The sequence below is a fragment of the Narcine bancroftii genome, chromosome 5, assembly GCF_036971445.1.
Source record: "Narcine bancroftii isolate sNarBan1 chromosome 5, sNarBan1.hap1, whole genome shotgun sequence".
NCBI classification, from domain to species: Eukaryota; Metazoa; Chordata; class Chondrichthyes; order Torpediniformes; family Narcinidae; genus Narcine; species Narcine bancroftii.
Genome location: NC_091473.1, coordinates 217,948,291 through 218,020,379, shown reverse-complemented (window position 1 = coordinate 218,020,379; position 72,089 = coordinate 217,948,291). Strand labels below are relative to the sequence as shown.

The 72,089-nt window shown below is 43.3% G+C and overlaps 1 protein-coding gene across 5 annotated transcripts; it reads right to left on the bottom strand.

Annotated features, from left to right (window-relative positions):
- Window positions 1-26,439: 26,439 nt before the first annotated feature.
- LOC138764862 (ligand-dependent nuclear receptor-interacting factor 1-like) lies at window positions 26,440-65,984 on the bottom strand. 5 transcript variants are annotated; one of them, XM_069941240.1, is made up of 6 exons: window positions 65,685-65,984; window positions 65,228-65,543; window positions 48,141-49,722; window positions 36,688-36,996; window positions 35,141-35,641; window positions 26,440-29,957 (listed from the first exon to the last, which is right to left on the bottom strand). In XM_069941240.1, exons 2-6 carry the CDS (start codon window positions 65,323-65,325, stop codon window positions 29,505-29,507), a joined length of 2,943 nt encoding a protein of 980 aa, XP_069797341.1. In that variant the 5' UTR covers window positions 65,326-65,543; window positions 65,685-65,984; the 3' UTR covers window positions 26,440-29,504. The 5 variants fall into 5 exon arrangements, with proteins under 5 accessions (XP_069797341.1, XP_069797346.1, XP_069797344.1 ...); XM_069941245.1 differs by lacking the exon at window positions 65,228-65,543 and having other exon boundaries at window positions 65,685-65,983; XM_069941243.1 differs by lacking the exons at window positions 65,228-65,543; window positions 65,685-65,984 and adding an exon at window positions 64,390-64,632.
- Between the last annotated feature and the right edge of the window lie 6,105 nt (window positions 65,985-72,089).

The window sequence follows — 72,089 nt, the reverse complement described above, 5'->3', positions numbered from 1 at the left end:
TGCAACCTAACTTTTTGCGATTCATACACAAGCACTCCCAAGACCCTCTGCACAACAGCATGCTGTAGTTTTTCACCCTTTAAATAATATTCAGCTCTTTTATTTTTCTTGCCAAAGTGGATAACCTCACACTTACTAACATTGTCTCCATCTGCCAGACCTTTGCCCACTCATCCAGCTTAACTATATCCCTCTGCAGACTCTCCACATTCTCATTACAATTTGCTCTTCCACTCAATTTGGTGTCATCCGCAAACTTGGCTACATCACATTTTGTCCCCTCCTCCAAGTCATCAATGTAAATGATGAACAGTTGTGGGCCTAGCACTGACCCCTGCGGCACCCCATACCACTCTCTGCCAACCTGAAAAACTCCCATTTATCCCGACTCTCTGCCTCCTGTCAGACAACCAATTTTCAATCCAGGCCAATATAATTTCCCAGACTCCAGGGAGTTCCCATGCCTGGACAACCTCAAGTGGCTACAGGAGTTCGCGGGTATAGTCAATTTCTATAACTGCTTCATTCCAGGTGCTGCGCACATCATACATCTGCTCTTCGCCCTCATCGCGGCCAAAGACAAGACACCCGCCTGGACTCTAGAGACCAGCAGGGCATTGGAAGCCACGAAAGATGCCCTCGCGAAGGCTACCCTGCTCGTCCACCCATGCACCGACCTACATATGGTGCTCTCTGACGATGCCTCTGCCACAGCCATCTGTGCTGTCCTGGAGCAGCAGGTGAATGGACAGTGGAAACCACTGGCATTCTTTAGCCAACTTCTTCACCCTCCAGAACACATGTATAGTGCTTTCGATCGTGACTTGCTGGGCATGTACCTGGTGGTTTGTCATTTCTGCTATTTCTTGGAGGGGAGGCCTTTCACCATTGTTACCAACCACAAATCCCTCAGTCAGGCGCTCGCTATGGCAAAAGATCCCTAGTTGGACCGCTAACAGTGTCACGTCTCCTTCGTGTCGGAGTTCACCACCGACATTTGGCACAAGGTGGGGAAAGACAACGTGGTTGCTGACGCACTGTTACAACCGGGCATTTGCGCGCTGACACCCGGCCTCGACTTTGACCAGCTCACCCGCAACCAGAAGTCCGATGAGGAGACGCGGGCCTTCAGGACTGCCATCGCGGGCCTGCGGTTCCAGAGCCTCCCGACTTCTCACAGTGAGGGCACCATCCTGTGTGATGTCTCCATGGGCACCCTGCAACCAGTGGTTCCCCAGCAATGGCGCAGGCAAGTCTTCCACCATATCCATAACCTTTCCCAGCCTTCCATCAGGTCCACGGTCCGTATGGTGGCAGAATGTTTCATCTGGCATGGGCTTTGGAAGCAGATTGCGGACTGGGCCAGCTTTCCAAGGTACATAGGCACACCAGAGTGCCCATATAAGATTTTGAACATGTCCGGGAATGGTTCAGCCACATACATGTGGACATCGTCGGACCCTTACCCGTTTCCCGAGGTAACTGTTATCTTTTCACAGTGGTAGACCTCACCACTCGTTGGCCTGAGGTGATCCTGATGCCAGATGATGCCTCCACAGATTCCTGCTCCTGAGCGCTTTTGAATGGTTGAGTTGCCTGGTTCGGCGTCTTGAACCACCTCACCAGTGGTCGGGGCGCACAGTTCACCTCTGTACTCTGGGCACAGCTCACCAACAGGCTGGGGATTGAGCTACACCCCCCAGCGAGTTTCTCAGCCAGGTCCAGGCTGGGAGTATAAGACCAGCCAGGCAGCCTGCAATAAATCAGTTTTTGCTCACTGAACTCAACCCGTCTGGTTGTGCGATCCTTCAGTTAGCAGTGTAGCCGCCGTTACAAAATGTTTGTATATATTTTGGTTGATATGGTCACAGTGTGAAAAATAAAAAAAATATTTTTAAAAAGATCATAATTTCTACCCCATCTCCTCTAATTTCCCACAGCATCTTGGGGTATATCATGTCCAGCCCTGAGGACTTCTCAATCTTGATGTTTTTATAAGATCCAACACTTCTTCTTCCTTAAACTTGTGAGAGATGAGTAAAACTGATATAAAAATATGAAGATGAGGAAACTAATATAGATATATGGGGAAATGAATAAAGCCAGTATGAACAGGATAAGAAATGGAGATTAGAATGTAGGAAGCAGAGTCCGCCTGAGTAAGATAAGAATCTTCTAGCCTTTAGACAGAATCAGCAAGTTCACTGTATGAATGAGATAAGGATAGACAATAGATAATAGAATGTAGGAAGTAGAGTTAGTCTGAATAAGATAAGGGTCTTCTAGCCCTAGATAGAATTAGCAGGTTTTGCATATGTAATTAAGTAAGCCCTAGACAGTATTAGCAAGTTCTACATATGAAGAGGTGTGCCTGAGAGTTGGGAAGGTGTAAATTAGAACAAAGACAGGTTTGTGAATAAGGACAATAAGGATAATGACATGATGAGACACCGACAGGATACCCCCTGGTCCTCCAAGCACAGAAACAGCACGTAGGCAGGCAGGATTGCCTAATGCCAAACCTATCCAGGAGGCAGAAGAATGTAAGGGGGAGGGTATTCCTATACTGAAATCAACTGTATAAAAGTTGGGTGAGCCCCAGTGTATGTGTGTATTCCCAGGGTAAGGGGAAGCACCCAACTTTGCATTGTTGTATAATAAATGTTCTTTGTTCTCAATTTTTGTCTCGAGCAATTTCTGTGAAGGTACCTCTGTTTCTAACAAATGGGGGTTCGTCCGGGATCTCACTCCCTCCACTGACAGAGTGCCTGACGACGGGGGTAGGTGCACCCCAGCTGATTCAGCTGGACTCACGGATGGCGGGTGACTGGTCAGTGGATGAAGCGAGTGATATCCGAGAAGAGGCATTGAGAACAAACAGCGAGAGGACGTTAAGGAAGCGCGCTAGAACTAGCTACTGGATCTCAGTAAGAGAAATTTTACTTACCTGTTAGTATGGGAGGTGTGAGTAGTAGGGAAAAGAGTCCTAATGAAGGTTGGGAGGATCAGATAACCAAGCAAAGTCCGTTAGGATTAATGTTATCTGATTGGGGTGCGGGGAGAACCCATGGGAAAGACAAACTGTCCATGGTCAGGTATTGCTGTTTGGAATAGATTAAAAGTCCAATTAAAGGGAGTTCAGTATATTGGCCAAAGCTCAGATCCGAGGATGACTGGATGTGTCAGGCATTGAAAACTGGCTCTATCAAAACCAAAAACCAAAGAGATAATCTTGAGAGCAGGGAATATGCAGCCTGCTGGCTCAGGAGATCGTTTGATCAACTGGTTTTGAATGAAAAGGAATGTAAGGACAAGAAAGATAAGGAACCTTTTGTCCCTGAAACACAAGGATGGGATGTGTTACATTCCCTTCCTCCACCTTATGTTCCTCCTATGCCGGCTCCTATCTTTCCCCCCCCCCTCCTATGCTCTACCCTTCTGCACCTTCCCCTCCTCCCCCACAGCTAGAGAAAAGAGAAGAAAGTAGGGGTGGTATGATGACTCATTCACAAAGTACTCGATTACCACCTCTATTGACAAGAGAGAGGCGACTTTAATTCAGAGCAATGTGAGACCCTCCAGGAAGAAAGGGCAGAACCCTTTGATTCATTTCCCAGAGAGCAGGAACCTAGACATAATAAGCAAGAAACTAACTGGATGAGACCTCTGCGGGAAGTTCCCGTGGGAGAGGGTCTCGGTTTCGTAAATGTGCCCCTGACCAGTACAGAGGTGCGTAACTTTAAGAGAGAAATGATCTCCCTGATAGAAGATCCTCAAGGATGTGCTGAACAATTAGATCAATTTTTGGGACCAAATACATATACCTGGGATGAGTTAACATCTATCTTTAAAACACTGTTTACTTTGGATGAGCGTGGAATGATTCACCAGGCAGGGATTAGAGTCTGGGATAGGGAACACCAAGGGAGACCAGAGGCGATACCTGGAGAAGCTAAATTTTCCCTGGCAAAACCAAATTGGGATAAGAATACTAATGATGGTCGCACATTAATGGAAGAATATAGGGTTAATCTGATAAAAGGAATCAAAGAATCTGTCCCAAAGGGACAGAATTTTAAGAAAGCATTTGAGGTTCCCCAGGGTCCTGAGGAGACCCCCTCTGCATTTCTGAATAGATTGCGTACGGCCATACAGCAATATGGGGGTCTGGACATAGAATCCCCAGCAGGTGAACAACTAGTATTAACGGGTTTCATTACGAACTCAGCCCCAGACATTAGAAGGAAATTACAGAAGACTGAGAATTGGCATGAGCAGGGAATAACCCAGCTTCTACAGATCACACAAAGAGCATTTGTCCAGAGGTCTGAGGATAAGCAGAAAGGAAAGGCTAAGATTTTGATGCAGGCAGTCAAGGGAGTCGTGGAGGAACAACAAGGAAAGGATAGGGACTGTGTGCCAGCTCCTGGACGTTGGGAGGAGAGCCAGGGGTGGGGAAGTAGGGACCAGAGTAGATGGAGGAGTAGAGGAGGATTCCGGGGACGATGACCATTCCCGGGACACTGTAGAGACCCAGGTAGAAATTGGGAAATAGGAGCATTAGTTTGCTACCATTGTAAAAAGGAGGGACACTTTAAGAGAGAATGCCCAATGCGAGCCAGGGAGACACGATCCTACGCCCTGATGGAAGCAGATTATGAATAGGGGGGGGGGGGTCACGGTTCTCAGTCAATAGACACCGTGGGGCTGCACAGAGGACCATTGGTAAATTTAAGCATAGGACCCCACAGTGACAAGATGGTATTTTTAGTAGATTCTGGGGCAGCACGGTCTAGTATTTTACAACCACCCGAGGGTGTTAGGATAGAGGGGACAGTGATAGTTCCGGGAGTAGGAGGAAGAGACTTTATAGTCACTGTATTAAGAGATGTAAGAATACAAATGGGAGAAAAGGTAATAACAGAGGATATTTTACTAGTTCCCCAAGCTAGAGTTTGTTTGTTAGGACGAGATTTACAGGACCAATTGGCCATCGGCACCAGACCACAGGAATCAGGTATCGGGGTTCAATTGTATGTATTAAGCGAGGAAGATCGAGAACTAATAAATCCTGGAGTATGGGCAGGAAGAGGCAATAGAAGAGTGTTAGATATTCCTCCCCTGCAAGTTACTTTAAAAGATTCTGAACAAGTAATTAGGCGAAAACAGTATCCAATTCCTATAGCTGGCCGAAAGGGGCTGCAGCCAGTAATTGACCAGTTGGTGAAAGATGGGATACTCAAACCTTGTATGTCACCTTTTAATACCCCAATTTTACCTGTCCAAAAACCAGATGGTACCTATCGATTAGTGCAGGACTTGAGGGAGCTGAACAAAATTATTCTCACCCGTCACCCGGTTGTACCTAATCCTTATACAATAATGGGTAAAATTGATCCCCATAGTAAATGCTTTAGAGTGATTGACTTCAAAGATGCTTTCTGGACCTGTCCATTAGCAACAGAGAGCAGAGACATGTTTGCCTTTGAATGGGAAAATCCTTTTACTGGACGTAAGAATCAATACCGGTGGACTGTCCTTCCCCAGGGCTTTACAGAATCACCGGTCAGGTCTTAGAACAAATACTAGATGAGACTCTTCGGAGAGAGAATTGTCAGTTGATACAATATGTTGATGATTTGTTAATTACGGGAAAAACGTACGAATTAGCTAAACAGTATACTGTTGAACTTTTGAATTTTCTGGAGAATAAGGGTCCCCAGTGAGCGAATCCAAATTAAAATTTGTTCAATCAGAAGTTAAATACTTAGGTCATCTGGTAAGTCAGGAAACTAGGAAAATAAGTCCAGAAAGGATACGTGGTATTCTACAGATTCCCCCTCCCAAGAATGCCCAAGAACTTATGAAATTCCTTGGTTTAGTGGGATACTGTAGAATCTGGATTGAAAATTATTCTAGCCTGGTCAGATTTCTCTATGATAAACTCGCGATTCTAGGAGGCGAAGCTGTTGTCTGGACAGAGGAAGAGATTAAAGATTTTAACTTAGTGAAACAGAGCCTTATTAGTGCCCCAGTGTTGGCATTACCCGACCTAAATATGTCATTTGACCTATATACCAATCCGAAAGGAGGTGTAGCCACCGGAGTACTAACACAAGAAAGGGCAGGCTATAGACAGACAGTTGCTTTTCTGTCAAAAGTTTTAGACCCCGTTTGTCGTGGTTGGCCAGAATGTGTGCAAGCCATCGCAGCCACTGTTATTTTAGTTGAGGAAGGACGAAAGGTTACGTTTGGTGCCCCGATGATGGTTCACACCCCTCACACAGTCCGCAATATTCTCTTTCAACGTGCTGGAAGGTGGCTCACAGACTCTAGAATTTTAAAATATGAAGCGATCCTAATGGATAGGGATGATTTGACCCTGATTATGAATAAAGAACACAATCCAGCAGCTTTCTTGGTTTCTCCAAATTCTGACAATACCATAAATGAATTAGAGCATGTATGTTTAGAGGTAATAGATTTACAGACCAAATTAGAGAGGATTTAAGTGATGAGCCTTTACAGGAGGGTGAAAGGTGGTTTATTGATGGATCTTCCTGTTGCTTTGATGGCACTCGCTATGGCGGGTATAGTGTAGTGGATGGGAAAGAAGGAGTGGTGATTGAAGCCGGTCGCCTCCCCAGTCATTGGTCAGCACAATCTTGTGAATTGTATGCCCTCTGTAGAGCACTCCAGGGTCTAGAGAACAAGGTGGGCACTATCTACATGGACTCAAAGTACACTTTTGGTGTAGAGCACACCTTTGGGAAGATCTGGAAAGAATGGGGAATGATAACTGGAAAAGGACAAAAGTTGATCCATGAAAACTTAATTGTCCAATCCCTGGATGCTCTTACACTACCTGACGAAATAGCTGTAGTACATGTATGAAGCCATCAAAGTGGTGACAGTCCTGAAGCCCAGGAGAACAGAAAGGCAGATGCAGCTGCCAAACAGGCTGCACTCGCAGAGAAAATAAACATGCAGCTGTTACTGCCCACCCCACTAGAGGTTAAAAAGACTCCCATCTTTTCACGGGAAGAGGAGGTTTCTATGAAAGACCAGGGAATGCGTCAAACTGCCGATGGGTTGTGGTGGACGGCAGAAGGACGTCAAGTGCTGAACAAAGCCTTGGCTCGGCAAATTTTTGATCAGATACACCAACAGACACACTGGGGAACACAGGCACTTGTGGACACATTTGCACGATCCTTTTATTGCTCAGACATATATACAATAGCCAAACAAAGTACTCGGGGTTGTCCAATCTGTCAGAAAGTAAATAAGAAATCTATGCGCCAGGTAATGCCTGGCGGTCGCGATATAGCCGTACGCCCATTTCAACGGATACAAATTGACTTTACAGAATTACCTAAGATAGGAATTTACAAATACCTCCTGGTGATGGTAGATCATTTCACATGATGGGTTGAGGCTTTCCCGACCCCTAATGATCGTGCCAGCACCGTTATCAGGATACTAATGGAATCTGTGATTCCACGATATGGTATGATTCAAACCATTGACTCGGATCGAGGTACACATTTTACCTCTCAGGTACTCCAGGGTGTGTGCAAAAGACTGGGAATAGACTGGCAGCCTCATACCCCGTGGCACCCCCCAGAGCTCAGGCTGTGTTGAACGAATGAATCAGACCTTGAAAAATCAGCTCACTCGACTTCATGAGGAAACTGGCCTGTCCTGGATTAAATGTTTACCCTTAGCTCTAATTAGAACTCGCACAGCCTCTCGTAAGGACCTTGCTGTCTCACCATATGAAATTATGTTTGGTCTTCTTTACATGGGATTCCACACTGATACCCCTATCCTTGAGGCTAATGACCAATATATATCTAAATATTTACAGGGACTTTCTACTTCTTTCCATGGCTTAAGACAGAAGGATTTATTAGCTCAAACTCCACCCCTGGAGTATCCTATTCATTCTATTAAACCGGGTGATTGGGTATATGTAAAAGCATGGCAACATCACAAACTGAAACCTGTCTGGGATGGCCCCTATTGTGTACTTTTGATTACAGACACTGCCTTGCGAACGAAAGAAAAAGGATGGAGCCACATCCAATGAATTAAACCAGCTACTGAACCACAGACTAACGATATCGATAATCTACCCTCCACCTGGCGTGCTGTCCTTCATCCTTCTGATCTGAAAGTTACACTACGCCAGGAAAAAGTGCTTTAATGTTGCTTTTACCATTTACTGTATTGTTTACTTGTTGGTTCTCCATTTTTGGGACATCCCTAAATTACTCATGATGTATTAAGTCCTCCTGGAATAGGGGCAGCAGAGGTGACAATTATTTACCTTTAGAATGTAGACAGGGCATAGATATAAAGTATAGTCATAGTGGGGTATGGGTTAACGTAGGATTCCAAAAGGGACCAGGGGAACAGAACGGCTTTAGAGGAGTAGATTTGATTTGTATTTTAGCCTTCACAGGTATTAAAAAGAGGAGTTTTAAAGGGATAGCACAAAGCAGATGGTGGGACAAAGACAGACAGAATGTTAGTCAGGATTATGCATGTAGCAGAGATAGAGTTAATACATATGCTAATGTACGCAGACAAGCTGCAACTCACAGGTTAAATGATAAGAAACAACCCTCCCCAACTTGGTCTCCTGTCAAACATCCTTTGGGTCCCACAGACATTCGGAATGTTAAGCACCACCTTGTTAAGGGGAGTTCCAGTTGTAAACGATGTAAGGTGCTACAGAACGCTAAAGCTGCTTGGCATTTAAATTGTTTAATCAGACTCCAGGCAGCCTTGGAGATCATCACCGAACAGATAGCAATGGCCCTGAATTTAGGGGCTGAAGAAAAATGACAGATACGAGCCACAGTTCAACAAAACCGCCTGGCTCTCGATTACTCGTTGGCTGCTGAAGGCAGCGTTTGTGAAAGACTGGTTAAGGACAATGCTCACAATGGTCAGGCGGTTAAAGACACTGCTTCAGGAGTTTGAAAATCTTCCCATGCCCAGGTTCAGACGTGGCAACCTTGGTCCAGTGTGGGATGGACTAGACTTTTTATTGGTAACTGGAGTCTAATACCCTCAGCCCTTGTAGCAGCTGGATTCGCTATTCTGACCATTATGGTGCTCCCCCACCTAAAGACTTGTGTGCAGTATTTAATTAATCGAACCCCTCGTCAGAACACTATAACCCAAAGGATGTATGTTTCCCAAATTCTGTCTGATGATGCTGAGACTGCAGTTCGTTTACTGACCAGCTGGGAAAAAGACCAAGTTTGCAAGTAATACATTTCAGTTGAGAGACCAGTAACACTGATCTAAAAGAAAAGTGAGGATTGTGAGAGATGAGTAAAACTGATCTAAAAATATGAAGATGAGGAAACTAATATAGATATATGGGTAAATGAATAAAGCCAGTATGAACAGGATAAGAAATGGAGATTAGAATGTAGGAAGCAGAGTCCGCCTGAGTAAGATAAGAATCTTCTAGCCTTTAGACAGAATCAGCAAGTTCACCGTATGAATGAGATAAGGATAGACAATAGATAATAGAATGTAGGAAGTAGAGTTAGTCTGAATAAGATAAGGACTAGCCTAGACAGAATTACCAAGTTCTGCATATGAAATTAGTAAGCCCCTAGACAGTATTAGCAAGTTCTACATATGAAGAGTTGTAGCCCTGAGAGTTGGGAAGGTGTAAATTAGAACAAAGACAGGTTTGTGAATAAGGACAATGAGGATTATGACATGATGAGACACCGACAGGATACCCCCTGGTCCTCCAAGTTCACAGAAACAGCACGTAGGCAGGCAGGATTGCCTAATGCCAAACCTATCCAGGAGGCAGAAGAATGTAAGGGGGAGGGTATTCCTATACTGAAATAAACTGTATAAAAGTTGGGTGAGCCCCAGTGTATGTGTGTATTCCCAGGGTAAGGGGAAGCACCCAACTTTGCATTATAGAATAATAAATGTTCTTTGTTCTCAATTTTTGTCTCGAGCAATTTCTGTGAAGGTACTTCTGTTTCTAACAATCTCCACATTTCTAACAATCTCACAGGCCTGCTCTATTCCAACCTTACCCTGATCAAGCTCCTTTTCTCTTGTGAATACCGAAGCAAAGTATTCTCTTAGGACCACTCCAACCTCCTTTACCTCCAGGCACATGTTCTCTTCATCCTTCTGTTCTTCCCATACACATGGAATGCCTTGGTGTTCTCCTTAATTCTACATGCCAAGGATTTTTCATGCCCCCTTTGAGCTCTCTTAAGTCCTTTATTAAGCTCCTTTCTGGCTACCATATACTTCTTATGAGCCCTTCCTGTTTCCTGCTTCCTATATCCTATGTATGTTTCCTTCTTACTCTTGACCAGTTTCCTGACCTGTTTCATCAGGCACAGTTCCCTTTTCATACCTTTCTGTCCTCTCTTTTATTCTGGAAACTTCAAAAAGCTCCTCTCCTTCCCCTTAATGTCACCCTTACTTTTCCAAACTGTTGAACTCAGTGCAGTGCAGTGCAGCACACTGCACTGCACCCTCCCCCAGCACCCCCAAACCAAGTTTAAAGCCCAAACCAAGTAACTCACCCCTTCCCTGATAGGTCAGAGTGTTTGAATCTCAATTTCTAGATCATGAACTTTGAGCTTGAGTTCCTCAAATTGCCAACACCTGCTGCAGATGTGGTCACCTGGAACCATAACAGAGCTCACCGTGGTCCCTGTATCATGCAGCCATGGCACATCTGGCCTGTGTCCTTATTTTCAATAATTAGTTTCAATTTGGTGTCTTATTTAATTGCTATGTTGCCAATTACCTTGTCTTAGCCTCATACCCAGTGCCAGCCCATGACAATTAGTGTAATTGAGTAGTTTAAAGAGGAATGTTCCTCATCGAGTCTTGTCGAAGCCGTCAAGTCCCACTCCTGCACTTGCTGCTCCCCCCAGTGGATGCTCCACTTCAGTGTCCATTCCTTTTGTTGGCTCTGGTTAGTTATAGACCAGAGGAAGAACTCAGCAGGTCGGGCAGCATCCATGGAGAGAAATGGCCAGTCAACGTTTCAGGTCAGGATCCTTTATCAAGACTAAAATGGAAAGGGTTTGGGTTGAAGCCAAGAAGGTGAAGGTGGGAGAGGTGAGATGGGCTGGGAGACTATTGGAGAGAGGGGGTAAAGTAAAAAGGGAAAGAGAATGAGAACAGGAGAAGGACAAATAAAAACAATGGAACTGCAGTGGGACGGAGCCACCTGAAATTGGAAACCTTAGGGTTTAAGGCAATCTAGGTGAAATAGGATACCCTGTTCTTCAACTTTCTCATTGGCAATAACTGAGGTGGATGACAGACAGGTCTGTGTGGAATAGGGAAAGGAATTCAAATGGATCTTTTGTGTTCTACTGGAGTACATGACAAAGGAGCTTTGTGCAGTCAGGTGTACATTTCTGGTGATCAGCTTCTTTGCCGCCACCGAGAGGGAGCTCCGCCCCCACATTCCCAACCTCAGCCTCACCTGACTGTTCATTTCAGCAACTCCTGTCATGTTCCCATGGCTCCTTTCAGAGCAGATACCCAGCTCTTCAGGTAGTTGGGCCTGATGTTGAAGAGAGCAAAGGATTGGTTTGGGCTGTTGCCAGAGAACAATGGCCCTGTAGCCGCATGCTACTCGAAAAACACACACACACACACACACACACACACACACACACACACACACACACACACACACACACACACACACACACACACACACACGGGGGGTGTGGTCAGGTTAATCTCTGATTTTATTAGGGCTCAGGCCCGACTTTTATACTTGCACTGTCCCCACCATGGCCCCTCTTGGCTGATGTCACAACATGCATAACAAAAGCGGGTTTTCCCGCACGCGGGTACTTTCCTGCATGACAATGCCCTTTTTCCCCACCCGCTGGCTGCGCAGCAAGGCCTTAAAGCTGCCCTTGTCATTCACCCACTGGTTTGCTTGTTGGGGCCAGTGCTGCTGCGTGGGCTGCTGACCTTTGGTTTCGCTCACCACCAGCTCAATCGCCGCAGTGGGGGTTGCCACAACCCCACCTTATCTGCTGCTGATCCTGAACCCCAAGACCAATCGAAGTGGGTATGGCCAGAAGATAGTGTCAGGAACTGATCAGAGTCTTGCACAAGCTACGATTATCATCTATGCCAAATAGCATAGATTTCAGATGTATTGATGTTTTTCAGTCTCTCTTGCCCTTTCTTGGCCTCTGGTAGTCACTGGTTTGTTGTGAATAAGGAGGTTGATTCAAGAAAGGCAGCCTCTGCCACACGTGCTGCAAGTATGGGGTATTGGTGAATTGTCGTCCGTTGTGCTCTTCGCTTAGGTCTCCACTCCTCAGTCTGACTCAAGATCACTCTTTCACCTTGCTCTAGGTGTTGATGAAGAGTACTTGGCCATTTGTTGCGGTCATCTTCTGTATCCTCCCAGCAGTCTGTGTTGATTTTTAAGGCTTTCATGTCACGCTTGCAGAGGTCCTTGAAGCAAAGCTGGGGGTCTACCAACATTCCTCTTGCCTGTTGCTAGTTCTCCACAGAGGATGTCCTTTGGCAGTCTACCATCCTTCATGCGACGGACATGGCCCAACCAGTGTAGTCTGCGTGGTCTTAAAAGCATGAACATTGTGGGAAGTCCAGCGCGGAATAGGACCTCAGAATTTGGGACTCCAGGTGATGCAGAGGATGCAGTGAAGGCTGTACAGGTGAAAATTGTTGAGTTTCCTTTCCGTCTTGGAGTAGGTGGTCCAAGTCTCGCCATCATACAGGAGGACGCATGCAGTGTACACAGCAGCCTTGGTCTTGGTAGTGAGTTTCTGATTCTCCCGGACCTGCAAGTAGAGTCAAGCAAGGATCGATGCTGCTCTGCCTATTGATTTCAGCATCGAGGGAGAAGATGTTGCTAATTGTTGACACCAAGTAGGTGGACTCATGGACTCCTTCTAGATGATAGTTGTCGATGGTAATGACTGGTGTCTCCACTATGTTCTGGGGAAGGACATTTCTTTTCTTTAGGCTGATGGTAAGTCCGAAGTCCTTGTAGGCCGTAGAGAATCGGTCCATGAGAGTTTTCAGTTGCTGCTTGGTGTGCGAGATTATAGTAGCATTACTGGCAAAGAGTAATATCGCGTAGTAAGATCTTTCACACCTTTGTACTTACTCTCAGGTGCACAGGTTGAAACAGTTGCCCATCAGACCAGGTGTGGATGTAGATGCCTTTTGTTGACATCCCAAATGTGTGCTCAATAGCAGAGAGAAGAAGTTCCCGAATAATGTTAGGGCCAACACGCACCCTTGTTTGACTCCATTATGAATAGTTAAGGGTTCTGATGAGCTGTCACTGTATTGAACAGTGGCGCTCATGTCATCATGGAATGACTTGAATTTCAGGGGACAGCCAATCTTGGGGAAAATCTGAAAGAGCCTATCCCTGCTGACGAATGCCTTGGTCAAGTCGATGAAAACGATATAGAGGGGTTCCTGTTGTTCCCTGCACTTCTAGAGTTGATGGAAACCACATTGAAACTCAGGGTAGACTCGTTTTGCCAGAGTTACACGAGCAAAGACTTTGCCAACAATACTCAGGAGGGAGATACCCCTGTAGTTGTTCCAGTCGCTCCTATCTCCCTTGTTTGATTTTAGAGTCGTGCATATCCTGTGGTTTGGCTCCTTCCTTCCAGCATTGACGGAGGGCCTCGTGTAAAGATTGGAGGAGTGAGCTCTTACAGTTTTTGATCAGGTCTGGAGGGATCTCATCATTACTGCGAGTTTTCCCTGGGGCCAGACTGTCATTTGCCTTGCTGAGGTCCTCAATGGTTGGTTTGGAGTCATGTTCACCCATGTCTGGTAGACAATCGATCGCATAAATTGCTGAGCTAGCAACAAGATTTTCCCTCAAACAGAGCACAGACAAGTGTTCTACCCAGCATTCCATCTGCTTGCTTTAATTGGTGATTATTTCACCACTGGATGACTTCAGGGGTGCTGCAATTGCCCGAGAGCCTTCTTGATACCATCTTTCAGTCACGTGTGCATAAATACAATTTTAATGTTTAATAAGAGGTGGCAGCTGGTGATTGGCTCAGAGGTTGCATCTTTCCTGACTGATTTGCACACATAATCATGCTTCATTGGACAAGCTGCTGAACTGTGATTGCTGGCACTTCTCAGTTGACTGCACTCCAACTTACTTCTGTACACCACCTCACGCAGCAGGAGCAAACAGCTGTTGTTGAGGTGCAAAACCTTTTGGAAAGCTGAGAAGCAGCACTCCAAGCCACACAGATGTGCCTAGCACACTGCAGGACGTAGGAGTGCTGAGGGAGGCACTTAAGCTTGGTGCAGGCAAAGGGTAAGGTCAATCTCACTAGACGCCATCCAACAGCCTCTCATGGGATGGGTGCATTGTTCAAAGAGGTCTCAGGACACTGAATGAATTTATTCTCATATACATTGTCAAATGTGTTCGTGCACCAAAATGATTACTCTCTGCAGCCATGCAGGTACTTGTAAAGAGAAACTACAATAGTGAATTAATTGAAAGCAACAATAAATTGAAGCGGCCTGAAAAATGGCCGACGAACACGGCGACTGCCACAGACCTGGGGTGACACAGGCCGTCGTCCTAGGTGACCTCCGCACGGTGGGAAGTTGGAGAACCCCGGTGGGAACACCAGCCAATCCCAGGCCAGTGCTCTGATGATGCGGGGTCCTGACATCAGCGCCTGGGGCCCATATAAGCACGACGGCCAGAGCAATAAACAAGTCTCATTTTCTTTTTTTTTCTTTTTTTTATTTTTCACACTATGAACCATATTAACCAAAATACACACAAAGATTTCCCTCTTGAATATACACAGTGTCATTTTCTCCTATTTTCCCCCCTCTCTTCCCTCCCTCCTTCCTAACCCCCCTCCCCACCACTAAACGTTCAACAAATACATACAATAAACTCATTAAACAATGTCATCACACAATGAAAATGAACAAAAAAATTGTGTCATCTACTTTTCCACACTGGGTCAGTTCATTTCGTCTTCTTCTCATTCTATCATTTTAAGGAGTGGAGGTCCGCGGTAGGCCCTCTCTGTTGTGTTCCATGTACGGTTCCCAAATTTGTTCGAATACTGTGATGTTATTTTTAAAATTATATGTTATTTTTTCCAATGGAATACATTTATTCATTTCTCTGTACCATTGCTGTACTCTCAGGCTCTCTTCTGATTTCCAGGTTGACATTATACATTTTTTTGCTGCAGCTAAGGCTATCATAATAAATCTTTTTCGTGCTTTGTCCAATTTGAGGCCTAATTCTTTACTTCTTATATTACTTAGAAGAAAGATCTCTGGATTTTTTGGTATGTTGCTTTTTGTGATTTTATTTAATACCTAATTTAGATCTTCCCAAAACTTTTCCACTTTCTCACATGCCCAAATTACAGGTACTGTTATTCCCGTTTCCTTCTTACAGCAAAAACATCTATTTGATAATGTTGGATCCCATTTATTTAACTTTTGGGGCCTGTGTAACCAATTATATTGCATCATGCATAACCTCATGTTTATTGTATTTCTCATAGTTCCGGAGCATAGCTTTTCCCAATTTTCGTTTTTTATCTTTATGTTTAGATCTTGTTCCCGCTTTTGTTTGGGTTTACAGCTAATTTCATTGTTCTCTTTCTCTTGCAGCTTGATGTACATGTTTATTACAAATCTTTTAATTATCATTGTGTCTGTAATCACATATTCAAAGCTGCTTCCTTTTGGTAATCTCAGTCTGCTTCCCAGTTTGTCCTTCAAGTAGGTTTTCCATTGGTGGTATGCAAACACTGTACCATGAGTTACACCATATTTGTACTTCAGTTGTTTGAAAGATAACAATTTATTTCCCAAAAAACAATTTTCTATTCTTTTGATCCCTTTTCTCTCCCATTCTCTAAAGGGAAGGTTATCTATTGTGAAAGGGATTAGTTGATTTTGCGTCAATAATAATTTTGGTAGTTGGTAATTTGTTTTTTTCCTTTCTACATGAATCTTCTTCCAATGTTGAGTAAATGGTGCAGTACTGGTGAACTTCATCCCACTTATAAAGTATATGTTCTGGTACCTTCTCCCCTATTTTATCTAGCTATAACTTGGTCCAATCTGGTTTTTCCCTTGTTTGATAAAAATCTGAGATATCTTAATTGTGCTGCTCTATAATAATTCTTAAAGTTTGGTAGCTGTAAGCTCCCTTGTTTGTACCATTCTGTTAATTTATCTAGCGCTATCCTCAGTTTCTCCCCTTTCCATAAGAATTTCCTTATTATTTTCTTTAGTTTATTGAAGAATTTCTCTATTAAGGGAATTGGTAACGATTGAAATAGGTATTGTATCCTTGGGAAGATATTCATTTTAATGCAATTTACCCTTCCTATCAATGTTAGTGGTAAATCTTTCCAATGTTCTAAGTCATCTTGTAATTTCTTCATTAATGGCTGATAATTTAATTTGTATAGATGGCCTAGATTATTAACTATAATGTTATTATTATCTAGTCTGTGTTTGCCAGTTAAATGGTGATTCTTTCTTAAACTTTGTGAAATCCGCATTATTCATTGGCATTGCTTCACTTTTATTTGCGTTAATCTTGTACCCCAATATTTCTACATATTCCTTCAATTTCTTATGTAATTCTTTGATTGATAATTCTGGTTTTGTTAAGTATACTATGATGTCATCTGCAAATAGACTTATTTTATGTTCCTTCTCTTTTATTTTTATCCCTTTTATTTTATTTTCTGTTCTTATCAGTTCTGCCAAGGGTTCTATTGCTAAAGTGAACAGTGAGGTGGATAATGGACATCCCTGTCTAGTTGACCTACTTAATTTAAATTGGTTCGATACATATCCATTTACTGTCACCTTTGCCAATGGTCCCTAATATAATGCTTTCATCCAATTAATATATTTCTCTGGTAGGTTGAACCTCTGTAGTACTTTGAATAAATAATTCCATTCTACCCTGTCAAAGGCTTTCTCTGCATCTAAAACAACCGCCACGGTTGGCATCTTATTTCCTTGTACTGCATGGATTAAGTTAATTAACTTACAGATATTGTCTGTTGTTTGTATTTTCTTAATAAATCCAGTTTGATCTAATTTTACTATTTTTGGTACACAGTCGTCCAATCTGTTTGCTAATAGATTTGCTATTATCTTATAATCTGAGTTAAGTAGAGATATTAGTCGATACGATGCTCGTGTTATTGGATCTTTCCCTGTCTTTGGTATTACTGTAATTATTGCTGTTTTACATGAATCTGGCATGTTTTATGTTTCTTCAATCTGGTTCATTACTTCTGCATTAGCTATAGAACCACTAGCAGAATTGATAAGAATAGACAATAATATAAAAGGAATAAAAATAAAAGACAAGGAATATAAAATCAGTCTATTTGCGGATGATGTTATAGTGTACTTAACAGAACCAGAACTATCAATAAAAGAATTATATAAGAAATTGAAGGAATATGGAGAGGTGTCGGGTTACAAGATAAACGTAAATAAAAGTGAAGCAATGCCTATGAATAATGCGGACTTCTCAAAATTTAAGAAGGAATCTCCATTTAGATGGCAAATGCAGGCAATAAGATACCTAGGTGTACAAATAAACAAAAATCTCGGCCAACTATATAAACTCAATTATTATCCACTAATGAAAAAATTACAGGACGATTTAGAGCATTGGAAAGATTTACCACTAACACTAATAGGAAGGATAAACTGTATTAAAATGAACATTTTTCCAAGGATATTATACTTATTTCAGGCATTGCCAATACAACTGACAGAAAAATTCTTCAAAGAGTTAAAGAAAATAATAAGGAAATTTTTATGGAGCAGGGGGAAACCGAGGATAGCACTAGATAAATTAACAGAATGGTATAAACAAGGAGGCTTACAATTGCCAAACTTTAAAAATTATTATAGAGCCGCACAATTAAGATACCTATCAGATTTTTATCAAACAAGGGAAAAACCAGACTGGACGAGATTAGAATTAGATAAAATAGGGGAAAAGATACCTGAACACATATTATATAAATGGGATGAAAAATTGGTACAACATAGAACTTCTCCAGTATTACATCATCTCCTCAATATTTGGAAGAAGATTCATGTAGAAAGAAATAAAACAAACTATCAATTACCAAAACTAATATTGACGCAAAATAAGTTACTCCCTTTTACAATAGATAACCTTTCCTTTAGAGAATGGGAAAAAAAAGGGATTAAAAGAATAGAAAATTGTTTTTCAGGAAGTAGATTCTTATCCTTTGAACAAATGAGAGATAAGTACAATATAACTGGAGATACAGCGCTGGCATATTACCAATTGAGATCCTAATTGAAGGATAAATTAGGAAGCAGTTTGAGTTTGCCAGAGGGAAGTAACCTTGAATATGTGATTACAGATACAATGTTAATCAAAAGATTTATAACAAATATGTATATTAAACTGCAAGAAAAGGAGAATGAGGAAACAAATGGTAAAACTAAACAAAAATGGGAACAAGATTTAAATATAAAGATAAAAAAGGAAACATGGGAGAAATTATATTCTGGAACGATGAGAAATACAATAAATACGAGGCTACGTATGATACAATATAACTGGCTACACAGACTATACATTACACCTCAAAATTTAAATAAATGGGACCCAACAGTATCTGATAGATGTTTTCGATGTAAAAAAGAAATGGGAACAACAATTCATGCAATCTGGACATGTGAGAAAGTAGAAAAATTTTGGGAAGATCTTAATCAGATATTAAATAAAATAACAGAAAACAATATACCAAAGAATCCAGAGAACTTTCTCCTAAGTAACATAAAAAACAAAGAATTTGGAATTGATTTGGAGGATGCACAAAAAAGATTGGTTAAGATAGCTCTAGCCGTAGCAAAAAAATGTATTATGTCAACCTGGAAATTGGAAGATAATCTGAAAATACAACAATGGTATATAGAAATGAATAAATGTATTCCATTAGAAAAAATTACATATAGTTTAAGAAATAATATCGAAATATTTGAACAAATATGGGAGCCTTACATTAAATACAATAGCGAAAACCTACTGGGGACAATCATTACCTAAGTTGATGGAAGGAGAAGGAAAGAAAAGAATGGACTCAGTAGAATTTCTGGTGTATTTTTGTTGAATGACAACATTGTCTGACTGGTTTAATGTAACCTAGATTGTATACCTTAAATGGATGGGAGGGGGGGGGTGGGGGGGGTGGGTTGGGAGGAGGGAGGTGGGGGGAGAAAATGTCACTGTATATGTGTGAAAAGGAAAAAGTGTGTATCATGGCTAATGTGATTTATGGTGTGAAAAAAAAAAAAATCTGGTTCATTACTTCCAGGAGAGGAGGAATTAATAAGTCTTTAAATGTTTTATAGAATTCTATTGGGAGTCCATCCTCTCCAGGTGTTTTATTGTACAGTAGCTTTTTTTTAATATATCCTGTGTTTCCTCTATTTCAAATGGTTTTATCAATTTGTTTTGCTCCTCTTCTTGCAATTTCGGTAGTTCAATTTTAGCTAGAAACTCATCTATTTTGTCTTCTTTCCCTTCGTTCTCAGTTCAGTATAATTGCTCGTAGAATTCCTTGAAGTTTTCATTGATCTCTGTTGGGTTATATGTAATTTGTTTGTCCTTTTTCCTTGATGCCAATACCATTCTGTTTGCTTATTCTGTTTTAAGCTGCCAAGCTAGTATTTTGTGCATTTTTTCTCCTAGCTCATAATACATCTGTTTTTTTTTCATTATGTTCTTCTCCACATTTGTAATGTTTCGTATTTTTTTTTGTCCGCCAATTTTCTTCTTTTTGTTGTATCTTCCCTTGTTGCTAGTTATTTTTCTGTACTTACTATTTCCCTTTCCAGCTGTTCTATTTCCCGATTGTAGTCCTTCTTCATCTTAGTTACATAACTTATTATCTGCCCTCTGATGAAGGCTTTCATTGCAGCCCATAATATAAATTTGTCTTTCACTGATTCCGTATTTATTTCAAAGTACATTTTAATTCGTCGCTCAATTAATTCTCTAAAATCCTGTCTTTTAAGTAGCATGGAGTTTAATCTCCATCTATATGTTCTTGGCGGGATGTCCTCCAGCTCTATTGCTAATAACAGGGATGAGTGATCAGATAACATTTTAGCGTTATATTCCATTTTTCTAACTCTCCCTTAGATATGGGCTGACAACAGGAACAGGTCAATCCTTGAGTATGTTTTATGTCTACTCAAAATAATATGAGTATTCCTTCTCCTTTGGGTGTTGTCTCCTCCATATATCCAAAAGTTGCATTTCCTGCATTGATTTAACCATAAATTTGGCTACTTTGTTCTTTCTGTTAGTCTTTTGTCCAGTTTTATCCATCTTTGAATCCAAATTAAGGTTAAAGTCCCCTCCTATCAATATATTCCCTTGCGTATCTACAATATTCAAAAAGATATCCTGCATAAATTTTTGATCCTCTTCATTAGGTGCATATATATCGAGCAAATTCCATAGTTCTGAATATATCTGACACTTTATCATTACATACCTCCCTGCTGGATCTATTATTTCCTCTCTATTTTGATTAGTACATTTTTATTGATTCATATAGCTACACCTCTGGCTTTTGAGTTATATGATGTTGCCATTACGTGCCCTACCCAGTCTCTCCTCAATTTATTATGTTCCACTTCAGTTATATGCGTTTCCTGCTCAAATGCTATATCAATTATTTTCTTTTTTCAGTAAATTTAATAGCCTCTTCCTTTTGATTTGGTTATGTATTCTGTTAATATTTATAGTCATATAGTTCAACATGGCCATCTCATATGCTGTTTACATCTCAGTTCCGCTTCCTCACCACCAACTTTCCCCTTTTCCCCATTTCCATTTCTCAGTTTTCTTTTTTTGAATGCACTGTATGACAACACTTCTAAAACATAAAATATTTCAACCATTCCCACATCTAAAATTCCCTTAACCCCAAGTGTTCCCCCCCCCCTCTCTGAGTCACCCCTTGTCCCTTGCCAGGCAACCACAACTCCCCTCTCTATTCAGACTGCGAACCCGCTCGCAAGCGTCAACTGATTTCACAGTGACTGTTATTCTCTCCCACACAACCCCCTCCAGAAAAGACTTTTATCTTCACATTACAACAAAACTCCCCCTCGTTTCTTCTTTTTCTTTTTGTTTTATTTTATTTATTATTAATTGCATTTTATCCCCACCTTTTTCTCCCCTTCTCCCCTTTTCTTCCCTCCTTTAGTTCTTATTTTTACTTTTTTATATGTAGTTTTTCATTGTTCTTTGTTCTTGTTACATCTCTTCATCTCTCCTTCTGTCTTGCAGGCATTCTGCAAATTCTCGTGCTTTCTCCGGATCCGAGAACAGTCTGTTTTGCTGCCCCGGGATAACTATTTTAAGCACTGCTGGATATCCTAACATAAATTTATAGCCTTTCTTCCATAGGATCGATTTTGATGCTTTAAACTCCTTCCTCTTCTTCAGGAGCTCAAAACTTATGTTGGGGTAGAAAAATATTTTTTGACCTTTGTATTCCAGTGGTTTTTTTGTCTTCTCTCATTTTATTCATTGCCTTCTCCAATATATTTTCTCTTGTCGTGTATCTCAGGAATTATACTAAAACGGATCTTGGTTTTTGTTGTGCCAGTGGTTTCGGGGCTAATGTTCGACAAGTCTCATTTTCCAAGGCTTTGTGTGTGTGTCGGTCTTCTCCATGCTCACATAGCATGAACACTACAACACAATAAATATTCACAATAATCCTCATGCAAAAAAAGAACTTGCAATTTATTGACAATTACATTATGAATGCAACCAAAGCATATCATGAGTTATTGTATTTCTTGTATATGATCTAATTCATACATTTTAGTTTTGAATTTAAAAAAAACCATTTCAATAGAGAGATGGGCATATCCAATGCAAGCAACCACAAACTAAATGTGCAGACACTGTAGATACTGGAATATGGAGCAAAGACACAATCTGCTGATAGAACTCTTCAAGAAGGTTTTATTATGAGGTCAGGGTCAGAAGGGTTGGACAGGGGACATTAGGGAATTGGTGAACTGCGGAGGGGTGAGGAATGACGGACGGAGGCAATTGATTGGCAGGTTCCAGACAAAGGGAGAGAAGCAAGAGGAACAGCAGGGTGAGGTGGAAGATGAGTCATGCAGGTCAATGGGGTGATGCTAATTGCAGTCACATCAGTTTGCAAACCATGTCACAGAATTAGCGGAGTCAAGGAATATAGGGAGAAGGCAAGAATGGGGTATTGATTGTGGATGATCAGCAATGATTACAGTGGTGGTCCTGGCTCATAGGACTGAATGGCCTACTCCTGCACCTATTGTCTATTGGGCGAGGCTACCGGCCACCATCATGTCAACTTTCTACAGGAGCTCTATCGAGACCATCCTGGCCGGTTGCATCTCAGCGTTCTATGGTGGCTGCAGAGAAATGGATTGGAGGTCAATCCACAGGACCATAAGAGTGGCAGAGAGAATCACTGGAGCCTCCCTCCCTCCCCCATCAACGTGATCTACTGGGATCGTTATCTAAAGAGGGTATGCAAAAATAATTGAGGCCTCCCTTCCATGCTACACACAGCATCTTTCAACTGCTTCCATTGGAAAAGAGATACAGTAGTATCAGAGCCAAACCACCAGGCTGAAGAACAATTTCTTCCCATGGGCAGTGAGAATGCTGAACGTAAGAAACTGCTCACATTTATAATATTTATTTTAAATGTTTATTTATTTATCTGTATACTTGACCTTTGTCAGGTTATGTGCTATGCCTGTTATTGTGTCTATGAGTTTTGCACTGAGACAGAGAGCGTTGTTTGGTTGGGTTGTACTTGTGCAATCAGATGACAATAAATTTGACTTGACTCGACTTGGATGCTAGAAAAACAAAGTGTTATGCATGTAAGGTAGGGGAGGTTTAGTTTGTTGAGTAAATTTATATAGGTCGGCACAACTTTGTGGCCTGAAAGGCTTGCACTGTAAAGTTCTATGTTTATATCTACCAGCTTCAGTCTTGTAATTTAGTCACAGTCACAAGATATGATATACGTTCCTCCAGTCCAAAGGACTTGCCATGCTTCTCTCTAAACTGTTCAAATGGACATAAAACCTGACATCTCACATCAAGTCAAGTCACCATTTATTTGTCGATCATAACATGCATTGCACGGTAAAGACGAGATAGCGTTTCTCCAGGATCATGGAGCAGAGTTACATAAATATAAGTTAAAATATTAATACATACACAATATAAGTTCATAGTACACTATCCACATATGTGCTATTCAACAATGCAGAAATACATCTGACCCAAGACAATTCAAGTCTCACTGATCACCAATTAATCAATTCTCTCACCATCTGCAAACTGATGGCAGATACCACCCATGCAGCCACATCAGGATTCCCTGATGATTTAATATGAAGGAATTTTGATCTCAGCGCTGTGCCTCAGGATCGATTCCTGATCAGGGAAGCAGAAGCCTAATAGCCTGAATATGCCTGAGATTGTCTGATCTCAGAAGCTGAACAAACCGGTGACTCTGCCATACGGTAGACAAAGTCAAAGAATTTCATGTATGTTCCATTCTAAATTTAGTATCATGTGATAATAATGGGACCTTTACCTCTACCTTTATATTTTGAAAGGATATGTATGAAGTGAAGGCAAATGGGATGAGCCCAGAATGCTAATTTGGACATCATGTATAAATTGGACTAATGGGCCTGATCAGTGAAGTATCTCTGATACTACTTTCCAGTAAACTGCTCAGTGTGCACCCAAGCTCTGTGGGACAGTGGAATAGGCTCAACTCAGCTATGGATCACTTCAAAAACAGGAATTCATACATACGGCTGCTCTTTATCGACTACAGCTCAGCCTTCAATATCAAGAAGTTACAAACTCTAGGGCTCTGAACCCCCCTCTGCTACTGGATCCTTGACTTTCTCATTGGAGGGCCACAGTCAGCATGAATTGGAAACAACATCTCCATCTCACAGGTGCACCCCAAGGATGTGCACTCAGCCCACTGCTCTATTTGTTATACACCCACCACTGTGTGGTCAGGCATAATTCCAATGCCACCTACAAGTTTGCTGATGACACCACAGTTGTCAGCAGAATCACAAACAGCAATGAGGAAGCTTTCAGGAGGGAGAGGGATCCGCTCATTGAATGATGTAACAACAACAACAACCTTGCGCTCAACATCAGCAAATCTAAGATGATTGTTGACTTCAGGAGGAAGTCAGGGGAACATGACCCATTGAGGGCTCAGTAGTGGAGAGGGTCCAGAACTTCAAATTCCTGGGAGTCAACAACTCAGAGGATCTGACCTGGAGCCTCCGCGTTGATGCAATCACAAAGAAGGCTCGCCAGTGGCTATACATTGTGAGGTGCCTGTGGAGATGCGGTATGTCACTGAAGACTGTTGTAAATTTCTACAGGTGTCCCAGGGAGCACATTCTAGATGGTTGCATCATTGCCTGGTATGGAGGCACCAACTCTCAGGAATAAACTCCAGAGGGTTGATAACTCAGCCTGTGACATTCCAGGCATCAGATTTTACTCCATCGAGGACATCTACATGCGGTATGCCTTAAAAAACCAGCCTCCATCCTTAAAGACCCCCACCACCCAGGCCATGTCCTCTTTATTATGCTACCATTGGGGAAAAAGTGCAGTAGCCTAAAGACGAGCACTGAGTGGCACAAGGACAGCTTCTTCCCCGTTGCCATCAGATTCCTGAATAATCAGTGAACCAGACACTGCCTGACTTTTCATGAACGATTATTGTTTTTATTTATTTTTAATAGTAATGTTGTAATGTTTGCACTACGATGCTGTTGCAAAACAGCGAATTTGATGACTTGTTCATGACCATAAATCCGGATTCTGAACATGATTTCTGGGTCATTAGAAACTGCTGTTTAGTTCTTCACCAAGACTCTACTTCCATTCTTCATTTTTGTGTGATCACTCTTCCTTCGTGGGCCCCTTCAGTGATGCAGCATCTATCAGATCCAACCTTTTCTTTATTAATGCCCACGTGTATCAGAATAACAAATTGATTTATTTGGTGCACACGTATATCAGAGCCACTGGCTCCTCCACTGAGGCCAATGTGCACCGGAGCCACCAATCACTTCATTGGTCCCCGCATGCATCAGAGTCACTCACCCCTAGTACACACACACACAAAACACCTGCGCATATTTGGGGGTAGACTTAGTGTTAAGGATAGTTTACAAATTAAGACTATAGTTTAAGAATTAGAAATAAAATTAGTGTTTTAAGATTAAACACTGTCTAATTTATTGCCTATTGCTGCTCGTTACATGCAGTTAGTAACAGAGCCACTTGCCCCTACATTGGTGCCCAATTGTAACAGAGCCACCAATATCTTAATTGGCACCCATGTGTGTTGGAACCATCACCAACTGCTTCATTCGTGCCTACGACCATCAGAGCTAAACCCCATCATTTGGTGCCCACATGGGTTCAGATGGCACCATGTGTTGGGGAAACGGTTGCAGTTTGCAAATTGGAAACTTAGGCAGGGGTCATAATCCCGTTTTGCCCAAAAAGTGACAACCAAGGTCCCAGCTGAGGGAGAAGGACTTCCTCATCACCCAGATCCTAAGGAGAAGGTAGACAATAGAGCAATGGTGAAAAGGTTGATCCATGTGTAGTGAATTTGTGGAGAAGAACAGACACTGGAAGAAGCATAAATGTAGTCAGTTGGACAGTCTGAAATGTATTTATTTCAAAACAAGAAGTATTAGGAATGACAGTGATCAACTTAAGAGCATGGATCAGTACATGGAATTACAATGTGGCCTTTACTGAGACTTCGCTGATGCAAGGACAGGATTAGCTGGTACAGGTCCCGGGGTTTAGATGTTTTAAAGGAATAGGATGAGGGTAAAAGAGGGGGGGGGGAGTAGCATTACTAATCAGGGATAGTAGCTCAGCTGCAAAAGAGTTGTGGAGGGATTTTCTACTGAGTCAGTGTGATGGAAATCAGAAACAGGAATGAGCAATCACTGTATCCCTCAAAGAGCCATTGGGACGCTGAGAGGCAAATTTTGGAATGGTGCAGAAATAACAGAGTTGTTATTGACTAGCACCTCCTTATTGAAAGAGGGACAAAGGAAGCAGAATCTATCAAGTGTGCGCACAGTATGTGAACAAGCCAACTAGAACAGAGGCCATACTGGATCTAGTACTGGGCAATGAACCAGGTCAGTTGACTGTCCCTTAATAGTGGAGCATTTCGGTAAAAGTAACCACAACTTTAGCATAGCTGGAGACAAGGATAGGATGAGTCAGTTTATTGTCATCTGACAGCACAAGTACAACTCAACTAAACAACAATCTCCGGTCCCCAGGGTAAAACATGCAGATATACATACAATAATGCACATGCAGGTTGAGTATTCTGTGTGGGTTGGAAGGGTGAGGACATCCTGCAAGGAGAGTTCAGGGAGTTAGGTGCTAGATTGAAGGAAAGGACCTCCAGGGTAGTGACCTCAGGATTGCTACCCATGCCATGTGCAAGTGAGGTTAGAAAGAGGAGGATAATGCAGCTTAACACATGGCTGAAGTGATGTGGGAAGGAGGGCTTCAAGTTTCAGATTACTGGGCTATCTTCCAGGGAAGGTGGGACATGTTCCGACGGGACAGTTTGCATCTGAACTGGAAGGGGACTAATATCCTTGCGGGCAAGTTTGCTAGTGCTGTTCCAGTGGGTTTCAACTACAATTGCAGGAGGGTGGGAACCAGAGTACCAGAGCAGATAGAGGAGTGGAGGAGGGAAAAGAAGGTGTTAAAATTGCATGCACTGTTAGAAGTTAACAGGTTGAACGCAGCGGAAATGTTCTCAGCTGCATCTATTTCACGTCGAGTATTGTAGAAAAGGCAATTGAGCTTAGAGTGTGGATTGGCACGTGGAATTATGACATTGTGGCTGTTAGTGAAACTTGGTTTAAGGAGTAGCAGGACTGGCAGCTCCTTTGCTTTAGATGTGGTAGAATTGGGGGGGGGGAAGATGAGAGTGGTTGGAGTGGCATTGCTCATCAGGAAAAAAAGGTATGACCACACTCATGGGATAGTATTATAGACTGCCCATTATTCAATGAGAATTGGAGGAACAAATCTGTAAAGAGATAGCAGACAGCTGCAGGAAACAAAGTTATGATGGGGGATTTTAATTTTCCACATATTGACTGGGACTCCCATACTCTAAAAGAGCTGAAAGGCTTGGAGTTTGTCAAATTTTTGTTCAGGAAAGTTTTCTAAATCAATATATAGAAGTACCAACTTGAGAGAGTGCAATACTGGATCTTATAATGGGGAATGAGACAGGTCAGGAGAGAGAAGTACATGTAGGGGAACATATCAGGTCCATGATCATAATGCCATTAGTTTGAAGTTAATTATGGAAAAGATAGGTCTTGGCCTTGGGTTGAGATTCTAAATTGGAGAAATTTTCAGGAAATGAGAAAGGATCTAAAATGCGTTGTTTTTCAGCAAGTATGTGCGAGTTAAGTGGAGATCCTTCACTAGAGAAATTTTGAGAGTACAGAGTTGGTATGTTCCTGTCGGGATGAAAGGCAAGGTTGGAAGGTTTTGGGAATCTTGGTTTCCGAGAGATATTGGGAATCTAGTTTGGAAGAAGCGAGAGGTGTATAGCAGCCTGGAGCAAATGAGGTACTTGATGAGTATAAAAATGCAAGAAAAACCTCAAAAAAGAATTCAAGAAGGTTAAAAGGAGACATGAGGTTGCTCTGGCAGACAATGTGAAGGAAACCCCAAATGGTTTCTATAGGTATATTAAGAGTAAAAGTAGAAGATCAGAGTGTAGAGCCTCACAAGATGGAGATCAAAGTTTTGTTTTTGCAGAGGGTAAATTTGGACTAAAGTTTTAGGGATAAATTGGATGGATATGTAGATGGGAGAGGTTTGAATGGTTATGGACTGGGTGCTGGTCGATGGGACTAGCAGAATGATGTTTTGGCAGTCTATGAGGGCTAAATAGCCTGTTTTCAGTGCTGTAGTATTCTATACACAAATAAATATTGTTTTGTGAATATGAGAATCTTGGATAGTTAATGTGAGCAGTTCCTTTGATCACTCAGCATTCTCACTGCTCATGGGGAGAAGCTTTTCCTCAGCTTGCTAGCACTGGCTCTGATACTCCTGTATCTTTTTCCTAACGGGAGCAGCTGAAAGTTGCTGTGTCTAGGATGGAAAGGGTCCTCAATGATTTTGCACGCCATCTTCAGACAATGATCCTGGTGATCTTGTTGATGGTAGGGAGGGAAACTCCAGTGGTCCTCTCTGCAGCTCTTATGATCTTGTGGAATGAACTCCGATCCATTCCTCTGCAGCAACTGTACCACAAAATGATGCAATCGGCCAGTATGCTCTCGATAGAGCTCCTGTAGAGGTTGACATAATGGTGACCAGTAGACTTGCCCAGTTCAGTCTTCCTAGATAGATAAGTTGTTACCATTGGAACTAGGGACACAGACTCAAGATTCAGGATAGAAGCTTTAGGACAGAGATGAGGAGGAACTGCTTTTCCCAGAGGGTAGTGAATCTGTGGAAATTCTCTGCCCATTGAAGCAGTGGAGGCAACTTCAGTAAATATATTGAAGACAAGATTGGGTATATTTTTACATCTTAATGGAATTAAAGGATATGCAGAGAAGTAGGTGGAGATGAACCTACGATCAGATCTGCATGATCTCACTGATTGGCCAAGCAGGCTTGACAAGCCAGATGGCCGACTCCTGCAGCTCATGTTCTATGCTGTAAGGAAGTGCATTTGCTGTTGCACCTTCCTGACAAGTGAGGAGATGCTGTGTGTCCAGAATAGGCCGCAAGTTAAATGAACTCCAAGGAACTTGGTGCTCTCCACTCTTGCTAGAAAGAAAACAACCTCTATTAATAAAAATGCAAGTCAATATGAGTATGTGTTGGCTTCAGAAACCCACAGAAATACAACCATTCCCTCAATTCTATGATGCTGGAACAGGGACCCTAGGACATTGAAAATGAACTAATGAAATGGATTTAATATGTCGATCAATTGTGCACAAACCCTATTCTATCAGTTCGCAACTTATTTGTGAAGGTACACAATAAAACACATCTTCAAACTCCAAGTATATAAACACAACTACATAGAAGCAGTCCAACATCGAAAAAAATCAATATGGGTTAAACTCTCCTATACATCACATCATCTAACATTATGGAATTGTTCATTTTAATTGTGAAGGGTTAACTCCACCACAGTATGAGTTATTCAAATTCATTTTAAAACTGCTCAATTGCTTTATAAAAATAACCCCAAATGGTGGGCAATCAATTATTTAGCATCTAAATAAGGATTCCCACTTTTAAACTGGGGATCTTGCAAAGGTGCTGAAACCTTATTTCTCCTTATTGTCTCAAGTGCAGCCTCCTTCTCCTTCAGAATCTCTTTCAGTCGCCTTATTTTCTCATCACGAGTGGTCTTGCCTACGCTCGAAGAGGGAAGGATCTTTGTAAAGTGGGCCTCGGAGACGGCAGAGATGCCAAGCACTTTATTCGCCTCTGTGCTATGAGTCACCACGTGGGAGGTTTTCGTTTTGTCCTGTCTCGATCGAGCGTGCATTGAACCGGCGAACATCCCTTGTCTGCGGCAAAGATTGATGCAGGTGGGTCTGTCAGGATGTTTTTCCCAGAGGCAGCTGCATGTGCATTTCGATTCTCTGTTTAAAGCTGATTTCTTGTCCTGGTGCTTCTCACTTTTTCTCTTTGTGGACAATTTAGCTTTGATCTATAATGAATGAAACAGATGTCAGTGTCACATTTCCAAACATGTATTTACAGTATCAAAAAAATGCGATGGAAACACCTCATAAGTTTGTACATGAAAATAGAGGAATCTTGAATCGTAATATCTTAGCTTTATGCCGAGTACTCCAAAATGAACCTATAAATGCATTTTAATCTTGGGGCTATGCAAACTGGAGAAAGATGAGGTTTCCTAATGGGCATTAAGACCCACCTGATCATTCCTTGCTGCTTCTATTTTTACTTGCTTTTTGTTTTAAGATTTCTACATCGCATCCCTTTGCAGTTCTCCTCTGTCTACAAGGGCTGCTAAATAAATTTGCGATGCATCGTTCCTATGCATTGGGTTTCCAAAATTTCCAGCCTGCTCGGGTCAGCTGCGTGCACCCCTCTGCTACATAATTTATTTTGGGATGGATAGTGCATTATGAGTGAGTGAACCATCAAGACCAACAAGAAGATCCAACTGTCCCAACAGCCAGAAGATAATGCGGCAGAAGCCAAAACTCCCTGAGTTTTTACTGAAAAGCAGCCACACCCCCTCTCCCCAAAAAGGGGCGAGGGCTCAACACGAGTTCTGGGAGAGGGATGCTTCAAATGGAAGAGTAGTACCAAATAGGAACATTGCATCTTGTGTTATTTGGAATCTCAATTTATAATTTCTAACAGTGGCAAAATGCAATGCTAGAATGAGATTGGCCAGGCCTTGTGCCATTTAGGTGCAATAAGCTGCACGTGAGGAGCAGAGCAGATGGAAGGTTTAAGGGAATTCTACCAACGTGCTCAAAGACTCAAGAGCAGTCATATTACTGCAAGAAGATCGCTAATTGAACCAATGCTGGGAAGTCGAGCCCTGGTCAGGCCATGATTTGCGTAGTGAACAGAGTACTCTACTTGGCCCCTAAATTCAGTAACAAAGAGAATGGACAAAGGAGCTGGTGGACGCTCCATTTTATGAAGGAATAGGAGATTGCAGATAGTGCTAATTAACTTTTCCACATTATCCCAAATTTGGAGAGGAAGAACAAAAGTTGGGAGTGTTTTCTACCCCAGGATATTTCTCTTCGAAAATTAGTGCAAGTATATTCTTTCAAACAGAAAAAGTGAACTACAAAATCGTGAACAGAATTGATACTTTATAGCTAAGTTTGGTGAAATTGAGCATCTGTATTTACAATGAAGAGAACAGTGAGGCAAAGTCTTCAAACAAGCAACAGTGATCCCCAAAGTACGAGTGGGAGGATTAAACCATTTTCCTGAGCTTTCATCCTCACCGTTACAGTATTTAAGAGCAGAGGGGAGGCCCCGTTTTGGAAGGTTAGAACACTGGTCAGGATTTGGAATGACCTTTTTCATTTAACCTTGGGGGTGGAATGTAGCAATATCCACGTTCTAATGTATCCACACAAAATCAAGGGTCTTTCTATAGTTGCTGGTAACAAAAGGTGCTTTCTTATTCATCTAAGTAACAGACGGCTGGGGTATAAGGGAACATTATCCAAGCCCCTGTGCAATGCACACTGAATTATTAAAACATTTTGCAGAAAGTAATTTATCAATCATCCAGGCAGAATAAAATAATGTTAAGCTTTTGCCTTTTTGGTTCAGTATCTGTCACACTGATTACATTTCAGACGTGTAGTCGGTGTGTCTAGTATTCCTCATGTAGAGGATGGCATTTCAGCTAAAATCTTAGATTTACCAGTAATTAAACTGAGCAAAATAAATCAGACACCTTTTGAGTAGCGTAAAATGGCAAGATTGAAACAAAGAAAAGCTACTCATGACAGCAATGACCCTTCAGAAGATACCTGAAGAGGATCGTGTTGCATGAAAGCTTAGTTTCCAGCCTAAGGTTTACACACCCTCACCACTTTCTTTACTTGGTTATATTAGATTCCACAGAAGTTTGACCTTTACGACTACAGTAACCTGTATGTTAAAAGTTTGCTCTGTTCACGAGCAGCAAAAAGTTCTGCTCTTTCTGTTGGTCTAGAGTCGAAAGGTCATAGGCATTTCATTTCTACAGACTACGCCTCTGGAACCACTCAGAATTGAGATGAGAGAGTTCTTCACAAGAGGTTCAGTTGCTGAGGATATTCAAGGCAGAAGTTGATAAACTCTTGGATACTAAGAGAACAAGGCAGTAGGCTTAGTGACAGAAAGTGGCTCTAAAGTAAAAGAACAGCCATGACTGCCAAAACAATTGTGCTACTCCCTCTATTTCTTATATGCACCGGAGACTCAAGGTCATCCATAGCCTGACCTCAGACTGCATTCTATGCAGGATGAAAATTGAGTATTCAATTTTCCGCTTCTATGATTCAGTCCTTCCTCTACCAAATATTCCCCCACCAGCTAATTTGCAAAGCAGAAATTTTTAAAAATACAACAAACATGCTTTTCAAAACTCTAAAATGTCTGATTTACATGCGTCATTACCATGTCCTAAGCAGATAATTCAGAGAAAATGTCCCAAGGTGCAGTAGTTTAAAAAAAAATTAACTAAAGTTCTTCAGGCCAGATGAAAGGAGCTTGCTTGGTCTTTATTCATTACTTGATACATGTGGCCAGTCAAAAACTCTGTTTTTAGCTGCATACATGGTAACTGGGAGAGCACTTGGCCAAAGTTCAATAGCGGTTCCCAAGACTCGCAGCATTAATCTCTCACTAGATAATCCCCAAAACTGCTTAATATCTATTGGGTGAGCACTCTGGCACTGGGTTCAAATGCTCACATCTCCCTGTATTTTCCTTGAGACAAGGATAGGGTATTATCAAATTATCTTCTCTGATGTCCTTGCCCCATGAGCTTCTGCCTCCTGAAATAATAATCTAATTTATAAACTGGAGGGACAATGCTAAACCCATCAAGGATTTGATCAAAACTATAATTTCACAATCTCACACCCAAGTACATCTATGGGGGATTTAACTGGAGAATAGTCCAGGTTTGAGCTTTTTATTTCTTAAAAAAATGAAAACCCCATATAGCCTTTGGTATTCATGTGAATATTATCTGCAATACTCTTAGAGGGAGCTTGTTTACAAGATCATATCCTTGCCTGATTTACTGCAAAACTATTAAATTGGGTCCATTTATGGACCTCTTCAATACACACATCACTTCAATTTTCAGCTCAGACTTGTTTTCCAAAGCTGATTTTTTTTTAATCAATGCTGATCCAATCTATCTCTGAAGCTCCTGTAGAAACTTTATCTTACACTAAAGCTATTGGTTGTGTCGAACTGGAATTTTATTTGTTATCTGTTCTCTGTACTGGTGAAAACATGAAACAGGCCTATACAATGTTTTACTTAAAACAGCTCCAAGTTTTAACAAATAACACTTCCAGTTATAGCAAATGAAGGATTTTCCCAGTTTGCATTGCATTTACAATTCAAGCATTTCAGTAAGGGTAGTTTAATTATAACATGGAGGACAGAATAGTTCCAAATCTGTGTCCAAAATCAAATCATAACCTTGCACATCTGTTGAAATCTCTTCTTGCATATCTTATCAATTGCATGGGCAGTGATTGCTCATTCAGAAATTATATTTACAAAGTAATGAGCAAAATTAATAACAACCAAAAGAGTTTGAAATCACCAGAAACATCATATTACATTGCTCCCTTCCCACAGCTAGTCTATCATTTTTGCCTGATCTTCTTTATCTATTTTACATAGGTTAAAATATCACAATATGACCAGTGCTTGAGCAGTACTATAATATAAATAAAGTTTCAGGCAGGTTTATTCAAATAACCTTTGATAGTAGCCAAACATTTCTACATACACATTGCTATGAAGAATAAATAGCTTTTTACTGTATAATTGCAGTTTCAAGTACCCTCCTAAAAAAAATGTTCTGCTTCCTCAAAATAGTGTAAACTGAAATAGCAATTCTGCCAAACACTAATTTAGAAATGCTTCATGTAGCAATTTGATGCAACTCAGTTCCTGCAGATTGTTGATTTGCCTCATTAAGCCAGGGGCACATTTTTGCACTGAACATCCTGATGTATCGAAAATATTCCACACAAGACCACAGAATAGATTTGCCTCAAATCTTATTGAATGAATCTTTAATGTGAACTTCAGTTCTTAAAAGGGATTTACTATCATTGCAACTTGCCAGAAAACTCACCTCAGAATTCCTGCAATAAGTAATATTAATGTATGGTACAATTTGCAATCTACAGTGAAACCACAGAACTATTCACTTCTGATAGTGAGGCTCCATAAATGTGCAGCTAGTCAGTAGTCAGAACCGCCAGTGCATTAGGCAAATGTATACATTGATACAGTCAGTAATAACAGGGAGAATGGGACAGGGACACTAACAAGACTATAATTCCTTGACATGTCCTAGTTGCCGGTATGAATACTAAACAATTATTACACTCAGAACTCAGGTTCCAGACATAATTAACACTACAAAGAATGATCATCTGGGTTTAGAACTACTGTGTCATAACAGATGTTATTCCATGGCAGTAGGAGCTCATCAAGAAGGACTGAGTCATGACTGCAATGGATAGAGACACTTTGTTCAGCAAACTGACAAGAAAACCAGTTCTCTCAAGGAAAAGAAAAAGCACTACCAAATTATAAACAGGAAAATGCAAAAGGAGCAAATAGTTTATCGTTCAATAAACAGTGAATGGAAGGTTAGTTCAGGCAAACATACCAATTTGAAAATGCATGGCATCAAAAAAAAATTAAGAACGATGAAGGGAATAGATTCTCATATGAAGGAACTTTGGGGCAGGACTTGGTTGTCTTCATATGGAAAGTGAAAACAGTTTGTTGGCCCAGAAATACACACAGAATAAAATGCATTTTTAGGTTTAAAAAATTTAACATCCAATTAAAAGGAAGATCACACACTATGCAGATCACATAACTGAAGGACCAAATATTATACAACGAATTGCAGATGTCAAGCTGATTATAGATCAAATTTTCTACAATTTAAAATTGCAAATATTAAAATTCAATGCATCTGCTGAACTATGCAACAAAAATAACAAAATTTAAATATTTGCCAATTTAACCACACTTGGAGACAAATCACAGAGAACAGTTAGATCCTTAAGATAACAGCACTGCAAGGAGACAAACTATTCAATTTGATTGAGAATTTTATAAAGAGGTTAAAACCATTTTCTTCCGCATTGCTTCTAGCGCAGCCTCCTTCTCTTTTAGAATCTCTTTCAGTCGCCTGATCTTCTCATCACGTGTGGTTTCATCAACACTCAAGGGAAGAGAAGTGAGTGCTGTGCTAATCCCAGTGGGAGAGGATTGTTCTGTCGATAGTGAAGAGATGCTGAGTGCAGGAATATTGGAAGGATCAGAAAACAGATCATCTGCCACAGAGCTGAAAGTCGCAAATGGAGAGCATTCCACTACCAAATCCTTCTCTGGCATATAGCTGGGCTCAGTTGTGCTGGCAAGTGCCCCTAGTTCACTGTGAGAGTCAAAGTGTGAGATTTCATCTGTACTGAGGGTAGGCTCTTCTGTATTGCACACAGGAAGACAGGTGTAAGCATGCTCAGCTTGCCAATTTGAAGCTATGCTACTGAGGCATTGTTTCTTAACTGCTATTGAACAATTGATGCTTTCTGTTTTCCTTTTCACAGGTGACTTAGGCTCGACTTTAATCTAAAATAGAAAACAAAACTCCAGAAAATCAGCAAACATACATAGAAGATTTTCATAAATTCCAGAATTTATTTTACAATAACCATAGTCAGTTGCAACTCAGGGTGAAAACAGGCCCTTCAGCCCAACTTGCCCTCGGCAACCAAAATATCCCATCCGCACTCGTTGTACTGGAAGTTGGCCCATAAACCTCTAAACCTATCCTAGCCAATGTAAAGCTATTTAGACATTTTCAAATCCTTGAAATCAAAGAATATTATGGAATCTTTTTTAATCAATCTTGGTTGCATGGAAGAATAGACAAAATTAAAAAGTTGTCAAAACGAGATATCTGGGCTGGTACTTTAGTAACTACATTGCTAGGGGTGCAGTTTTCCATGTAATACAAAATTGATGTTGTTTGCCTTAGTAGATCCAAATACAACCCTATTTGAATAGAGATTCCTATAGGTCCTCCTCAATGTTCATCAATGCCTAAAATAAATGGACATTTGATGTTTTTGGACAATTTAAGTTTGTGAATAAAGCTATATAAACAAAAATGCTAACAACTTTTACATGAAGGCATTACAGAATTTCCTGGATGATACTATTGAGTAACAGAACTATTTTAGAGCAAGCTGGAGAAGATCCTAAATCCTCCAGTCAGTGAACAGGCAGGACAAGGTAACAGGTTTTCTAGAGAGGAAGTATTTGAAATGGGACCTCTGATTTTGATGCTCATTCAGTGATGTGTTGGAAAGAGTAGAGAGGCAACAAATCAGAATAGGATTGAGGCCTCGTCTGATCTCCTCACTGTGAAATAGCTTGCCTATATTCATCCATGTAACCATTTGACAATACAGAGTAGTCCATTCTTAAATAAATCTAAGAGGAATAGGAAAGAAATATACCAAATTATATTACAAAATGGTACTGCTTCTTAATCAAGATATTTGGTATCCACAATTAAAATAACACATCAAAACAACTCCTGTAAACACAGCCAGTGTTACAATTTTCAGAGAGTTTCTAAATTATTTAGATCTGCTGAAACAGTTATGTACCTCCACGTCCTTTATTTGGCATGTGTCATCATCTGGATCTATAGGTTCCTCCTTTACAACTGGAAGCATCACATTTCCTTGTGTTTCTTCACAGACTATATCAGTTGAAACATCATCCTTTCTCTTGGTCTGATGAGTGGGTGCTTTCAGGGTCTCCGAGATGGCAGGGGAATTGCTCTTCTCCCATTGTTCCAGCTCCTTTGGGGAAATTCTAGTGAGGCAGATTCGGAGTTTAGTGCAAATTCCTGCCCTCTTCAATAACTGTTCATCGGTTTCCACTCCTGCCCTCTTACAAAATAGCTCCATGTGCTAATGAAGTGGAAAGAGAGAAAATGATAAGAGGTTTAGCTATTCAACAAATTCAACTGAAGCGTAAAACTGAAGAAACCCAGATTATACTGCTCAAAATCAAAATCACACCCCACAAAAAGCTTTCCTAAAACAGAATAGATTTTAATGCAACAAAAAAAATATTTTCATCAGATTTGTGGTGTAGTTATATGGCTTTGATTTCCAGTGTTCTGCATTAACATTCTGCACAAAATACAAAAGGTGTATTTACAGTACAGATTTTAGTGGAGTAATGCCGACAAATAAAAACTCAAATAGCTTTCCAGCCTCTCATGGCACATCAGCACAGATGTTTTACTTCAGTTGCATCTTCTTACACAAATGCAGTAACTCTTTTGATTCTCCAGTGTCAACCTGTTTTGAATGTATTCAACATGGGAACCTCTACTTCCTAGGTAAAGAATTCTCCATAGTTTCACTACATTCGAGGTGAAGAATGGTCGACCTTTTAAGTGCAGCCTCGGATTCTAGAAATCCCAACAAGCAAAGCATCAACTTTCCCAAGCCTCACAAAGTTTTGTATGTCTCAAAGTGATCAAGGTGATTCTTATAAATCTTAACCTCAGGCCAGTCTCCCCAATCTTCAAATGACAAATTATGCATCCTAGGAATCAATAGTGAATCTTCACTCTAATCCCTCCATTTTACATTTACCCTTCCTCACACAGGGAGACCAAACATCAATACCATGTTGAGGTCTCAACAAGGCCATTATATAATTGGAACAAAGTATCTCTATTCTTGTATCCAACATCCCATTGGTGGGGGGCGAAAAGAGATCACCAGATTTCTATAGACAATCTTTCTTGTTACTGGGAAATGGTACCAACCGCAAATTTTGGCCAGGTAGATAGTTCAAATGATGACTATTGCAAAAGCTTTAATCAAGATGCAGTCTCTGTAAGGAAGTTTAAGGGATGCAGATACATCATGCAGAATGAAACTCAGCCATCTCTACCCCAACATTTTAATTGGTTAAAAAGCCAAGCTACAAGTTGTGCACAAATTGAAAACACGTCAAGTTTTGGACAAAGCGTCCCATTTCAAAACAATTTTCTGATAAAGGATTTCCAGATCAGACAAGACTGGGGATACACTCATTGTATCTCTCACTGTGATGTTACAGGTGATATCCAACATGATTTGCTGGATCATGTTAAGCAGTTTGACCTAGTGCAATTGAAGCCTCACAGAACATCAAGTTCATGCCTGCTGAGGTCTTTCCGTGCAGATAACTCTGACTAGATCAGTGGTTCTCAATCTTTTTTCTTTCTGCTCACATAACACTTTAAGTAATCCCTATGCCATCGGTCGGTGCTCTGTGATTAGTAAGGGATTACTCAAGGTGGTGAGTGGGAAGGAAAGGCTAGACCCAATTGTTACTGAAATATTTTGCTTGAGAAAAATTGTTATTGGCCCATTTCTTTGGAGTTATGAAACCATGCACATAATGAGTCAATTAGGTACGGTTAAAACAGTGATTTTTAAACTTTTTCTTTCTACTCACACATCACCTTAAGCAATCCTTTACTAATCACAGAGCACCTATGGCACAGGGAATACTAGATGAGAAGCATAAAATTAATCCTAAGCAAAGATGGTCCAAAGGAATGCACTTATGAAGATTTGTGTCAATATTATGCATTTCCAGATACAGTATAACACTTGCGCTCATCAATACACCAGCTCAAAAGGGAACTGCTTTTTAATTAATTCAGGGCACCTGGGCTTCAAATGACAATCCAGAATTTAATTGCCACATCCCCAATGGATGTGGCCTATCAACCAGGCTGCTACATTGTGTATGATGTTAAGTTTCTTGAATGTTTATGAAACTGCACTCATTCAGACAGCCAAATCATGGACAGACTTTGAGGAGTTGGAAGTTAAGTTACTCATCACACAATTCCTAGTCTCTGATAGCCAAGTTGGCTATTCTAGTTTATTTTCTGGTCAATGGTAATCACCAGGTATTAATACTGGAGGATTTGATGAGAGGAATACCATTGAATGTCAAGAGGGGTTTTTTTTCTAGCTGAATATAGTTATTGCCTGGCACTTAGGTTGCAAATAACGTTAGTGGCACCTTCCTGAATATTGTTCAGGAGTGGTTGCAGTTGGAGGAGGACAGCTACATTATCTGAGGAATGATGAATGTACAAAACAAAGTGCAAGTCTGACCTGACGACTGAAGGAACATCATGTACGCAGCAGCTGTAGATGGTTGGGCCAAGGACAATACCCTAAGGAACACCTACAGAGATGTCCTGTAGCTAGGCAAAAAAGAGTAAGGAGCAAAGACATTTTGGCAGAATCCAAACTGAGCTTCTGTGAACAGGCTGTTGCTAATTCTATGCAGCTTGATAGAACTAAAGACGATGATCCCTTCCATCACTTTGCTTACATCTTTGAGTAGACCAATAGGTGTAATTGCCTGGGTTGGATTTGTCCTGTTTTTTTACAATTTTCAACAAATACGCCAGCTTTCTCTTTTACACTGATGGGGATATTTGTGGAGCCTCTTCTTCTATCACCAACCACGACTTGAAATAGCAGGACTGCAGAGTTTAGCTCTTTTGCATGTCGTGCTACTTGGCATGAAAATGGTCCTGCTTTGTCATTTCACCAGGTTGACTCCTCATTCTGAGGCTTGCCTTGTACTGCTCCTGGACTCTTCATTGAACTATTGTTGATCTCTGGTATGATGGTTTTGGGACATGCTGGGCCACAAATTTGCATATTATTTAGTGGTGCACTATTCTACTGGTACTGATGGCCTGCAGTACATCATAGATACCCAGTCCTGATGTGTTAAGATTTATTTGCAGTCTGCTCCATCACAACAGTGGTCATGCAACACAAAACACTGAAGTGCATTTTCACTGTAAAGAGAGGATTTAATCTCCACAAGGACAGTGTGGCAGTCACTCCTACCAACATAACCACACACACATGTATTTTCAACAAGTCAACTGGTGAGGTTGAGATCAGGTAGTTTTTCTCCCCCCACCCCCCCCAACCCCAACCCCCATCCCACCCACAACCTCAGCAGCTGCCACAGACCCAATCTAAAACAATGTTCTTTAGCACTTGGTTAGTTCAACTGCACGAAAACCAATAAGGTCGGGTCAGATACAGCAATGAGTTATCTGAACCCTTCTCCATTAACAAAGGCGTGAAGCAAGGCTGCATTCTCGCACCAACCCTCTTTTCAATCTTCTTCAGCATGATGCAGAAACAAGCCATGAAAGACCTCAACAATGAAGACGCTGTTTACATCGGTACTGCACGGATAGCAATCTCTTCAATCTGAGGCGCCTCCAAGCTCACACCAAGACACAAAGAGCAACTTGTCCGTGAACTCCTCTTTGCAGACGATGCCACTTTAGTTGCCCATTCAGAGCCAGCTCTTTAGCGCTTGACGTCCTGTTTTGCGGAAACTGCCAAAATGTTTGGCCTGGAAGTCAGCCTGAAGAAAACTGAGGTCCTCCATCAGCCAGCTCCCCACCATGACTACCAGCCCCCACCACATCTCCATCGGGCACACAAAACTCAAAACAGTCAACCAGTTTACCTATCTCGGTTGCACCATTTCATCGGATGCAAGGATCGACAATGAGATAGACAACAGACTCACCAAGGCAAATAGCGCCTTTGGAAGACTACACAAGAGAGTCTGGAAAAACAACCAACTGAAAAACCTCATAAAGATTAGCGTGAACAGAGCCGTTGTCATACCCACACTCCTGTTCGGCTCCGAATCATGGGACCTCTACCGGCATCACCTACGGCTCCTAGAATGCTTCCACCAGCGTTGTCTCCACTCCATCCTCAACATTCATTGGAGCGACTTCATCACCAACATCGAAGTACTCGAGATGGCAGAGGCCGACAGCATCGAATCCACGCAGCTGAAGATCCAACTGCGCTGGGTAGGTCACGTCTCCAGAATGGAGGACCATCGCCTTCCCAAGATCGTGTTCTGTGGCGAGCTCTCCACTGGCCACCGAGACAGAGGTGCACCAAAGAAGAGGTACAAGGACTGCCTAAAGAAATCTCTTGGTGCCTGCCACATTGACCACCGCCAGTGGGCTGATATCGCCTCAAACCGTGCATCTTGGCGCCTCTCAGTTCGGTGGGCAGCAACCTCCTTTGAAGAAGACCGCAGAGCCCACCTCACTGACAAAAGGCAAAGGAGGAAAAACCCAACACCCAACCCCAACCAACCAATTTTCCCTTGCAACCGCTGCAACCATGTCTGCCTGTCCTGCATTGGACTTGTCAGCCACAAACGAGCCTGCAGCTGACGTGGACATTACCCCTCCATAATCTTCGTCCGCGAAGCCAAGCCAAAGAAGAAGTAGTTCAGGTACTCCAATCAGCCATGGAGGATATTACATGGTCAGCAGCAGGTTTCCTCACAGTTTAACCTGAAACCACGAGAATTCATGGCACCTGGAGTTGACACTAACGGCTCCTTGGGCAGGGTCATACTAATGAGCTGAGCAGGTGTTTTGAAAGAGCCCTCCACAAAAAGTATTAAAAAGATAGTTTAAAATCTCAAAAACCAGAATATTTTCATCAAAAATGGACAAAGCAAGTGCTAAACAACCCAGGCAACAGAGAACAAAAACTGAAGTAATAACTCAGACAGGAACATGGAGTGGAAGCCTGATAAGGAGTGACTCAGCTGGGAGCTTGGGACCAGCTGAAGCCTGCAGAGCTGGGGGATTGGCCCAAGATTACAGTCTCCATCCTGAACATATTGGAAACTTTATGTCGTCATTTTACAAGAATTAAACCAGCAAGGAGAGATATATATCAGAGAAGGTAATGGAAATTAAAGAAGTTGTTTAAGACTAAAATGAACGAATGACTCGTTCGGAGGCTAAGCTGGACAAAACAAAAGACAGGATGAAGGCACTGGAAGAGAAAGCAAAAATATAGGACACAGAAAAGAAAGGACTGATGGAAAAGATCGACCATATGGAAAATTTTAGCAGACGTAACAACATAATAATCATTGGACTGAGAGGAGGAATAGAGGGAAAAGATGCAACGAGTTTTGTTTTGAAACATGGATCCCACAAATGCTGGGATAAAATAAGTTAAATGCAAAGCTGCAAACTGAAAGGGCTCACCGGACCCTCAGACTCAGAAGAACCAGCAAACAGCGACCACAACCAGTCCTGGTAAGACTTTTAAGTTACTAGGAGAGCGATTCCATCTTGGGAGGAGAATATGAATATTCAAAAAATAATAATGGCCCATTAGTGGTGGACAATGTAAAAATAATGTTTTTCCAGGATTTCAGCCCTGCCTTGGTCAAACAAAGAAAGGAATTTGACGAGGTAAAGAGACAACTGCGATCTAAAAACTTTAAATATTCAACAATTTATCCAGCAATGTTGAGGGTGGATGTCTCAGAAGGTCATTGACAAATTTTCAAGAATAGAGAAATGGAAGAATTTTTGTTATGAAAAGATTAAAGTCATCAGCTGAAAGGGCTTAAAAGACCATTTCAAAGAGGGACGAACTTCTTATTTTTACTAATAGTACTGAGCCGTCTTGTTTTCACTATTGAAAAAAAAATTTGGTTTATATGGAGAGGTCTGAAGAGACAAAAATGGTAAGGAAAGCCACAAGGTGGGAACTCTAATTTGGGGGAGGAAGATGGTGCCGGGAGAGGAGCGATTTTAAAAGATGGTGCCAAAGGGAGGGTTTCTTCTGTGGAAGAACCAGCAGGCTTTTTTTTGTAGACTTCCAGGTTACTATTGTCAACGTTAATGTATCTGTTTCTTAAAGTGGAAATATGTATTGGAAATGTCTTTTAATAGGGAAATGTTACAACAGTATTTAGAAAATTGGGAAGATATTATTGTTCTACAATATTTGTGTGAGAAATGGTGCAATGAAACACTAAAGTTTATTAGTCTTATTATTAACAGGATAAATGGGACGGTGAAGAGGAAGATGTTTTGGCATATTTAAAGAAATTAAAAGTGGATAGAACTATTTTGCAGGAAAGATACCTTACCAAATTGGAATATGATAAATTAAAAAGTGGATGGGTGGGACAAATAATATTGTTTTTCTTTGGTTTAAAGGCAAGATGGGTGGCTATTCTAATTAATAAAAATACACCACTGTTAATAGAAGATATCTAGATTGATCAAGCCGGAAGTTATGTAATGGCACCCTGTAAAATTTATGAAGATTGGACATTTATGAATATTTATACCCCAAATTATGATGATGAAGCCTTTATGAAGGACATCTTAAAAACAGCAGAGGGAAGACAAAATATATTCGTTGGAGGAGACTAATTTTTGCTTGGACCCAATACCAGATAAATCGGCGAGAACAATAACTAGGGCGAAAGCAGCAAAAACCACAATTTCATATATTAAAGATCTACATCTTATCGATGAATGGAGGCAATTAAATCCCACAGAGAGAGAGACTACTCTATTCACTAAAGGGTGCACGACTCACATACAAGGATTGACTTATTTTTAATGTCTGCCCAGTTAAAAACAGAATATCCGGCAAGGCTTTTATCAGACCATTCTCCATTAATATTAACTATAGAAACAATGGAAAAGCAAGAGAATGTATACAGATGGTGTCTCAATACTACATTGCTAAAAGGAACAGACTTCTGCGAATTTATAAAGAGACAGATAGAAATACTTTGTGACGCAAATCTGCCATCTACTAATAATAGTTTTCTGATATGGGACATGCTTAAAGCATATTTAAGGGGACAAATTGTATCCTATACAAAGATTCTTAAAAGGGAACATAAGGCAAAAGTAAACAGTTAGGAGAATTAGAAAAAAAAATCAAGAGTAGATGTGAATAGGATCTTCCCCTTGAGGATAGATGAGATTGACACGAGAGGTCATGAGCTGTGTGCTAGGGGGAAAAAGTTTAGAAGTAACAGAGAGGAAACTTCACTCAGAGTAGTGGCTGAGTGGAATGACCTTTCAGAAGAGGTGGTTGAAGCAAGGTCAATTTTGTCATTTAAGGGAAAGTTAGATAGGTGCATGGATATGAGGGGATTGGAGAGTTATGGACAGAATGCAGGTAAGTGGGACTAGAGGAAATCACTTAGATCTGTACAGACTAGAGGGGCTGAGATGGCCTGTTTCCATTCTGTAATTGTTATATAGTCAATATGCCTTCTTATTTTAGTCTGTTTAATTTGGCCTCAATTTTCTCTTTCATAACATTTCTACGACTGATTCCACCTGCATTGAATTCGCCCATCATTATTGAATGAAGATCTACCGGGACCAATGCCTGAAGAGGGCGCACAAAATCAGTGAACCGGTGCGGACTCGAAAGGCCAACATGGCCTGTTTCCACTCCGTTAATGGTTATATGGTTAATAGGTCTACAAGAATACAGATTACTGGAGAATAAAAAGATAAGATATAATACAGTACAAACATATAGGACAGAAAAACCTATATTAAAAACTAAACAATACTACGAGTTGGGTGAACGAGCGCACAAAGTTTTAGTTTGGCAGATTAAAAGAGTAGTCATCAAGAATGACAAACGGTATAAAAACAGAAAACTCCAGCATACAAGCAAAAAGAAATTAATGACACTTTTAGACAATATTACACTAAATTTTACAAATCAGAATTACTAGGAAATGAGAACAAAATGGAAGAATTTTTGCTGAATGTTGAACTTCCAAAGCTGGAAGAGGGAGAAAGGATAGAATTAGATATTCCCTTCACAAGGAAGAAATCAAAAACACTCTGGGCACCCTACAGGCTAATAAATCACTGAAGAGGATGGATTTCCACCAGATTTTTATAAACAATTCAAATAATTATTTTTAATACCCCAACAAGCTGGGAAGCACAGATGCTCCCGGAGTCATTCTCATCCGTGATTATTAGTGTTACCAAAAAATAGGGACCCACAAAATGCTTTGTCATACAGACCAATATCCCTGTTAAATGCTGATAAGATACTAGTGAAACCATTGGCTAATAGGTTAGGACAATACTTGTTAAAACTGATACATACGGACCAAACAGGATCTGTTAAAGAAAGGCATTCCTCAAATAGCCCAAGAAGATTATTTAATATAATACTCATGGCTAAGTCCGAACGAAATCCAAGTATTACAGTCTCCCTAGATGCGGTAAAAGCATTTGACCATTTTGAATTGCCCTTTTTATTTAAAACACTGGAAAAATTTGGCATAGGCAGTTCTGTGTGGCTTCTGATATTAGAGGTATGATTACCTTGCCAACGTAACTCTAGGGGTGGCATGAGGGTACGCTACCAACCACCCCCCCCCCCCAACCATGGTGGGGAGGTAGCCCCTACTGTCAAGCAGGAAGACAGGAGAGTTCCGAGGTTCTTTCCCTCTCACGGGGAAGCAAACAACCTGAGTGGTCTGCCTGACCAGCAGATGATTGTCAGCACAGGGACATGGACTGTTAGGGAATGGGTGCCCACAAACACCACCTCCCAAGTAGCACGAAAGTAGCTGGTGCTTTGGTGCAGTACTTAGCCACTGCCGCACACCCTCACCTTAGAGGGGTGGCTTCACCCTCACAGGACTGGTCAGTAACCCCCTGGTGGAATCGGTGGGTACTGATTAGAGTCGAGAGGTCAATGCAGCAGCAAGCACCATTTGTGGGGGGGGGGGGGCCTTCCCATGTGCAATAGCACAATAGCACTCCACAGCTCTGCAGAAACCTGCCCCCCCCCACCACACCCTAAAGAGGAAACCACTGCTGATAGCTGCAATTAACACCCCAGATGATTGTGTGCCACCTGGGAGCCATGAAGACACATCCACTGGCTGCTTTGTTTTCAGTTAACACCTTCTATTCACTTTCTGTAAACCATTAGCATCATCCTGCCATACAATTAAATATTCCAAGGACTCTTGCAAATCGACTGCAGATCTCTCATTTCATCTACCTTAGTTTTAACTTTTTGTTTTTTAATATTTGTTTTAAGAGTGCATATCACATTTTATGTAAAGTTTCACTTAAGCCTTTTATATTGCAGCCTGTGTGTTTGTCTGTCCGCCCCCAACTCCCCCCAAGGCCACATCTCCCACAGTGTCGCCAATGCAACTCCTCCAACAAAATGGCCGATGGAGTGGAGTGCTACAGGCTTTGGACCCTTAACTGGCCTTCACCCTCTACTCCCCCTGGCTATCTATTGGGCCCCAACCACACTCAGTATACCCCAATGCAAGGATCAGTGAGGCTGCCCCAAAATGAGCAGAAGAGCAACCAACAGTGCTGCAAATCAGCACCAAGGTAACCCCATCCCCCCTCCCCCCCCCACCCAAGAACTGCTATACCTATAGCTCTGAGGGGCAGCCCAGAAGATCCGCACTACTCCTGGGCTCAGAGGAGAACCTAGGCGGGAGCCGCTAAATTACTTTGTCTGTCCTCTTTGCACTTCACCCCATAGGCACTCAAACTACCTACTTTGGTAGGGAGGGGAAACTGAGAGACACTGCCATCACCTGCCCTTGCTAAAGTCCACCACTATATTGGCTTCTGAAGGGGTGGTGTTGGCAAGGTAACCATACCTCTGATATCAGAAGCCACACAGAACAGTCCTTCATCCCTTAGGCACCGCCCAAACTCTCCACCCTGCCAATTAGGTGCGTGCCCACCCACCAGCCGAGCACCCACTGTCATTGTCTGGCCCCATAAATCACAGCCCCTGCTCAGCAGACTGGGATATTTAAACCTGAGCACACCATTGTTCACTCTCTTTGCCACGTGGTCAAGTCCTGCACTTGTTCCAGGTCATTGTCCCCATGGTGGTTGCCATCTGGAGGGGAACGTGGATGAGGGTCTAGCAATCCTTAGGCCAACCAAGGTATCACCAGCAACACAGTAGATACCGGCATTGTAGCCACAGTCTTCGGTTTACTTGGGGTTAGAGGCGGTGTTTCTTCCCCAAAGGTAGGCAGTTACAGCACCTCGTCAGGAGTCAGAACCCCCTGCCCATGGGTCATTACTCCCAAGCTGGGTGAGTGTTCGTGCACACTCCTTTGTTGCTTAGTCCCTTCCCCGGTTGGGATTCCAAGGTTGGGTATGGGGGGGTTTGTGTGTAGCTGCTTGTATTTGAACTTGTTTAGCATAATCTGTGTTTAGGCATTTGAGCCGATTGATTGTGTTTGCTCTGGGACTGCCCCAGAGCTCTTTTTACTGTGTACTCTTTTAATAAAGCTTGTGTATTGTTGCATCACACAGTGTCCAGACTCATTTTTCTGCTATACCCAAAAACTAATCCTTTTCACACAATACAGACCATCAGTTACTTTCACATCTTAAGTAGCCAACGCTCTCTAACCGTAGAACACTACAGGCCCTGCCTAGCCTGTGCTAAACTATTATTTTGCTTATTCCCATTCACCTGCACCCAGACCATAGCCCACTCCACCCCTTCCATCTTTCTACCTACCAAATTTTCTTGTCAGAATTGAGCCTGGGTGCACCACTTCAGCTGGTAGCTTGTTCCAAACATTCACCACTCACTCTTAATGTTCCCTTCATACACCTTTAGCCCATGTCCTCTAGTTCTGGTCTCATCTCAATGGAAAAAACCCTGCTTCCATTTACTCTATACTCCTTATAATTCTGTATTCCTCTATCAAATCTCCCCTCTGTGCTCCAGGGAATAAAGTCCTAACCTGTTTAACTTTTCCCTGTTTCCCAGTTGCTCATCTCCTGACAACATCCTTGTCAATTTTTTCTCCACTCTTTCAAACTTATTGATATATTTCCAGTAGTTAGGTCACCTAAAGTGCGCACAATACTTTAAATTTGACCTAATCAATATCTTATACAACTTCACCATAGCATTCCAACTCCTATACTCAATGCTTTGATCTATGAAGGCCAATGTGCCAAAAACTCTACGATCCTATCTACCTGTGACATCATTTTTAAGGAAATATTTATCTATATTGCCAGATTCCTCTGTTCTCCTGGACTCAGGGCCATATTAAATTTTATTTCCCAATGCAGAGTATAATGTTACAATAGAAATGTGGTTCTTTTCTCTTCTTAAGCTTTAGAAACTATGGAGAGACTAACCTCCTGCTTGAATGGTGTACCCTGACCCCCATGTTGGTTACTGAAACTTTGGACATTACATCTTTCTGTGGGCCAGCATTCAAGATGGGTTGCCTTTTGCTTGACCGGTTCAAAATCAGGGTCCTTGGGTTCTTCCTTGATTTTAATTTGTAAATTGGTCTGTGGTAAGATGATAGACGAGGTGTCCTCCTTTTCTGTTTGTTTCTCAGATGTTGAAACCATCCTGGGACCTGGGCTGGAAGACCCACAGTTTTTCTGGATGACAAGGTAGACTTTACTGTTGAACATGACCAAGGCATTCTCCTTCGATGGGGAAAAAAAGTCAGCTTCAGTTTCTGTAGGTAAAACTGGTGATGGCTGTGGCAGAAGATTTATCAACCCTTCTTTTGCCCGTTGCTGATCAGCCAGATTCTTCAAGATCATTGATGCCAAATCATTGGAAGATTTAACTGGAATAAGGCAACGTGATAGAATCTGATTTTTGTTCATGGCTGATTTCAGAGGATTGTCCTCGAACTTGGATTGGTTAACATTAGAAACTGCTCCACTATTGGCAGGTGATTCCAAACTAGGTCCAGTGCTGTTGTCAGCAAGGAGGACCATGGGGACCTCCACAGTGTTCTTTGGGCAAATGTTTGGGAGACGCTTTGGCATGGTCTTCACAGTATTGACAGGACAGACATAAATGACGTTTGGAAGTGTCTTTGCAGATTTATTCCGATTAGCAAGGTTGGAAGCTACAGTAGTCAAAATCTTCTGTTGGATGGGACCAGGAAGGAGAGATGCTGGCACAGATTTGACTTCTGCATTTGCAGGGATCTGAAGATAATGTCCAGAAGGCAATACCGAAGTCTTTAAAAGCACAAAAGTCTTCTGATCCGCAGTTGAAATGGGAGATGTGTGAGACTTCTGGACTGATGCTCCTGGCATGGTACATTGAGTCTGCATGCCTTTAGGAGATGCTTCTGTTCTCTGCACAGCTGAACCATGCAAAGTAACTGTTGCTACTTCACAACCCATTTGGTCTGGAGTCGAAGTGGGAGAAGGTTGGGTTTTCTGGTCTGCTACAGCACGCAAAGCTGTTTTACATGTATTTTGTTCTGGCAAAGAAGACAGTTGGGTATTCGGTAGAGCTGGACTATTATAAGTCACTGTTTTTAGACTACAAGAACCTTTGTCTGTAGCAGAAGTGGCAACTAGTTGGGTTGTATGAATAGGTAGTCCTGAAAATGTAACTGTTGTTGGATTAAGATTTTGCAAAGCTGGTGATGCTGCAGGTACCTTTTTGTGTGTAGAGTTGGCTGGATGTACCTTATTGTTGTTTTCAGGTGCTTCAACTGATGTTATTAGAATTGATCCTTTCTTGGAGTTTTGAAAAAATGGAAGGCATGTTGTTGGAGCACTGCAACTTCTTGTTGCAATAGGAATCATGTTTACTTTGGTAGAAGTACTACTGGTGGAAAGTGGAAGAGGAACAGCTGAGAAGAAATGTATAGTGTTGTTGACGAGAGGAATTAATTTCAGGAGGTGCTTTCCATCCAGAGTTGTGGACTGCATAATCCGGTACATGCATCCTGAAGTGCTAGGAGAGACATTTGAAATTTATTAGATGATATGAGCACATCTATTTGCAATACAAATTGTATAACATCATTAAGCTTCACAACATTCTTCATTTATCATGTAATAAAAATAAAATCACACCAGGATTTCACTTTAACTCTGACGAAATTATTCATTAAGACAAAAGAATATTCATTGTGTCATTTCCCAGATGTTTTAAAACAGTTCACTCTCCCAACAATACATAAAAATTGCAAAAATTGTAGAACAAGGTTCATTGCAACCAGTGACTGCTGGTATAGGCAGGTGATTTAAAGTAGGTAAGTGCGTGGAATTCCTGTGGACAAAAGAAGTAAAAAGTAGCTCAAGTGGAACAGCCTCTGTAGGAGTGGTTCAGTGTGTGAGCGGGATTTTTAGACTTTGACTCAAGAGGCTTCCAAGAGCAGAGGCAGCATCTTAAAGCTTCATTGGCTGAATGGCATTCCACTGCCCATCCTGCCAGATGTGGGAAGTCAAAGATCCTTGTGTTCTCACTGATGACTAAATTGGTGGGAAGTGTATCCAGTTGCAACTCCTCAGGGTCAAGAACTGGAGCAGAAGTTGGATGCCCGTAGGATAACTTGAGATGCAGAAGGGATCATAGAGGAGACTTGCACTGAAGTGGTCACACTTAAGGGGCAGATGGATGGATGAATACCAGAAGACGCGAGGGGAGTAAGCAGACAGTACAGGTCTCTTGTGGCCATTCCCCTCACTAATAGGTATATGCTTTGAATAATGTTGAAGGAAGGGGGTGGGGGTGAATGACCTCTCAGGAGTTAGCATCAGCAGTCAGGGTCACTGGCCATGTAACTTGCTCAGAAGCTAAGGACGCAAGCATGCAGTTGACAGTGATAGGAGACTTGATAGTTAGAGGAACAGAGAGGAGATCCTGCTGCCATGGTGGGGGAGGGGGGAAACAAGACTTTTTCTGGCTGTGGACAAGGCTGAGATTACATGTTGCCTCCTGGGTGCCTGGGTCAAGGTTGTTGGAAGCACATTTTCGAGGAGGAGGATGAATAGCCAGAAGTCATTGTACACATTAGTGAAAAAGACATTGGTAGGGTGAAGTACGACATCCAGGACTGGCGCTACCACTAGACAGCCGTCTAAGGAGCAAACCTCAGAACGGCGCAGACAGCATGGCTAGACTTCCTGTGTGAAATATGAAAAAGTGTACTTACTTCATTAGCTGGTGTCCCGAGGTCTGTTGGCTGGCTGGGTGCAGCCATCTTTATTCTTTTCATCATACATGAGTGCCAGCTAACGCATGCGGCATAGATTTGAGTACCATGGCCAGCAGGCATATGCATGGTAGGCCTGCAGATGGGGGGGATGTTTATCGCAGCTATGCGTGGGTGCCTACTTCTGACGTGATCGGCAGCAGCCACAGTGCCTCAGTCAAATATACTACGAACCTTCCTCAGCTACCTGGACTACACCTCCTCATACCCTGCCCCCCCCCCCACCCCGTTCCCTTCTCTCAAATTCCGTCTCCGCCGCATCTGTTCCAAAGATGAGGCCTTCGAGTCCAGAATCTTCCCAAATGTCTGTCTTCTTCCACAAACGTGGCTTCCTCTCCACCATTATCAACTCAACCTTCACCCGCTTCTCCTTCATTTCCTGCTCATCTCCCCGGCCCCCTCTGCTCCCAGACACAGCAAACACAGGATCTCCCCTCATCCTCACCTACCAGATCCAACACATTATCCACCAGAATTTCAGGCACTTACTGCAGGATCCTACAAGACACATTTTTCGTTCTCCTCCCCTCAGTTGATTCCCTCATTCACTCATCCTTCCCCACCCATTGCCCCCCACCCCTCCCCAGCACCTTCCCCTGTGCCCAGTGGAGGCACAACACTTACACCCACACCACCTCCTTCCCCACAGTCGAGGGCCCCAAACAGGCCTTTCATATTAAGCCACACTTCATTTGTACATTCACAGAACTTGCTTATTGAATCCAGAGCTCCCTTTGTGGAATTCTCTATATCAGACAGATCGGTCACAGATTGGGAAATTGCTTCGCTAAGCACCTCCTCTCTATCTGCAACAACAGTGACCTCTCAGTAGCCAACCATTTAAATTCCAAGTCATACTCCCATACTCACACGTCTGTCCATGGCCTAATGTACCATCCCACCCAGAACACCTGCAGATTGGAGGAACATCACTTTATTTTCCATCTGGGCACTCTCCAGCCAGATGGCATTAACAATGACTTTTCGGCTTTCTACTAAACCTGTTCATCTTTCCTTTCCCCTCCCCCTTTCCTGTCTTTCCAGTTCTCCCCTCCCTCCCCCTAACCTACCCAGCCATTCCTCCTCCCCCTCATTGCTGCTATTCCCTCCATCTTTTCTCCATCCCCTCCCTCCCCCCTACTCTTTTGTTTGGATGCCTGTCAGCATTTTCTCATATTTCAAGAAAGGCTCAAGCCAGAAACGTCGGTTATAGATTTTTATAACGACATATAGGACACTACTTAACCGGCTGAGTTTTTCCAGCATTGTTTTTACTTGCATTTCAGTCCATGTTGAGTGAAGTTCTTAGTGACGAGCTTTGAAGGTAGGCCAGAACAGAGGAGGGGGTCCAGGTGGGCCTGAGTGACAGAAACCCCTCTATTATTTTGAAGGGGCCTACACCCCATAGTAGAGGCAAAGGGGGGACCCTATGCTTTGGTAAAGAATATTGATATTGTAAAGAGAGTCAAGGTGGGAATCCTTTGGCACAAAATATTAATATTTTAAAGAGTCATAAAAGATTAATGCAGATAACCAAAACCAACTTATATTTGATTCATTATGTATCTTGTGGTGGCCACACACACAAAAAATATACAGCATCTTTTCCCACTTCTCATGACCACCAGAACTCTCGCCATGCTCGCCCATTGCACGGAAACGAATGATCATGTCTGCCTTGCTATCAAGCTGTAGTTTGAAAGAGCCTGTCTTCCCCCATCAGTTTCTTCAACTTCATATATTTGTTGTATAATTGGTTCATAAATAGATATCTGTATTGAGCCTGCACAGCACCCACACATACTCATGACGCAACATATCTCTATTAAATTTCAAGAAACTTGGCTTTGACAGCAGATTGTAGCAGGCCGAGGGACCACACGAGTAAACGGACCAAATCGCCACAACAAGTGGCAGGCCCAAGATGGCGCGGGCTCCCATCACTGCCAAGGAGCCCATGTCTATAGCGCCACATGCAGGCTAAGGAGCCCTTCCTTTCCGCGTAGTGGTCTGCCAGCCGGAGAGTGACACCGTGACGTGATGATGTCACTTCTGGAAGCCAGCAGGAACATCAATGGAAGTGAGTGGGCCAGTATGGAGACGCGGTGAATTCAAACCAATAAAGTAATTCTTTGGTTCACCTTCATGCTGTGTGGACGTCTCTTTACACTGTAGTGCTGCCACAACATTCACTACAGTGGTGACCCCGATGGTTCCAAAGTTTTGGAACCAGAATTGATCGCACGAGAATGCAGCAACAGGCTGAATCCAGTCACAGCGCCTGCAAGCAACACGGTGGGTGTACATCTCCCGCCGTTTTGGGCAAACCAGTCCAGGAATTGGCTACAGCTGGCTGAGACACAGTTTCACATCAGGGGAATTGTTTCAGAGTACATCAAGTTCTGGCAGCACCCGGAACTGCTGCCAAAGTAAGCTCCTTCGTAGAAAACCCACCGATGGGGCACAAGTACGAGCAGTTCCAATGTTTCCTCCTCGACGCCCTAGAGCTCAGTGGGCATTACCATGCCATGAGAATCCACAACATGCAGGGCCTGAGTGACAGAAACCCCTCTAAGCTAATGCACAAAATGGTGGCCCTGTTCAAGGCCCTATTCCTCTCAAAACTGCCAGTACACATATCCTCGGCAGTTTCAGACATAGATTTCAGTGCCCCACACCTTGTAGCTAAGGAGACAGGCTGTTCTGCATGCCACACCAGAGCTCCCTCCAGACGCATTCAGTCTATGCAAATGGCACCGCCACCCTCCCCAGCCCACCAGAAACACCAGCGGTAGCCACGGCACAACAGCAACGCGAAGGATGCGTGAAAAACAGCAAGTACTGTTTCTACCACTGCTGACGGGGCAAGAACGGCCGGCAGTGCACTCCACGCCCCGTGGTCATACCCTACTGCTAAAACCAACACAGCTATGGGAAACGGGCAGGCCAGCTGCTGATAGTGGGATCGGCAGTGGCACACAGAAAGGTCTACTCTACCTCAGAGACCAGAGGACGATGGACTTCATCGTTGACACTGGTGCAGAGATTAGCCTCACCCCACCCACATACTTTGAGGCGAGACACAAGACCAAAGGCTTTCCCCTACAAGCGGCCAACAGGTTCTCCATTCCCAGATATGGGATCCGCCTGGTCACCATCCATGTTGCATGCGCCGTTTTCCAGTGGGAGAGCCATGGAACAGGCACTACTCCGAGTGTATTTCCCCTGGGCTCACGATCTGCTGGTAGACTTGACAAGATGCCAGTTAGTAAACGCCACAACTTTCCAGTTTTTCCTCCTCACCCTGCGAAGGCACTCTTTCCTGCCATTGGAATCCACACCCTGGACCAAGACGAGTTTGCCTCCCTACTGGCTAAATGCTAGCCTTATAGATACTAAACCTCCATGACTCCAACCCGCCACATGGTGTGGAGCACCACAGAGACTGCCAGCCCTCCGGTGCATGCACAAGACTGGCACCTCCCGATCCAACAAGCCAAGGCGGTTGAGGCGTCTGTATGGCGACTACCGATGTCTAAACGAGGCGATGGTCCTGGACAGGTACTCCATCCCACATGTTCAGGATTTCACCACAAGGCTGCAGGGTATTCTCCAAGGTGGACCTCGTCAATGGGTACCATCAAATCCTGATACATCCCAACGACATCCAGTAGACGGCTATCATCACATCCTTTAGCCTCTTCGAATTCCTAAGAATGCCTTTCGAACTCAAAAACATAACCCAGACATTCCAGAAGCTAATGGACGTGGTTGACAGGGACCTCTACTTCATCTTCAGTTATCTAGATGACATCCTCATCGCTAGCACCCACAGGACACACCTCACCCGCCTGTTCGACAGACTGCTGCAGTTTGGGCTCACAGTAAACCTGCCCGAGTGCCAGTTTGGCCTGCAAGCAATAGACTTCTTGGGACATCGCATCACCCCAGGGGACACCACGCCACTACTTGACCAGGTGGAGGCCATTTGGAATTTCCCCAAGCTCAGCACAACCAAAGGACTACAGGAGTTCCTGGGGATGGTCAACTTCTACCATCGCTTCCTCCCAGGAGTGGCCACCCTCATGCAGCCCGTTCGGCCTTGTGAAACTCGGCAACATGACGCTGCAATGGACGACAGAGGCCACGGAGGATTTCCATGCCACCAAGATGGTCCTGGTGAAGGCCACGGTACTGGCACACCCAGATCCCATCTCCCTCTGGCCCTCACAATGGATGCTTCAGACATAGTGGTGGGCATAGTGCTAGAGCCATGGGTTGACGAGCACTGGCAACTGCTCGCGTTTTCAGGAAGCACCTCTGAACACTAGAGGTCAAATATAGTGCGTTCAACCACGAATTGCTGGCCTTGTACCCGGCTATACAATATTTCCACTACATGCTAGAGGGGAGAATGTTCACTGCCTACATAGACCACAAACCATTGACCCACGCGCTGAGCCAGGTGTCGGACCCGTGGTCGACAAGACAACAATGGCACCTCTCCTATGTATCAAAATTCACCACAAATATCTGCCACATGACCAGCAAAGCCAATGCAGTAGGCCGACACACTGTTTCAGCCCACTGTGGTCACAACCTGCGGAGGGCTGGACGTCACCCAGCTCGCCAAGGAACAGAAAGAGGATGTGGATGACCAAGTGTTCCGGACGGCCATCACCAGCCTGAAGATCAGAGATTTCTGTCTCGTACCAGAACAGACCCTGCTGTGTGACATCTCCACCGGGTCCCCAAGGCAGAATCCACAGGGCACGGAAGGAGGACCTGCCAGCATCATCTGCAGAGATGGTGTACAGCGCACCACTCTCCTTCCCAGGGGCCCTGCATTTCAACCCTCAACCCCGGCTCACAGAGTTGCTCATTAGACCTCGTGCACAGGCTGAGAGAGCAAGCGGGTGGACAAACCCACCCTCCCTATCACTCGGCTCGCCATGTTCCAGCGGCTCTGTAGTCCACCCACTAAGTTTTCGTACACAGAGGACAGCAAGGGACCCCTCCCCTACATGCCCGAACAAAGGCCCCTTCAAGGTACTATGGAGAGGCGGCGTGGTGTTCACATTGGACTTCAGCAGCCGACAAGACAGATTCACAGTCAACCACCTCAAAGTTGCCCACCTGGACTCCGACCTACCGGCCCCAGACTCACGGGTCAAACACAGAGGTAAACTGCCCAAAGACCAAGTCAGACTGCTCAGAGAGCGACAGCAATTCTGGGGGGTGTGATGTAGTGGGCCAAGTGACTGCGTGAGTAAATGGCCCAAATCGCCAAAACATGCAGCCAGTCCAAGATGGCGCAGGATCCCCTTCACTGCTGAGGAGCCTACACCTAGTGCCAGGTGCTAAGGAGCTCTCCACTTCTGTGTAGTGGCCCGCCAGCCAGAGAGTAACACTGTGATGTGATGACATCACTTCCAGAAGCCAGTGGGTACATCACCATAAGTGGGCGGGCCAACAAGGAGGCGCGACAAATTTAAACCAATAAAGTCATTCTTTGATTCACCCTCATGCTGTGTGGACGTCCCTTTACTTGGTCACACTGCTACAGTAGTCACTACAAGATAAATGTTATCACTTTGAAACTACTCACAGGCCTGACTACTCAATGCTCAATGATAAAAGATATATTATCATGTTTTAAATTAACTGTTTCATTACTAGCTGTTTCATTTCGTGCTGTTGTTTCAGTTTAATACTCTTTTTATGTTTTGTTAACTGTTAATCTAAAATTCAAACGCTAATATTTTTATATAATGCTAAATATAATAGAGCGTAAAGTTTTGATAATCTTCTAGGTCAGTAATTTTGCCTTATTCTTTCTTGCATTTTAAAGTAAATTTAGCAGTTTCAATGTTTTTTTATTGTTTTCTACAAAACATGTTTTTGAATATCAAAGTTGGCAATTTTTTTTGGGGGGAGGGCAAGTAATTGCCCTTGCCTAAGGCACAAAATAGTCTGGCACCAGCCCTGATGAGGTCTGACACAAGAATTACAGGAAGTTAGTTATGAGGTTGAGAAGCAGGATCTCAAGGGTAGTGAACTCTGCATTATTCCCAGTACCATTTGCTAATGACCTCAGAAATAGGAAGATTGGCCAGATGAATTTCTGTCTGAGGAGGTAGTGCAGGGGATAGGGATTCAGGTCTTTGCATCATTGGGATCTCTTCTGGGGGAAGAGGGGAAGATTGAAAATCAGAGAGGGACCAACATCATGGGAAGCACATTTGCTAGTGCCACACGGGTGGGTTTAAACTGGATTGGCAGAGGAATAGGATTGTATGCAGACCAGAAGCAGGTGAGAGGTTATGGAGGGTGATGAGAGAAAGTTTAATGCGCAGGAGATAAGTAGGGAGCAAGGAAGAACTATTGGTTTAAATTGTGTCTATTTTAATGTTAGAGGCTAATCCAGTCAGGTGAATGAATTTAGGACCCTAGAATGTGGTAGCCATTATGGAAACCAGGTTAAGAGAGTGGCAGAACTGGGAGGTCAACATTCCAGGGTACAGTGACTTCAGGAAAGACAGATGTGGAGGAAAAGAAGGAGGGGATGCTGCATTATTGATTATGGAAGATATCACAGAAATGGTCAGAATTGGTATAACAGACAAGTCAGCAAGTGAAGCTGTAAGGATGGAGCGGAGAAACAAGAAAAGCATGAGCACCTTGTTGTACTGTGGGCCCCAAATTGTCAATGGGAATTAGCAGAACAACTTTGCTGGGAGATTGTTGCCAGCTGTAGATCAAATAAGGTTGTCGTAATGGGGGATTATAACTTGCAAAATGTTCAGTGTGAAATGTTCAGATGGGGTGAATTTGTCAAATGTGTTCAGGAAAGTTTCTTCCAGTCGTATACAGAAGGCCCACAAGGGAGAGGGCAACACTTGATCTATTGATCTATTCTTGGGAAGATGGATGGGCAAGTGGATTAAATGTTTACATAATGAACCTCTGAGAACCAGCAATTATTACTCTATTTTTAATTTTAATTTGAGATACAGCAGTAACGGCTCCATCAGCCCCAAATTCATGTGCCACCCAAATATACCAATTATACCAGAAACCTGGTACATTTTTAGAGGATGAGAGGAAACCCACGTGAACCCATTAAAGAGAAAAACAGGGCAGACCACGAGTTAAAATTCAGAATTGAACAAGGCTGACTTTGTAGATACAAGAATTTGCTCGAGTTAATTGGAACAGGTTGTTTGAAGCAAGAGAAATGCGAGGAAAATGGGATGTTTTACAAATGAGTTGACAAGAGACCAGGGCATATATGTTCCTGCTAAAGTGAATGGTCAGATATGCAAGTTTTTGGAAGCTTAAATTATGAAGTAAATTCAGGCTCTCTTCAAGGGCATCATGGCTTGGGGTAGGTATAAGCAGCTGGGATAAAGTGTTTACCTGGAATAATTTTGGGATATGAGGAGCTAGCTAAATAAGGAAATCAGGAGGGCAAAAAGAGGATAAGAGATGGTGCTGATAGATAATATTAAGGATAATCCCAAGAGATTTTACATACATAAAGGGGACAAAGATAGCCAGAGGGAAAAAGAAACTTAGGACCCCTCTGAAATTAATGTAGTCAACTTGGTGTGCAGCCATAAGAGATGGGCAAGGCCCTCAATGAATACTTAACCTCTGGTTTTAATGTGGAGAAACAGGAAGACTGGAGAACTTGGGCAGTCAATGGCAGTGTCTTGCGATCAGTTAGTATGACATGAGGAAGTGCTAAAGGTATCAATGCACATGAAGGTACACAAATCTCCTGGACTTGATCAGATATATTCAAGGACACTGCGGGAAGGTGGAAAGGAAATTGCAGGTGCTCTGGCTGAGATTTAGGATCATCATGAAGTACAAATGAGCTGCCAGAGAACTGGAGGGTGGCAAATGTTATAACATAGGCCATTGAGCCTAACATCAGTGGTTGGCAAGTTACTAGACAGCATTCTGAGGAAGTTATAGTACATACAATTGGAAATGGGCAGCACGGTTTTGTATCTAGGAGGTTAACTCTCACAAATCTAATTGAGTTTTTCTTGAAGATATGCCCAAGAGTGTTGACAAATGCAGAGTTGTAAAGGTTGAATATATGGATTTCGGTAGGCATTCACGGTAGGCTGATCAGGAAGGTTAGATTCCATGGGATCCAACTTGAGATTGCAGAATGGATAGAAAATTGGCTTCATGGTATAAAGCAGAGGGTGATGATGGAAGGTTGTTTTTTCCTCTCCGGACTGTGACTAGTTGTGTGCCTCAGGGTTTGATGCTGGGCACATTGCTGTGTGCCAACTAGATCAATGAATTAGATTAAAATGTATATGGCAATACTTACCTGGCGGGGGGAAATCGATGGTCAGGATAGCAAATCTCCCAGAACTCTGGGTGTGCTGAGGCCTGAGATGTCCCCAAATGTGGGATATTTCACTGCAAAATTTGTGGTAGCGGGGAACTGTGATTATTTTTTTTAAAAAGGGAAAAAATATATATACTTGGCACGATTAGCATGTTTGTAGATGGCAATAACTTGTCTGGTATTGTAGAGGGTGAACATTGCAGCAGGATCTTGAATGTTCACCATCAATGGTTGGGAATGAACATTAAATGGGAATGGTTGGCCAAGTGAGTCGGGGAATGGTTGGCCAAGTGAGTCGGGGAATGGTTGGCCAAGTGAGTCGGGGAATGGTTGGCCAAGTGAGTCGGGGAATGGTTGGCCAAGTGAGTCGGGGAATGGTTGGCCAAGTGAGTCGGGGAATGGTTGGCCAAGTGAGTCGGGGAATGGTTGGCCAAGTGAGTCGGGGAATGGTTGGCCAAGTGAGTCGGGGAATGGTTGGCCAAGTGAGTCGGGGAATGGTTGGCCAAGTGAGTCGGGGAATGGTTGGCCAAGTGAGTCGGGGAATGGTTGGCCAAGTGAGTCGGGGAATGGTTGGCCAAGTGAGTCGGGGAATGGTTGGCCAAGTGAGTCGGGGAATGGTTGGCCAAGTGAGTCGGGGAATGGTTGGCCAAGTGAGTCGGGGAATGGTTGGCCAAGTGAGTCGGGGAATGGTTGGCCAAGTGAGTCGGGGAATGGTTGGCCAAGTGAGTCGGGGAATGGTTGGCCAAGTGAGTCGGGGAATGGTTGGCCAAGTGAGTCGGGGAATGGTTGGCCAAGTGAGTCGGGGAATGATTGATTGAATTTAAAGAAATGTGAGGTTTTTCATTTGGAAAGTGTAATATGGGTAAGAATTACACAATGACTGGTAGGGATCTGGCACGAAGCAGAAGTACCCAGGAGTACAGGTACATAGTACCTTGAAAGTGGCAGCACAGTAGATTAGGTGGTCGAAAGTGCTTTTAGCACATTGGCCTTCATCAGAATATTGGATACTATGCTGCAGGAAAGATGTCAAGCTGGAGAGAGGGCAGAGAAGGTATTGAGAGTGTTGCTAGCATCAGAGACTTGAACTATAGGGAGAGGTTGAACAGTCTAGGGCTTTATTTCTTGGAGTGCAGGAGAATGAGGGTGGTCTCATAAAGATGCACAATCACCAAGAGAAATAGATTGGGTGAATATAGTCTTTTGCCCAAAGCAAGGGAATCAGTAGCCTGAGCTCAAGGATTTAAGGTAAGGTGGGATTTTACAGCAACCTGAGTGTTTTTTTTGGACAGAATTTGACGGGTGTACAGAATGGGCTGCCAGAGATGATTGAGGCAGGTAATATGCAAGAATAAAAAATTGAACAGATATATTGATAGGATGGGTTTAGAGGGATAAAAGCCAAAAAGCAAGCAAGTGGGACTAGAGCAGATAGGACATTTCTGTTGCCATAGGCAAGTTGGGCTTAAAGGTCTGTTAACACATTCTATCTACTCTATGGTAGAGACAGGAGAAAACAAATTTGACCACTTTGTGATAAGGAGTTCTAAAGAATGAACCAATTAGAAAACTGTACAAGTGCTGATTTCTATGCTAAAGTTAAGAGAAGGGAAACAAATTTTAAGGTGAAAAATATGCACTGAAAAGCTGAGAAATGTTCAGACACATAATCTTCAGTAAAAGCTGCAGAGCAGAATAGGTTTACCTCACATCAATTTTAAACTTAACCAAACCAATGATTAGAGTGCCCATTTCTGATACCATTCAATTTCACTCAAAAAGAGGGTGGGGTCAAATGTAAAGGTAAACAAGAGATCGCTGGTGCAACATCCAGCTAAGGCAAAAGATTCCTGATGAAACGCTTCAGCCTGAAATGCCAACTATCTTTTCCATTCCATGGATGCTGTCAGACCCAGAGTTCCCCCAGAATTTTGTGAAAAGGAGTTAAGGCAAGGGGAAGATATAAACTCTATTTTGAGTATTCTGATATTATAACCCATGCCTTCAGCCCAAAAGATTAAAACTAAGGACATCAAGTGGTGTTACTTATTGGGGGGGGGGGGGGGGGGGGGGGGGGGGGGGGGGGGGGGGGGGGGGGGGGGGGGGGAGGAGAGAAATCGGACAAGAGGATATTCTCCAAGTGACTGAACCTTGACCTTGGTACAAACCAAACAAATTTTGAAGTAAAACGCAAAACGTGGTTGAAGTGAAAACACAAAGCTGGAGAAACTCAGCAGGTCAAACATAGCAAAGATAAAGATACGTTTCAGGATTGCGTCCTTCTTTAAAGAGATGAAAGGCGGGTTTGAAAGCGGATGGTGTCAGCCCCTACCCACTTATAAGCTTCTGGAAATCTGTCCATCCACTCACTTGCTCCTTCCTGAGTTGGTCCTAAACTTGCATCACTGCTCAAGATTCCGGTTTCGACCGTGGCCGGAAATACCCCTCCCCCCCCCCCCCCCCCCCCCACCGTTCGCCTACTAACCAATCGATTTGCTTATTCATCTCATCACATCTCCGAGATCGCCACTCAAACTCTCCATTTAACTGGCCCGTGGTTCCAAAAGAAGTATTCAACCGAAATGTTAACTATTTCTCTTTCCACGGACAGTGCCCGTCCTGCTGGGAGCTTTCAACGGTCATTTTTTCTTCTTCTTGGCTGAAGGCCACTTGCCCTTTTAAACCAAGCATCTCAAGCCACATATGCTCAAGGGTACGGCGAATTAACACGAGGCTCATTCTGGAGTACGTGCTGCAAGCTCGGCTTTGAAATCAGTGGATGGTTTGCAGTCAGCCCCAATAAGGCACCTTCATTCTCATCCATCCATTTCAAATGTGAAAGTTATCAGACTGTCGTCGGGGATAAATGGCTCTCAGCTCATCCCCGCCGTCTCCGAGTAGGCAGCGGCCAAATCGTGGTCAGAACACATCCAATGTAATGACTTCGACGGGTCCGCGATGCGCAGTGTTGGATTAAAGAATGCAGGTCAAAAATTCGAGTACGTCGCTGCTTCTTCGCTTCCTCTGGGGAAACCCAACAGCAAAAGGTTGGGTGCTCGAGAAAAAGTGGAAGGCCTGATAAGGCACACGTTACCGAGTGTTTTCATGAAACAACCCAACACTGAAACAGTCCTTTTGGTTCATGACGTCTGCGCCGATCACGATGCGCAGATTCAACGAGCAGTCCTCCCCGCTTGCGCACAATACATTCCCTGCACACTCGTGCCTTATCGAAGGGTTCTTCGTTTGGGCTGGGCCACATAGTAGGACATCGAACCTTTAGAGTACCCTCACAGGCCCTTCAGCCTCGATGTAAATCTAATCTGGTCTTTCGCGACCTCACATTCATAGCACTGTTTTGTAAATATTGTATAAGTCTGTATCTACGTTCGAGGTCACATGAAATAACGATACACTGATTTATTTGGTGCTTGTGCGGACTTTTTTTGTTCAAAGCACAGAGACAGTTCTAAATTTCACATTGTCCGACGGTTGATGGTAGCGAGGGTTCTTGTGTAAGCCGGCGACCCGAAGCGTCTTCTTGGACATTATATGGCTGTTACCATTATCCAATAACATTAGGCTAAACTCCACCCAAGTCTTGCTTAGAATAGCACATCTTGCATCGGGTTGTCTATTAATAGACCGGATCCCGAATCCTGCAGAAATCAATTAACGAGCCAAGAATGTTTCAGAAATAAAACGGCTCTTGTTATCTCGGTGTACATCAGGAACAAGATTTCGTTCTCAAAACAAAAATACATCCCTCAAAGTAATACTGAAGTTTATAGATGTTGATTTATCCTGTTCACACCTTAGATAACAAGGTTAAATGTGTTTAATTTACATATGCTTCGTTCCAATACGACTTCTGATCAACATTCCGGGAGTTGGATTTGACTGCAAACATATGGGGATACAATACATTCTTAGACATTATACCGCAGTCCTAATACAGTGACACCAGAATGGGTGATAGGAAAGAGATCCCCCTTAGTTATCAGGTGATAACTGATGAACAACGGAGTCGTGTGAAAGCGGGAGACCAACGCTGTACCATAGGTTCCCTTCTCAGCTGACTCCAGCAAGCAACACAGGTCTGAAGGGTGAGAATAAATTCCACCGCCTGCCCTCATCAAGGCTTCTTCCTTACGGACGCTGGTGACTCCCTACCTCTTAATTAAACGCATCACCCCGGAATCTGCCCAAGTTCCAGTGCTCATTAGAAGTTGGCATTCTAATCACTATTTCCTAAAACATTAGAAATAACTGGCTCGAAGCGCAAGTGCAATGGCTCTGTCCTGATGATTCAGAAAATAGCAGATTCATTTCTAACCGTGACGCACACCCTGGTCTGTCTTTTACTGTGATCGTCGTCCGGATATTCCACCACCTTTATATTTGCATCTCATCACCCACAAAGCATTACACTTCGCCCCCTCAATGACTCGTGCCCAACTTCATCTCGACGTTGTTCTTGAAAGTTATCCCCCCCAAAAAAACTCCAACCTAACCGCCACTGAATCCACTTCTGTTAAGGATGCAATCGGAGTGATCTTAAAGTTATCTCCCCCCCCCCACCCCACGAAATCCAACGCTCACCCTAACCGCCACTTAATCCTGTTAAAGATGCAATCGGAGTGATCTTGAGTTATCTCCTCCTCTCCCCTCCACCCCGCTCCCGAAATCCAACGATCACCCTAACCGCCATTTAATCCACTCCTGTTAAGCATGCAATTATAGTACGGGAGTGGGGGGAAGATACCTCAGATCAATTTCAGTAGCCGACAAACGGATGAATCGCTTGAGTGTCATCGTCCACCGTGACCAAACACGAGAGTCTGCATTGTACTAAGACACACACAAAATGCTGGAGGAACTCGGCTAGTCTCGCAGCGTGCATAGGTTACCTGCGAGACCGGCTGAGTTCCTCCAGCATTTATGTGTTTTTGTAACGAAACCTGTAATTATCCAGTTACAGTAACTGTTTCGCTGCGTGAGCATGGCTGAGCAATACTTGTCCCACTACCTCGTGCGGAGGTGGAAAACATCAACCCCTCCCATCAACTCTTGCCGAGGTCGGACTTGGACGAGCCTGACGGAACGCAGGCACAGAGCAGCAGCCAATGATGGCGTGCCGGCGGCGTGACGTCACGACCATCGCTTCCAGAAGTATGCCGCCACAGCGCCACCGCTGGCGTGGAACCGACATCAAATCCCGTGATTCGGACGGTGGCTGCCCCACTATTCGCAGGCAGATTGGGCTCAACCCGTGCCTCACCGAACATCCCACCCCCCCCCCCCCCCGCCGCCGCCGCCGTCTGTCTGTGGCCCAGACAGCGAGGAGGGGGCGGATTCAGGCACTCCCTGCACCATCGTAATGTTTCTCGCCGTCAAATGACACTGCCAAACTCTCTCCCCCCCCCCCCCCCCCCCCCCACACACTTTGAGGTAGGGGACGGGCAATGGCCGTCACGCAGCTTGTTTATTACACGCTGCAGCAGAGCAGCCCGTCATTGTCATTGCACTTAGAGCAGCGATTTAAAAACACTCCACTCTCCAACAACTCCCTATTTATAAACAAATCACAATGGATTTAACATTTGCATGTCACTGCTGCTCATTAACCCTCGTCAGTTTTAAATTCCCAACTCAAAGGAGGGCAGGCTGCCCTTTACGTGGCGCACAACTCTGCAAACGGGCTTGGAAGCTGATTCTCACCTGTCACCGCGATGGAATGGATTTCCAGCCCTTGGAACAAAGGATTTCCCATTAGAAATGCGTGATTTTAAAGCTTTTTGAAGTCGTAATTGGTGCTAAATCTGCCCCCAACAGGCGAGTTCTGATTAGATGGAAATTATGCTTACCATTGGTTACTGCTGGAACCGTCGGCGTTCTGCGACAATCGCAGCCGGTCGCTGTTCATGCTGGCGGTGGCGTGAGGTGCCTGCTTTGGAGGCATCATCCTGCTCACCCCCCCCCTCCCCCGTGCGCCGCTCCGTTTGCACCCACCCCCTCGCCCCCCAGCCCAGTGCACTTGACTCGCTGCCCAAATTCCGTGTCCCGCGACCTGTCCGCAGCGCCACCCGGCGGCGGCCAGCGCAACACGCCGGCTCCCACAATCCTGTCGTCTGGCCACCCGACGCAAAATGGTAGAGGCTCAACCGACTGAAAATCTTCGCCCTGGAAAAAAGGGAAGGGGGGGGGAAGAAGAGAGGGAAGGAAAGCGGGTGAAATGGTGACCAGCGAAAGAAATGCACACGTTTAAAGGTGTGAGATGCCCGCCGTGCACTTTAAAATTAATTTAAAAAGCAGTGAGCTCACACTTAAATCAGTAAAGCCTCCACATACGAGAAGGCGCGCCTGCCGTTTGCCTGCTGTTACCCCAGCGTCCTTCCAACGGTCGGTACGTCGGAATCACGCACGGACGCTCGCCCCGACCGCTATCATTGGTCACTGGGAGAACCCTGACCCGACGCCCACCACCAATCAGAGGTGGTTTCACTCCCTCCGCTCGGGGCTACCGCTCAGGAAGCGTCTGAGCTGGTGTGGCTGGTTTCCCGCACCCCTTGTCAATCAAACGCTGGCAACGTTGCGCAGGGACCTGGCATGAACCTTTTCCATTTGTCAATGGGTTTCACGTGTCGCAAATTTGAATGCACTTTATACGCTGGGCGCATTTGTAAAAATGTCCGACGTGATATTGCGTGCGTTTTATTTTAAGCCTATTTTGAAACAACTACGCAACGGGGTTGAGTGACGCCGACAACAGAACAGTTTTCCGCCCATCAACGTTCTCTAATCGCGGTCTTTTTATACTCCGTTTCAACTTTTAATTGATGGGTGATTAAAACAGACAAAGAGTAACATTTCTTGCAAACTGTCTCCTGTTGATTTGTTCGCAGTGGACAGTGGATTTCAGACCAACGTCTGCGCTTTGACGACCGCCGAACTTAATCTGCGGCCCCTTTTTCGGCCGACGGTGACCTGGCAGCGTTATTCTCGTAAAAGGTTGAAAACTAGCAGCATAAACATTTGCGGAATTCGCCAAATGCCAGACCCTACTGGCGTGTTCACAGTGATCATTGGAAACCGCCTCGGAGCGTCCCCTCCCTCGCCTTGCGTGTGGGCGCTGTGATCATGTATCCAGCACAAAGCCCACATCCTGCAATCTTTTTGAAATGCAAGAGCTCAATTCTGAGTGCTCAACTTATTTCACCCCTTATCTCGATGGGGTTCTGCGTTTCTAGACGTTTCGCAGGTTAATATATTGGTGTATCTGTGGCCTGCACTTAGAAATATCCACCCAGTCCTCCCCAGTCTCCAAATCTGTTCCCCTACGTGTTTCAGTCCATTCCGTGTGTCTGTTTTTGTCGCATATGGTAATTCTGTGTCCGGATGTACATTAGTAAATACACACAGATGAACTTAGCCGGTCTCGCTGCGTCCATAGAAGGTAAATATAGTCCACGTTTCGGGCCTGAACCTTTCATTACCGTTGTATGTATAGATTGTCCGTGTATGCACTTGTCACCGAGGGCGTTTCCACCAATGTCGCTGTGTGTTATCACTCAATAAATTTTCCTGTGTCTGTGTCAATCTCGTGTTTCTTTGCTCCATCCGAGACTTCTCCGTAACAGTCAAGATGGGCCTGATGGCCTTTTCGTTTTGTTCCTGTTGATCCTCAAGCAACCGATGGGGGTCGGGGATGCGAAATTATCAGATTTGCACCTGATCTCCACCGCTATTTAATTGTAACCCCCTAAAACGTGCTTCAGTTCAGGTCCTTTCCAAATGTCTTGGTTACACGTCTGGTCATGGGGGCACTCAAGTGGACACACGGTGTGTGACAGGAGAAAAGCACTTTTTAGAACAGGAACACCAAGGAGATGTTCCTTTCGAAAAGAGTACATTATGTTATGAAATAAAAATAATCACCCTTCGCTGCTAATTTAAGTGGAAGGCCTTGTGTCGGCCTACATAATTAAAAAATACTACAGGTGTACGAAATGGGAAATAAAACAAAAATGTTCGAGTGCTTAAAATGTTTTTACGGTTTTTATTTCGGTCTCCGCAGTGGATTCAAAGCGAAAACGAGCATGATCACACTGCACTGTGGGCGAAAGCTGAAAGGCAGATAAAACATTTTCTTCCGATTTCGTGTTCTCATCTTTAAAATAATCCAGACTGACTTTAAAACACGATGCAAACATACAGAATACTTTGGAGTATTGAATATCAAAGTAATCATTATTTACAAAATAGTTGCGGGATCAAAAAGAGTGGACTAATTTATGTTCAAAGAAACTGACAGAACCCCTCTGTGGACGGACGTGAAATTCGTTGCGGGATCCAGTTGCTAGGGACAAGCTGGTCTAGTTTTGTGGCGTTCTCTCAATAGCGGCTTATATTGATTCGTCATCTGGTGAATGCTCTCTCTCTCTCTCTCACACTCACACACACACACACACACACACACACACACACACTCACAAACAAGTACACAGATACTTACACACAGTACACAGATACATGTACACACACACGTACAAATATATCCTCCCACACGCACACACAAACGACACACGCATACTTACCAAACACACACGGGTATATACACACGTACACACACAGTACACATGCGCACACACGTTCACACTGGTGCACGTATACACACACAAACACACACGTAAGTACAAACACATACGCACGCACGCACACACACACACACACACATTTACACGCAGACTCCACAACCTGGTAAAATTGATCCCATTGAAATAACAGCTGACGCACGCAGATCGGCCGTTTTACCAGAGGTTGATTCACAACGGGACGGCCAGAAGGCGCCGGAAATACTCGGCGGGCCGGGTCCTCTCTTCTCGACAGATAAAAGATTCATACTATTATTTGAAACGCCTTTGCCGGAAAATTAAAAATGTTTCTCTTTCCACAGCACATCATAGGACCTTCTGAGAGGTTCCGGTTCTGTCCATTCCTTTATTTCCTATTTCCAGCAGCCGCAGTTTTAAAAAAAATACAATGAAGGGAGATTGTTGTTAAACATTAAAGCCGGTCAGGAAACGCTGATTCGCATCGCCTACTACCTGGCAAAGACTAACAGCAGCTATTCAAAACGGACACCGCTGTTAGCGCAACGCCATTACAGCGCCAGCGATCGGGGTTTGGGTTCGAATCCCGCGCTGGTTGTAAGGAGTTTGTCTCCGGTTTCCTCCCACTCTTCGAAACGTATGGGGGTGTAGGATAATTGGGCGGCACGGACTCGTGGTCCGAAGTGGCCTGTTACCGTGCTGTATGTCAAAATAAATAACAAATCTATGGAACTCAAATAAATAACTGAGCGTTCTAATTGATTGGATACACAGAGTCATTCGCGACATCTTGCTGGGAATAGTAAATTGGAGGGCCATATATTCCGCCGGGGCAGTCTCCAACCAGAGGGCATCAATATCGACCTCCAATTTCAGTTATTACGGGAAAGTGAGCTTAATACTTGGATAGCCCGTTTTATCGTCAACTGAAGCCAAGTGCTATCACGGTCGTCTAATTTTCCAAAATGTACCGGTTACCCCTCACTACACTCCTACAAAATTTTCTTCCCAACATCCAGCCTCGGGAAAATGCCATTTAACTCTCACCTTATATGTAAGGCTGCGGAATCTCACGTAACTCTCACGTAACGAACCGCAATCACTGGTCACCTACAACAGCGCAACACAGGTCAAGCTTCATTCCACACTGGTCCATGTGACATCTCTCCCACCTTCTGTGCGAAATACAAAATTGTTTCTAGTTTTGCACTCCCACACAAGTCGAAATATATTATCTTCCTTCATCTTTGCTGGACTGAAGGTCCTGCGTACGCTCATTCGTCTCATTAGCCCTGCTAATGGTTCTTCCTTGCCTCAATGTCAATCAGTTGGCTCCCTCTTCCTTGTCTGAATCCTCTTCAGGATAGAAAGGCCGTTCATCTGCACTTATCCTTTACCCTTTGTAATTTCTTGGTCTCTGAGACAGAGTCTGCCTCTGTGGCTCAGAAGGGAAGGAAAGTGAGGAGAACAATAGCGACATCATTCACGAGGAGAATAGCAGATTCCGCGCAAGGGATTGAGACTCCTGGATGTATTTTGCCTCCGAGGTGCCAGGGTCGGAGATGTCCCTGACCGAGTCCCCAGAATTCTTGAGAGAGAAATGAGAAAGAAGCTTAAGAGCAGGACCTCAATGGTGATCATGGCATTGTTGTTAGTTCCACGCGCGGATGAGGGGAAAATAAAAAGTTATGGCAAATGAATGCATGACTCAGGATTTGGTGCAGTGGGGACGGGTTCAGGTTTGTGCATCACTGAAATCTTTTCTGGCGATAGTATGACCTGTGCAAAATGAACGGTTGCACCTGAACTGGGGTGGAACTAAAACTCTCGCGGGCACGTTTTATTGAGCTGTTGGGGAGGGTTTAAACTAGCTTGTGAACCAAAGGGCTAGGTCAGATGATGGGGTAGTTGGTGAAAAGTCAGGTGATGAGTAGTGAGAGTGTAAGGAAGGACAGGCAGTGGATGGAACATAAATACACGGTGGGTGGGTCGGTTGTCATGTCTTTAATGCAAGGGGATTTGGGAAAAGAGTAGCTGAACTCAGAGCAGTAGTTAATACGTGGAACCATGACATTGTGGCCATTACTGAGATTTGGCTGTCTCAGGGGCAGTAATGTCTACTGAATTTGCCACATTTTAGATGTTTCCTAAAGGACAGGGAGGGAGTGGCTTTGCTGATCAGGGATACAATTACAGCTGCAGAAAAGGGAGATCTAGTGGGGGGCGGCGGTGGCGGGGTCTGTCGAAGCTAATTTCTGCGGGTTGCAGAAATATATAGATTCCCCCAGTAGTAACAGAAATCGAGAAGCAGACAGAAAAGCAAATTTTAGAAAGGTGTCTAAATAATAAGGTAATAATAATTGGTAATTGTAACTCTCCCACTATAGATTGGCACAATGTCAGAGTAGAGTTTGAATGGAATGGCATTTATTGAATGTGTTCAGGAAGGTTTCTTGACACACTATGTAAACTGACCAGCCAGCAGAGAGGCAAGACTTGACCTGGTATTGGGAAATGAACCAGGTCAGGCCTCAGATCTCTCAGTGAGCGAAGTTTCTGATCACAACTATATCTGATTTACCATAGCACGGGATAAGGACGGGAGTAGATCATTTGGGAAAACATTTAATTGGGGAAGGGGAAAATATGATGCTATTAGTCAAGAGCGTGAGACCATAAATTAGAAGCAGATGGACTCGGGGAAACGTACGACAGAACTATGGCAAATATTCAGACAAATTTAGCATGGTGCTCTGCACATTGAGGCAGGGGAACGATAATGAGGTGAAAGAACGGTGGTGTACAAATGTAATTAAGAAGAAAATAAAAGCGTACGAGAGGTCTAAGAAGTTAGGAATGATAGAACTCTGGAGAATTACAAGCGCTATTACAGGGCCAGCAACCCGAGTTTGAATGCTGTGCTATCTGTAAGGAGCTTGTACATTTTCTCCGTGTCTTCGTGGGTTTCCTCCAGTTGCTTCGGTTTTCTCCCACCTTTCAAAACGTACGATGGTTGAAGGCTAATTGGGACGTTGAGGCGTCACGGGCTTGAAGGAGCTGTATGTCTAAAGATCTTGAGAAATAATTTAGCAGAGCTAGAAGGGACCATGAGAAGACCTTGGAGAGCAGGATTTAGGAAAACCTAAGACATCCCATAAGTATGTGAAGAACAAGATGATGAGTCGTCTGAGGTTAGGACCCTCAGGGGTGATGTTGGGAACGTGTGCATAGATTTGGAAGAGGCAGTGGAGGTCTTTAATGGATATTTTGCTTCATTGTTCACCAGTGGAAAGGATTTTAGCAACTGTGAAGATTACTTAAAGAGGGCATTAATGCTTGAATTGAACATGTTGACATTCTTCTTCTTCTTTGGTTTGGCTTCGCGGACGAAGATTTATGGAGGGGGTAAAAAGTCCACGTCAGCTGCAGGCTCGTTTGTGGCTGACAAGTCCGATGCGGGACAGGCAGACACGATTGCAGCGGTTGCAGGGGAAAATTGGTTGGTTGGGGTTGGGTGTTGGGTTTTTCCTCCTTTGCCTTTTGTCAGTGAGGTGGGCTCTGCGGTCTTCTTCAAAGGAGGTTGCTGCCCGCCAAACTGTGAGGCGCCAAGATGCACGGTTTGAGGCGTTATCAGCCCACTGGCGGTGGTCAATGTGGCAGGCACCAAGAGATTTCTTTAGGCAGTCCTTGTACCTTTTCTTTGGTGCACCTCTGTCACGGTGGCCAGTGGAGAGCTCGCCATATAACACGATCTTGGGAAGGCGATGGTCCTCCATTCTGGAGACGTGACCCATCCAGCGCAGCTGGATCTTCAGCAGCGTGGACTCGATGCTGTCGACCTCTGCCATCTCGAGTACATCTCGACCTCTGCCATCTCGAGTTGACATTAAGAAAGCGGAAAAGCATGAAATTAGATCAGTCGCCAGGTCCAGACGACATTAGACAAGGCTACTGTGGGATGTGAGGGAGGAGATGGGTGAACCACTTGCAATGATCTTCACATCATAACTAGGGACATGAGAAATAACAACGGATGGTAGGTTGTTCCCCTGTTCAACATAGGGAGTAGAAATAACCCAGAAAATAATAGACCAATAAGTCTTAATTCAGTCAGAGG

Coding starts and splice junctions, on each gene's coding strand:
- LOC138764862 (XM_069941240.1), bottom strand. CDS start 65,325: ATGATGCCTCCAAAGCAGGCACCTCACGCCACCGCCAGCATGAACAGC. Junction 36,997..48,140: donor GTACACCATTCAAGCAGGAG/GTTAGTCTCTCC, acceptor CCACTTCATTAG/CACATGGAGCTATTTTGTAA. Junction 29,958..35,140: donor AAGCAATGCGGAAGAAAATG/GTTTTAACCTCT, acceptor CATTCATTATAG/ATCAAAGCTAAATTGTCCAC.